Below are 72,089 nucleotides of genomic sequence, written 5' to 3'. Positions count from 1 at the left end.
TTATCAAGTCGAGCTCCGAATGATTCCCCAGACGTTTAGTTCATTTACAGCCCTAAATGACCTCTCCTCTCCTTGCCTCCTCCCCTAGTTCTGCTGCTGGGTGCAGTGAGCATGAACTCATATATTTCGTATTTATCAACAACTACAACATATGATTCCAGCAATAATGCAACTGTATTGCCCCACATAACCTCTTCAGACCATCATGTGTAAAATCCTATTCCTAAATCCATACCTGCACTACATCCGGACAGGCCACTCTGGTCTATCAGTCACAACCTCCACTAAACCTGGCCAAGTTTTAGGTTGAATAAGATTTTGATGCTCTTTACAAAGACCTTTCTGCTATTTTGAAAAGGGCTGAGCAGGATTTAACTGACTATTGTGCAGAGTTGAGCAAGCCATAGCAGTAACATTGCAGCATCTGTTGAGGTTTGGTTGGTAGACCTGAAGATGCACAAAAGCTATCAAGAGAGATACCTATGCATTAGCCAACATGTTCGGTTCCTTCACTATGGGCAGTAATTAGCCAAAATGGTGCACCACTTGCAACAAATAATAGTGATATATTAATACTAACAAACAACAGCAGCAACAGCAATGGCTGATAACAATAACTACAGCAAAAATAACAGTGTCATAATCTGCAGTTTTTATATTAGCTTATTCATTTGTCCTCCACTATAACTGTAGAAACATGAAACGCCTCTTGCATTTTTTTTTCTAGAATTGCAGAAATCAAGCTGAATTAAACTGGCCACTGTAATCGCTTCTTCTTCAATCTATATTGAAGCATAAAAATTTTCAATGTTTTCTCTACTCCTTTCAGAAGTTAAGACCAAATGTGTGATAGTGAAAGGATACAGGCCTAAAACTGGAACTGCATCTCGGAAGTGTATCCAAGAGCATTTAGGTGAGCAGCCATCGCCTTGTTCATTGGTGGGGGGCCACATCTTAAAATCTGTAAGAAAGATGAAAGTTGTTCGTGATTATTTTCAGTAAACGAGAGAGAGAGAGAGAGAGAGAGAGAGAGAGAGAGAGAGAGAGAGAGAGTCCATATAAGATTCACCTGAACATCTGATGCTGGTGGGGGGCAATGGTGTTGAATCATTTCCTTGGATACAAACCCTACACCGCCATCCCATCCTTCAGGAGGCTGACAACAACCATTTGTTATCAACATGCTCTAAGTATTACAATGAGAATGTCAAAGGATATTCTTTACTAAACCAGACGTTTTGATGCATTGAAGATGAATGTAGTTCTCTTAAGACATTGTTTTTTTCTTTTACAAAATAATGGCATAACATATAAAATTTACCCCGGTACTTTGTAAGAATAAATCTTGTCACACCTTCAACTCTTTTTTTGAAATTTCAACCCACTACATCCCTCAACTTCTGCTTTCAACATTTGAACACTTACTAAAAATTTTAACTTGTATTTCTAATTCATTTGATATTATATTATATATATGTATACATAGAACTGCCATTTGAAAAAAGCAGAGAATATGAAAATCATTATTATTTCTCTGCTGAAATAATTGATAATACAGCACCTATGTAAATGGGTAATGACAAAAAAAAATAGGGAATAAGTTAACTATTTTCCTATTCTGTAGATATTAGACAACATCTTAAATAAGTTACCAATTCCGACATAGTCCAAATCATAAAAACTTCAGTAAGCTTTATGTTGAGCTCAGGCTTGATATCTAAAGCCTCAATCAGGTTGAACTCATTTTTATGTCAGTCGATTTTCTTTGCCAAGTTTAAGCTTAAGGCTGCCTTCAACCTAGTCTGCTGACAGCCTTAATGATAGGTCTTAGCCTAATCCATATTAAAATCGTGAACATTGACTTTGGCCAAACTAAATATAGGGCTATAGGGCGAGGAAGCAACAATGTATATATAGTAGGTTCGAACATGAAACATCTAATGGGAGATTAGATCAAATTTCCTCTCACATTCCAAAGCTTCTTTCGTGGAGCAAACTAAAACTATTTTCAGAAAAAAGTCAATTCAGTTGATTATTCCAAAACATTCTGGAAGGCCTCTCGGGGACAACTGCCTCTGGATATTATTCATTGACCATCTTCCTAGAAAATATTTTACAAAAGACAATCATATACTTGCCATCTCAAGTATGTTAATAAGCTTATAGGTAAACAAAGGTAATTTCTTTTTATCTTTCAGGAATTTGATTTTTTTCTTTTATTTCTTTTACAGTTTGCTGTTTGGTTTTATAAGCAATTTCTTGAAATTAAGATGTTGAATGGTACATTAAGAAGTTCAAACCTAACAAAACAAGGCAGGCCTTAGGCAATTCCACTATCATTATTACTGTATGGAAGTAGCAATCTTTTTAGATATAAATCTTTTTGCTTGACACTACTCCTTATCCCCCATGTGTGTGGATACAGGGAGAACTTCCTGGACAACTGAATTTGGAATGAGGGTTCAAAAAATCATAATGAACTTAGTGACAGGATTCAGTGTCTCACTTAGATGAAAGAATGTGCAACAAACATGATTCACGATGAGTGCAAACCCAACAGTTATACATCATACGACAATAAAAAATTATAGAGGGATCGACGATTTGGGATTGAGAGTAGCAGTTCTTTATTTACATTATATATGGTTGAATGCCTAGTCATACATCAAGTAATTTTTCTCCTTAGAGAATCATAGTTCAGTATAAAACATAAAAAATGTCCATGATTGAGGTACTATAACCCAAAAGAGCATGTCATTTGCAGTCTGAAGAAAGAATGGAAACCATTGCAAGGCACTCTTTGCAGCATCCCTCCATATGGACTTAAATCTATAAATCTATACAAAGCACTCATCCACTTATAAATTTCTATCATTTCATTAAACTAGCTTTATATTCTTTTTTACCCACTACTCTAATGTTCACGAGACTACAAAAGTTTCTACAGCATAAAAATTTTAACAACTTCAGTAGAAACAATATGCACTGAAAAGGAGAATTTATAGATGAACATGGACACTCAAAAAGTTTAGAGCAGTTATAGTATACCTCATTCAGAACATAATAGACGCTGAAGCGGTTAGGAAAGTTGTGTGCCAGGTTATCCAACTCTTCCTGCACCAAAATGTAGTTATGCAGTTAATCTCCAAATTTGAGCCCTAAGCATTTCAGCTGATTAATTTCTGCTGCATTTAACATCTCTCTTGTTGTTAGATCTAAATTTTGAGAATTCATATTGCATTGAAGTTGGCCAAAAAACAATGAAGAAAAAAGAAAGAAAAAACCTCCATTTTAAGAATGAGCAACTATCCTTCAGAAAATCTACAAATGATCAGTCATCAAAAGAACCATTGAGAATTCAATCTAAAAGATAGTTGACCCGATTCAGCTCTTATTTTCCTACAAGACAGACCTTAAGGAAAGTTAATGACAATCATTTTTTATGCCTGTATTGACAACTGATTTTGCGGCATCTACTCTTTCCTTTAACATTTCAGTTATGCAATTCATTATGCCACATATTCCACACTGCTTAAACTCACCAAAGCATTCTGCTAGGGTTTGCAGCATCACTTTTCCTAATCACTGTAATGCTTTTCTCTTCTTTTTTTTTTTTTAATTTCTTAAATTGCTTGTTGAAACATGTCTGAGCTATGTTAATTGGCCCTTTTTTCAATATAGTCAATGCAAGAAACTCCATTTTATATATAAATGCACTCTTTTTGTCACTTCTCTTGTTTTACAGAAATTTGTTATCCTTTTGCCTCAAGGTGTAATGTCAGAGCACATATGTTGTTCCAATATACCTTAACAAGTTACAAATAAATGTACTCTCATACATTCAACAAACTGCAAAATAAGTTCTTAGAAGCTATACATTTATTGACCTTGAACAATAAAAGAGTAACGTGTGCCTTTAGCTGTTGGATATGGCATTGTAGTCATTATTACACCAAACATGAAAGTGACTGAGAGTGTGTGCGTGTGACACAGAGAGAGCGAGAGAGAGAGAGAGAGAGAGAGATTTACCTTCAAAAGTATGTCGCCATATGTGACATTGGCATAAATAAGATGAATGTTGGTCTTGTCACTGGGATTTTCTAGTATGGCCCTAGCAACCTAAGGGAATGAAAACCAGAGAAATAAAAGCGGTCATTGAGCAAAAAGTATCTTGTTGTGCAATTATAAAATAAAAAGCCCATTTCAAAAGTACATACTTGGAACATCGGCGTTATTCCAGTACCACCAGCGAGCATCCCAAAAGCTCTAACTTGGTTGGGTTGATACTTGAAACGCCCCTAGAACCATTACAGAAATACATCAACCTTTGCATTTCGTTTCTAAATGGATTGAACCATTACGGATATTACAATTTTTCAACATGAGAATAAAAATCAGAACCTCAAAGACATTTCAACTCAGTATAAGTTTCATTGAAATAAATCAATCATAAACAGTCATGAGTATTTTTGGATAGATTAAAGTTCAAGTTCTAATGAACCATGATACTTATTTCATAATAGATTGAAGAGATTCTTCAGCAGCTTAGCAGCATTTTTATTAGAAGATTAAGTGCATTCTATTTAATCAATTATACTACTCCATGGAATTACTTATGCTTTTGGAAAGGGTGGAAAGTGGGGATATGATGTATTTAACTGTCTTCCTTGAAATTATGGAAAAGTTAAAGGGTTGTTTAGTTCTACAAAACAATTTCTGCTTTTCTTTCCCAATTTTCTTCTCTATTTCTTAATTTTCTAAATTTTCATTCTCTAAATAGAAAATCTGAAATTGAAAAACATGTTTGTTCATCCAAATTTTTAATCATTGTTATCTATATTATCTTATAATATTTATCAATGAATTAATTTTATTTTTGTTCTTTTCTTTAACTAATAACACATTACATCATTCTTATTATATTGAAAGTGGTGGTTTTTTTTTATTGAAAATAATAGGTTTCCTTTATAGTATAATCACTTACACACAACATTTGATCAATTAAAAAAATATTAGTCAATTAACAAATTTAAAGTACAAAATTTTAAAAATTTAAGAGAAAAATTGACGAATAACATAATCAATTAAAATTAAAGTCTACTTTATAAAATTTATCAAAGAGAAGTTAAAGTTAAAATACAATGATGGAATTAACACATGCCAAAGTTAAGTTCATAATGACAACAGAGTGAAAGTTAACATGTTAAAAGTACGAAAAAAAGAGTGTCATAGTTCGTGTTGAATGGAAAAACCCCGTATTTTCCACTTTTAATACATAATAAAGGAAATGCAAAAAAACAGTCCTATAATGTTTTCCAAGCTCTATGTTATTTGTTGAATTTGTGAAATTATTCTCTTATTTTCAAGATTTTATCAATCGAACAATAAACTCTACTCCCCAATTTTCTCAGAGTAATTTTTTTGGAAAACTGATGTAGTTTCTACAACTAGACAAACCTCAAGTCCCTCAGATTTTCCTGTTTATCTCAAAGGCCATGCCAAAAGCTAAGAAAGAACTTGAAGAAACTTCAAGGGCTAAGATTAATTGCATTTTGTGGGTAACCAGGCTACAATATATAGTTTCTGTGACTCCAATATCAATAGTCCTCTAGGAGCCATGAGTTCTGGTTTTTGTCCCACATTAAAATTTGAAACCAGAGCTTTCTGTGAATCTCCAAAACATAGAGAACTTATCATATCAACTCCAACTTAAGTCTCCTGGTTGCCTTTTGTTGCTTTCCATGGTTAATTTGAAAGATCTTTCTTCAGTGCAACCGTATTCTAGTTATTGCTTATAGCTTTTTCCAAATACATAATGATACACAGAACAACATTTTTTTAGTTTCCTAGCTGCTTGCTGGCTTTTTGCTTCATTAAGATTACGTGAGAGACCAACTGGATTGAAAAATATTGACTTGATGAAAAATTAAGAAGTGATGTAACTGCACTGAAAATTTATGAGGTTTTCATGAAATATGGCTCAGAAAAGTAAAATGACATGTGTTTCAAAATGTATGTAATGGGAACCGCAAGTTTTATGGCATTAAGTATTTACCAGCACAGCTTGAAAAATCAATTTTGCTAAGGTAAAAGTTAAAATAAAATGAAGAGAATCTGAAGCAATGGCATGATTCATAATTGGAAATAGTTTTACCTTGGGCCCCTTCACAGCCAAGTAATCGCCTTCACGCATCTCTCGGAAGTGGTGGGACATCCTTCCTTTTGGATACATCTAGTTATATCAAAATGATAGAATGAGGATGCCGAAAGGAAATATGTGATAACAAACTGAAATGTACAACAACAAACTGAAGCATTTATCAACCTTTATAACTAGTTCAAAGTATCCAACATCAGAGTCCAAAGTTGTGGGAGTATATGGCTTGACAACATCTTCACCAAGACTGTCTTTTCCTCTGTTGAGACACATTCATTAATTGCGTTATTATTCGCATAACAGACCATAGTTTAACCTATTAGCAGGAAGTTGTAGGAAGTTGCAGAAACAGAAAATTGGCATTAGTTATATTCCAGAGAAGTAATATACATAGTCCACAACAAAACAAACCTGCAACTCATATGTTGTCCAATTGGTAGTCCCAAAACTGAAGTTGGTAAGGGAAGAGCAAATTTAAAACTAGCCACATTATGGCTGAGTTCCGTGCGCTTAACAAGTTTAAACTCCTTGAAGTTTTCAGGGTCCAAGCAACCTATCAACTCATAACAAGGCGCTAGTGAAGTTAAAGATGCAACACCAACATAATACTTTGAATCTTTACAAGTGTGTTTGGAAGGTCTAAAAGTGCAAGAATTCAATCGAATCGAATTATATTTAGTCAATTCTTGCGTTTGGAAAATACATGCTTGCTAAAACTCAATTCCTTCAACTTAAAAAGATAAATTAATAAGGCAAAAATTTTAAAAAATCATGTTATTATTTTCTAAGAATTCAATTTAATTCAATTGAACAAGGAAATAAAATACACACCTTTTTCTCAAAATAAACATGTTAAATTTGTTTTCTTACAATAAATTTTTATCTTATGATTGACAGCAGTAGAAAGAAAGAGAAAACTTAACAGAGTGAGGAGCATTTTCTTTTTTACCTTTAGGTTTCTTGGAGGTGAGATAGAAATAATAGGCGGTACCGGCGCCAACGGCCAAGAGTGCGACGGCGATGCTTATCATCTCCGCCTTGTGAGACTGTAAACTATCCATTTCTGGAGACTGGAAGAGAGAGAAAGACCAAATACTGCAATACACGTCTTTCTCTCTCTAGACTCTTGTTAGCTGTGTAAAATTGTACTGTATGTGCTTTGGCTGTTCGGTGGATTTGAACTCGAGTACACCAAGTGGTTCTTTTTCTTTCTTTCTGGTCATACGAGTTCACAACAACTTTGGAATGTCTGCCGCACTCGATAATTACCTCTCCCGTTGAGTCTCGCATTTTCTTTTGAAAACAAATCAAAAAATTACCTTAAAAATTTTCAGCTTTGCATTTAAGAGATAGAAGTTTTTTTTTTTTTCTTAAGAAAACAAAAGGATGGAAGTAATTTTTTCAATAAAAAAAGTAATATATATATATATATATAATATTTATTTTATTTTTTATTGTAAATATTAATAGAAATATAAAATATTTAAAAGATATTACTATAAGATAATAATGAGATAGAATGACAAGACAAGTCAAATTGCCGAGACGTTATCCAAAAATTATAACCCGAGATAGGCTATGAGTGTAGTCAAAGCCCAATAGGTCGAATCATAATGCCGAAGGTAACAGCAGAGGCCGGATAAAATCCTCAAATCTTAAAACAGTTCGAGAGGCTAATCAAGTAATATAAAATCCTACTATGACATCATAAGAGGCTAGACTAGCCACGTTTCTCTACCTAGTAGGCGGTTATAAAAAAATTGTTGAGCTATAAAGCCCCTTTCTCCCTTCCCAAGTCATTACGTCCAACGGTCAGGTATAAAAATATTTATCCCCTTGCATAATAGATCAATCTTTTACTATTCCTTATTATTACTCTGCTAAAATCACTTGAGAATCCTAACTTCACCATCGGAGTGCATTAAGGACTTCAAACCTTGTGGCTTGCTAACCATCTTCTTTGATTAGTAGAGTATTTCCAGATTGACCCAAGCAGGCTTTAGTCGAATCCATCAATTGGCGCCGCCTGTGAGAATCCTAATCTTTGGGTTCTTATTATTCATTTAAAAAGAATAGACAAAAGTTAATATTGATTAGTTTCATATGGACCAATAGTAAACCTAGGAGACAATCCCAACCAAGACCCATCATAACCTCCAAGAACTCAGCCCTCACTAGGGTACCCAACCCCACCTATCCTGTCCCTACCACCTCTAAGTTCAATTGTAAACCCATCTTTTTCCTGCCATTCCTAGATTCTCTACCCTCCCCGGTTTAGGAGCGTCTCCATCCTACACTGGGCCCCCTTTCACTATCACTGACACCTTTGTACCAATACGAATGACAATCCCTCAGCCAAACACATCCATCCCCTCTACCTCCCTGAACCCTCAAGATGTGATTCTAGGAGCAGCACAGGTGATGTTCAGTCAATTCCAATCCCAGCTAGCCTAACTTTTGGTAGCTTATCTGCCACCTCCATCACCAAGCCAAATCCCCACTAAAAACTAAAATAACCTCCATCCAATAACTTCACAGATACCGAACCACCAAAACATCTTGGCGAGTGGGTTAAATTGCGTAAGGAGACAACTAAGTCCCAGCCCACAAGAATAGTCAACAAATTCCTTGTGTGGGTCAAGATGAAGAGGTAGCAGAATCCTAGGTTACTACGACGTCAAAAATGGAAGAGCACTAAATAGAAGACATTTACAAGTAAGTTCATAAGGCCATGCAGCGGAGAGAGGCTGAAGATGTAGCGGAGTAGTATATGGACTCAGAGTCCCCCCCTACTCGACTCTATATTAGCAGAGAAGTTCCTCATTAAGTTATGTCTCCCTCTATTAGATACCTTTGATGGAGTGGGAGATCTCAAAACTCAAGTGTCCAAATTCAGAAGCACCATGATGTTGCTAGATGTGTCAGGCGCCATTCTATGCCAAGTTTTCTTGATCATACTGAAGTGCTTGACCTAGTAGTGGTACAAGAAGTTAGGCAAAGGCACAATTTTATTATTCCATGAGATGTAAAGATCCTTTATGATGAAGTTTATCGCCAACATCCCTAAGCATTGCATGATGTAGGAACTCTACTTTTGCCAGCAAGGAGAAGACAAGATGCTGAGATCCTACTTGGAGAGGTTCAATGTCGAAGCAATCCAGATAAAGAATATCAACATGGAAATAACAACTATGGCTTTGAAAGAGGGAACTAATTTAGAAAGCTCATAAACAAGCTCAAGAAAAAAGTCTTTGAGACACTTTCAGAACTAATGGCCCTAAGAAGAAAGTACATGGAAGGCAAGAGAAAAGATAGAAAAAGAGAGCAAGAAGAGATAGCTAGAAATCAAACCAACACAGAAAAGTAAGAGGCTCAACCCCTGAGAAACTCTAGGCCATCGCGAGACCGTGATTATCCTCGGTCCCATAAATTCTCCTACTTTGTAAGTAGTGACACCCTTCTCATAAAATCTAAAGCGAAAGTGTTAATATGGATATGAGAAAATAAGTAAGAAATTATATAGCCCCGTTGCATTAACAACTATAGTGCCGCATGATAAGACAGAGCAAAATATTGTAAATTTCACAAAGATTTTGGCCATAAAATCAAGAGTTGCTAGGAATTGGGCAGAGAAATAGAGCGTTTGATACAAACAGGTGCCCTCAAGCACTTTGTGAATAAGAAAGATAAGGAGAAAGTTTCAGAAGATAATGAGATAAGAGATGGAGACTCCGACAGGAGTAAACCTAGAAGGAGAATCGACATAAACGTCATAGTGGGTGGAAACTAGTCCAGAATGAGGGATAAGAAGATATTCCTAATAGAGGTTCAACATGTGAGAAGAGGTCAGTCCTCAAAATCGGCCATCCCTTTTGACCCGACAGATTGGGAAGCTAAAGAAAACTACAACAGCGCCTTGGTAATCCAAGTCTGCTTGGATGGTAGCAAGATCCAAAAGTTCCTAGATAGAGGAAGTGTAGTAAACCTCCTTATATCGATGGTGTTTAAGAAGATGGGAAATAGCATCACAGACCTCAAGCCTACGATTATCCCATTGGTAGGTCTAAAAGGGAAGTAGATGCAGCCCACAAGAATTGTGGAACTGTTGGTGGAGATAAAGGATGAGAAAGGTCTGGTAGCTGAACTAAAATTAGTATTCACAATGGTCAATATAGCACTGCATACAATGCCATCCTAAGTAGACCATTCATGTACGACTCAGGCGTAATCTACAGCTTCTGACACCTCACTATGAAAATATCCAGTTAGAATGGAGTGGTAATAGTCAAAGGCGCTAGAAAAGTAGTTGAGGATTGTTACACAGTGGCCCTAGGAGGAGAAAAAGCTCTCCTTATTGAAGAAATCCTCAACGAAGACGTGGGAGAGCATGAGACCACCCGCTCAGTGGATGATTTGGAAGAGGTGGAAGTCGTCCCAAGTAGACTATTGAAGATAGGAAAAGAAGGAAGACCTGAAGTGAAAAAGGCCATCAGAGAAGTGTTGAAGGAAAATGTAAGCTCATTTGCAAGCTTAGCCAAATAGATAATAGGAATTGACCTAGCAGTAGCATGCCATCGATTAGGAGTTGATGTTGAAGCAAAACTATTAAAGCAAAAGGAGAGAAGGTTTGTCCATGACCATTAGGCAGTAATAGCAGCTGAGGTTGAAAAATTAGAAGAGGCGGGATTCGTTAGGAAAGTTTAGTACCTCAAATAGGTCTCCAACATGTGCTAGTAAAGCAAACAAACGAAAAGCAGAAAATGTGCATAGATTTTACAGACTTAAACAGAGTATGCCTAAAGAATGATTAGCCTTTCCTCAGCATAGACCAATTGGTTAACTCGATTACAAGGTATGAGATATATAACCATTAGATGCGACCAAGGTTACCACCAGATTCCTGTGGTAAAAAAGGATGAGGAGAAAAATTCCTTTATTACAAATAAGGGAATATATTGTTACACCAAGATGCCCTTCGAGTTGAAGAACACCACAGTGACATAGCAAAGGCTGATGAAGCATATCTTCGGCGACTTGATTGGCCACAACAATGAGGTATACATGGAAGACTTTATCATTAAAATTAAGACCAAAAGGGACCATGTAGTAGATTTAAAAAAAAAGTATTCGAAGTCCTCAACAGATTTAACGTCAAGCTAAACCCAACTAAGTGTGTCTATAGTGTCAAGGCGAGAAAGTTCCTCGGCTTCATGATATCGCAACGAGGGATAGAGGCAAACCTAGAGAAGATACGAGCAATTATGGAGATGAAAGCTCCAAGGAGTATCAATAAAATTCAAAAGCTGAATAGCCAAGTGACAGTTTAAGAAGATTCATCTCCTGCTTGGCTCGAAGATGTTTGCCCCTTTTATAGGGCATTGAAGAATGTTAAGAAATTTAAATTGATTGAAAAATGTGAGCAAGCATTTAAAGATTTAAAGATGTTCCTGACATCACTACTGCTATTAAGTCTACCCCTCCAAAGGGAGAAATTGTTCCAATATCTGGTAGTAACCCGAGAAACCATAGCCTCGGTCCTAGTTTGGAGGAAAAATGAAAGCAACAATCCATATACTACCTCAATAGAGTGCTGAGAAGAGCAAAAGTACAATACCCGATTATTGACAAGCTAGCCTTGGCCACAACCAACTCAACCAATAAGTTATGACTATATTTTCAGGCCCACACAATCATAGTAAGAACAAATCAACCACTTCAGAAAGCTCTATAAAGGCCCAAGACATCAGGACGATTAGAAATAGGTCGGTTCAGCTAGGAGAACACAATGTGAGGTATAAGCTGAGGTAAGCACTAAGAGCCTAGGCATTAACAGATTTCGTAGCTAAGATGACAAGCCCACAAGTAGGTAACGTATGTGGATGGAGTATCAAATGAACACTCTGTAGGAGCAAGAATAGTGTTGATTCGTCCTGAAAAATTAAGGCACATATATGCAATAAAACTGTGTTATTAAGCAACCAATAATGCATTGGAATACGAAGCAATGGCAGACGGATTATCCCTGGCAGTATAGGTAAGGGTGGAGAGCTTGATCATCTATAGCGACTTATAGCTAGTACTATATCAATTGATGGGAGAGTTTCAGGTAAGGGAACAAATGATAAGGAAGTACCTAGTAAAATGCCAATTCATCATTGAACAAATCGAGAATAGCGGAGGTAGCTACATGATAGAGAAGATTCCCAGAGAGGAAAATGAGAAGGCTGATGCCTTGGCTAAATTAAAGACTGAAGAGGGCGATTTATTTCAAAGCTTGGAGATGATAAAGAAATTATACAATCCCAACATCGAGCAGCCCGATGTACTTGTAGTAGAGGAAGGGGTTGAATAAATGAAGCCAATCATCATATTCTTGTCAACCGGAAAGCTCCCTGAAGACAAAGCGGAATCCATTTGAATGCAGAGAAGGGCACTGATCTACTCGTACCAGGATGGCTGCTTGTACAGAAGATCAACAACACACCCCAAGTCTAGATGTATTTTAGAAGAAAAGAGAAACTACATCATTAAAGAGATATATGAAGGAATATGTGAAACACATCAGGCACCATGACTGTGGTAAGGAGATTCCTGCTATAGAGATACTACTGGACAAGAATGAAGAAAGATGTCTAAGCCCTCGTCCGAGGATGCGATAAATGTCGAAAGTACAATAAGATCTTATATGTGTTATGGACTATGCAGACCTCACTCAATAGCCTTTGGTCGTTCTCCACCTGGGGAATGGACATCCCATGGCCCTTTCTTATGGCTTCGGGCTAAAAGAAGTTCCTGATTATAGCCATCGACTACTTCACCAAATGGGTGGAAGTCAAAGTAGTTACAGCGATAACAAAAGCTAGGATCAAAAACTTCTTTTAGAGAGAGGTGGTGTGTAGGTACGGGGTCCCTCACATGTGGGATCCCTCACATGCTAGTAACTAATAATCGAAAGCAGTTTTACTATGAGAATTTTAGAGAATTCTACACAAACATGAGCATATACTTGCACTTCACATCGGTTGCCTACCTCTAAACCAACGGAATGACTGAGGTTGCCAACATGATAAGTCTCTAAGGCTTGAAGAAGAGACTAGACGAGAGTAAAGGAAAATGGGCTGAAGAGCTATATAATGTCATGTGGTCTTATAGGATGACCCCAACGAAAGAAATAAAGAACCCCTTTTCGCATGGCCTGTGGGACCGACGTAGTGGTGCTGGTAGAAATTAGTCTTCTCAAAATGAGATACAATAATACTCATTATAAAATACATGCTGGCCTAGTTGAAGAGGAAAGAGAGCAAGCTCAAATCCGAGAATAAGCATACAACAACAAGCCGCCAAATACCACACAAGAAGGTCAAAGATTGCAACTTTGCCTTACAAGATCTAATGTTATGAAGGGGTGACATCAAGAAGGCAAGGTTGGTGTGGGAAAGCTCAGACTCAACTGGGAAGGAGCATACAAGGTCATAACAACAATAGGAAAAGGAGCTTATCAATTAGAGACGATAGCAGAGAAAGCAATACTGAGATATTAGAATGTAGACAGCCTTAGAAAATATTACTAGTGACTGATTGTGTAACCTCTTTTCTCAAAAAGCAATGAAGAAGAACAAATTTATGCTACTAAACATCCTACTAAAATGGTTCAGCTCCATAAGAGGTTAGAAATTCCTAAATGCTCGAAGACCTTAAGCTAAACTGATTGGCTCCGTAAGAGGCCAGAAATTTCTAAAGGCTCTAATACCACGAGCTAAGGGGGTCAGCTCCATAAAAAGGCTACAAATTCCTAAAAAGCTCAAACACGGGAAAAAAACCAATATAGGACGAACTAAATAATGACAATAAAGGTGAATTAAAATAAAGATATACCCGCGAATGAAAAATAAAAATAAAAAAGAGAAAATCAACAAAGAAACTAGCCAAAAAATATTTTATATTAGCTTATTGAAATAGGGTTACAAGAAGTAAATAATGAACAACAACAATAAAAAATAACCAAATTTTACAAAGTCAAAAAAATCACAAAGCTCGTTGGCGAGCATCGTATTACACATATCTAACGCCTAGTTAGCGTACTCTCTATTCTCGACAATTCGGTCATTCACAGTTAGTAGCATTAAAGACAGGTGAATTCACCCATAAGGTTGGCCAAGATAAGAGAGAAGGTCTCCTTATTTTCGACAACCAACGTTGTGGGAGTCTGCTGGTCCATGATGTCCTAGGGACAACTAAAGAGGGCATTAGAGGTATGCTTCTGGAAAGTTAAGGCCTCCTCAGCCTCTTGACATTGTGCCACAAGTTGGTCTATACGCTGCACAAGGAGTGGTCCTTTTGGCAGGCCTCGACCAACTTGTTTAGGTGAAGGGCATAGTAGGCCACGAGACCTCAGACCTCATAAGAAAAGAATCCATTGGTGACCCAAGCTGTCCGACGAGTCATCCGAGAAAGACTTTTGAAGATTGTGAACAAAATTCAATAAAAATTGGGGGGTCTAGTTACGATAGAGTTTCACTCGTTCATGCATAGGACCTAGCCCCACAGAGATGGCGTTTTTCTTCTTTGTATCCTTCAGAAAACCCACCAGAGCGGCGGTAGGCATTAAAGAAGTCTGCAACCTCTCTGACATGGTGGGATAGCTACAAATACAAGAAAAAAATGAGCGTGAAATATTGGAAAGAAGAAAAAGTAAAGAAATTACTACTATAAGGTGAAGCCACGCTTTAAAGATAAAGTCATTAAAGCCATTTATTTGAAAAGCAAAAAAAAAGAAGTAAAATATGCGAAAGTAGCGGGGTAAACAACACACTAGTAATCAATAAAATTTAAAGGCAAAACCCAAGGGGCCTAGGCGTCAAAAAGAAGGCAATACGACTATAAAATAATTAATGTTAAGACAGTAAGGCATCAAAATAGAAAATGCCATTAATGACGGAGCATGTTTACACTAAAAAATAAAAAGAAAAATAAAAATGGAAAAGCAAAAAGCAGGGGATGCCACCAATGCAATGCATCAGGCCTGCTTGCGTTGAAAATGATGCACCAGCTCGATCTCATTGTCTACCTCACTTTCAAGGTCTCCTGCCCTTTCTTATAAGTAATCAACCAAGGCATGTACCAAGGTACCAACCCCCTTCGAGTTGCCTTGAGGAATAGTGAGATCAATGAGACTCAAGTCAGAGCGAGAATTCACCATCTCTTCAAGTTGAGGAGCATAAGGAAGGAGTCATTGAGAACCTCATATTTAGCCGCCCAACGTGCATACACCTCAAGAAAATCTATGGCATCAAGGAAAGAGATATCGACACTGAGAAAGTAAGCGAACACAATAGCACCAGCCGCTTGAATATAAGCGGTCAAGAGCTTACTAGAAAGCCATTACATTTAGGCCTTCTCTAGAATAACCTTCTCCTACTGTCCTTTATTCTCTAACTCCAAACCTCGACATTGAGTAGAAAGAAGCATGGTCGTCTCCTGTTCTTTCTAGAGTTTAGCTTCTAACTCGATCTTTGTCTTCTAGTGGGATTTGTGCATCTCCTCGAGTCGAGCCAACATCTCAAAAAAGTCCTACTTCATTTCAATATCAGTCTTGTGAGACTTTCAAAAAGCTGCCTCGGCCTCACACCAATCTTTCTCGATCATAGAAAAGTCTTGCAGGGCTTGCATATAATACATCATAGAGTTGTAGTAATGCTCCTCCCGACTCATATCCTTCTAGTTAGTGATATCAGAATCCAACTCAAAAAAAGACATGAGGTGGTGTACACCTCGGGATTCTAGAAAATGCAAGGCTTCATATTTTAATCATCCACTTCATGAAGTTTGGGGACCTAGGCTATATTTTCTTTGGCAAACCTCCTTAAGTCTCCTCTATAATAGCCTTTCTTTTCTCCTGCCAAGTAAATTGAGTGTTGCACTTGTCCTTAGCTGGAGGAAGTGGCAGAGTTCGGGCACCAGTCATTCAGGCTTCAAGCGCACATCAGGTGTTTGAGGAGTTAATGACATGCCCAATCTTAATGGCTGATAAGAAATCCATATGTCAAAAGATAAAAGTGATAGTGAGCATAACACGATAAAGAGAAATAACGACTACTTGGAGAAAGAGCACGAGGAAAATTAGTAGTGTTAATAGGCTCGGGATGGTTGGAAGGCTCAGCTTGGTCAACCATACCCCCAACAAACAGGATCAATGTGGGACCATCCATGTCCCATCCTCAGTTCCAGAAGACTTGGAGGATGAGGTAACCTCACTCCCTGATTCAACAACTTCACCTCCTTTAGTACCTCCAATAGGGACTCCAACACGAACCTCCACATTTACCTTCTCGAGGTAATTCCAGTAATTCTCATTAAGATGACTAAAGAAAGAAGACATATCCCGAGATACCATGGGATTTTCAGCATGACACTCATCCATAAAGGCGTCCAACATATGCGCATCCTTGTGGGAAAGATGCACCTAATCCAGTTAAAAGATTTAGCCCATGGGAACCATAACCCTTCAATGGCAGACTCATGCCCCATGTAAAAGAAGTAATCTTTCCACTTCTTGACAAACGTAGGCAGATTGAACACCACAGTTTGACTAGATTTCCTGATTAAAGAAGCAAATACTTTACCCTCTATCGTGTATATAAAGTGCAGGAGAGGAAGGGTCAGCAGCTTTCATTTTAGGCGGAATAATTCCGCTAAACTAAAGAAGATCCTCAAGCCATTTGGGTTGAACTATGATAAATGAATATGATGGTGCCTAAAAAATTCAACTAGCAAGAGGTGAAGAGGAAACCGTACCCAACATCCAATTGTTCCTTATAGAGCACTAAAGTGTTAGGGCCAGGATTCTTATAAGCCCTAAATTCCTGTGTATAGCTCTAAAGAGCATACCTTCTAGGAAACTTATATCTTTAATAGCTTAAATTTCATCGTCTTTGATTAGATAGCTTAGCCTTGCAAGCACTAAGTCAGCCATTAGAGTTAAGGCGAGAACATGAGAAGCAAGGAAGTCGAAAAGTGAAGGAAGGGATGCAAACAAGGCAAGTAAAGTCAAAAGTGAAAAGCCCCAAAGTCATTTATAAAGAGATAGTAGACACCAAAACAAGAAGAGGAAACTAAACTAGTTAGAGGGGCAAAAAGGTAATTTAAAAAGAAAAAGCCCTCATGAATTGAACCATTTCTACACAAACTTCAGAAAACCCGAAGGTACTGGTTGAGTCGCTATAAATGCTGCTTTTTAAAAAAAGGAAGATTTCCCTCTCTCCTAATCTCTCTCCTACTAACAGACAATGGAATAACTAACATAAAAGTTAGGCCAAAAATCCTCTGCGTGAGGGGACTATTAATATGATAGTGATGAGATAGGATGACAAAGCAGGTCAAATTGTCAAGACGTTGACTTAATAATTATAAACCAAGACAGGCCATGAGTTTGGCCAAAGCCCGATAGGTCGAACCAGAATGCCCAAGGTTACAACAAAGTTTGGCTTAAATTCTAAGACCCTAAAACAGTCTAAGAGGCTAATAAAGTAACATAAAACCCTACCATGACATCATAAGAGGCTAGACTAGCCACATATTCTTACCCAGCAGGCGGTTATAATAGAATTACTGAGTTGGAAAGCCCCTTTCTCCCTTCCTTAAGTCACCATGTCCAACGGTCAAGCATAAAAACCCCCTTCCCCATGCATAATAGATCAATTTTTATTATTCCTTACTGTTACTCTACTAAAATCACTTGAGAATCCTAATTTAACCATCAGAATGCCATTAAGGACTTCAAACTCTCTGGCTCACTGACCGTCTTTTTTTATTAGCAGGGTATTTTCCAATTGACACAAGTAGGCTCCAGCCATCAGTAACATCCAACTAAACATTCAGTAATCATAATAAATCACTAAATCATATATATTTTTAATTTTAATGTATCTATAAACTCTAAAGTGCATTATTAGATGTCATATTACTTATAAAATGATAATCTAGTTATGATTAAATTAAATACATGTAAAACTATAAAGGAAATATTAAAAACATAATATATATCTAAAATTCGTTAAAAGAACATTTGGTATCCTTTTTAATACAAAAACTACATATGCTTTCAAATATAAAACCTTAAACCAAATGGTAATTTCTTTAAAAAAATTTATTTTTATCTTTTTCTTTGCTAAATAATATTTGCCATATTTACCTTTTTCGGAAAATAAAAGAGTGGCCTATGTTAAGGAAATTTTATAGACTCTGTGATCCAGGTTAATTAATTAAATTAAATCTCTTTTTTTTTGGGTTATCTATCTAAAATATTCATATATGGAATTACAAACAACAATTTATAGAAATAAGACAAATAATTTCTATTATTATTAGTGCCGAAAGATTTAAAAAGTTTCTTTAGAGCAAGTACGTATTTTTATAGGCCTAATGATATTAAAACTTTAAAAATTTATCTCTTTTTATAAATTTGACACATCTTTTAAATTTTTCTTTAAATGGTCCTAATTGATTGTAATTATAACCAAATTAAAAATTTCTGTTAAAATTGGATACTAACCTCTTAACTCTAGATACTAACGTCTTTTTACTTTACTAATATCGTTCACCTCTTAAAAAAAATACATAAAATCACTATAATAGTGAGAAAAGAAATGATTTCAGCCTTCATTCTTTTGCTTGATTCATAATTTTTACATGTCATTCTTCTTCTTGATTTATGATTTTTACTTGTCATTCTTTTTCTTGTTCATCTATAATCTAACCTTAGTAATTCGTATGTGATATGTAAATATATATATGGCAGTGACGTGTAAGTTGTTGATAATGACACGTCACCCTATTTTGATCGAAATTTTAATTTGGCTATAATTGGACCATTTAAGTAAAAATTTAAAAAATGGACCAAATTTGTAATTGGACGTAAAGGTTTGGATTTTTGATATCATTAAGCCATTTTTATATAATCAATTTTTTTAGAGTATGATTTTCTTTATGTAATAATTTATTGTTAATCAAATTAATATGCAGTTGATTTGAATATATTGGTAATAAATGTTTCTACAATTGTTTTATCAACATCAATTAAATAAATTAATAAATATAAATTTAATGAATTTTTTGTCAATAAATATATAACTATTAGAGAGTCTATTATATGTTGTTAAATAATTCAAGATTTCATTTAAAGCACTCATGTTTAGTCTAATAGTAAGTACAAATCAATTTCATTTAGCCTCCATATATATACTTAAGAGAACAACTATCTACTTTATAATGCCTATAAACCTTAGGTGGCTACTTATGGGTAAATATATAGAGAGAGAAAGTTTAATAGATATATAATATTTAAAAAATAATTAAACCTTCCTATTCTAAAGTCATAATAATTGTTACCTGTCCTAAAAATTTGATAAAGGGTGTTGTAGTGTAAATTTGTTGACTGTAAATTAAGGTTGGTTTAATTTATTCAAAAGGTACTTGTTTGGTGGAAATTTGATGTGATCGTGTCATGTGTGCAGGTGCACGAATTTTTGTAATTAATACGCCTTAATTGACTTTTTTAATCAAATTAAATTTTTAAACTCCTTTACCATAATTTACTTAGATTCTTAAAAAACACTGCAAGAATTAATTGAAAAATAATAGTAAATGATTGCCAAATGAATAGTATTTAATTTACTAGAAAATTGCATAAACAACTGAATATTTGGAATGAAACATAAATACAAGGAAAATGTTTGAATAATGATAATTGGCCGAAAAAACTAAAGTTTTGAAATATGTTTGCTAAGAATTTTTATTATACAATGTAGTTATCTTTTCAGATTTTTGTTGTCCCCGTTCTTTTTATAGAGATCCTCATATTTCAATTTATTTGGGGATTTTCTTTTGTTTTGTATGCTAAGAGCCTCATTATCTCATTGCTCTTGAGGAGTGGAAGTAACCGTCTTGCCTATCTTTTCTTCACGTTACCCTTAATTATTAGCTAACCAAGTTAATTAATTTAGACAAATTTATTTAATTGATTAATTTAATAATTATGGGCTTTTTTGGGGCTTCCTTTATTCTTGAGCCCATATTATTCGTAGGCTCGACAATTGCCACCATATATATATACACATGGCTCATAGAATAAGGTTATATATATATATATATATATATATGTATTTTTCTTTCAATCTCCATTTTTCTCATCATTGCCCAATCCAATGTCAAAAGATTTTAGGTCTAAAGTCCAATATCACTCATATGACGCCTTGTATTGGAAAATCGAAGTAAAAGAATCTCAAGAGAATTCAATTTTAGGCTCTTCATCTCCCACTGGGATTCTAAAACCCCCTTCTTTTAAACTTCTTCTTCAAAATCCATCTCTTTTTTTGACTTTACAAATAAAAATCCATTCAAAATCACTAACATACCTCAAAGTTCCTTCGTTTTTACAAAATCCCAAAAGTCTACTTTTTCTCATTTTTCTCTCTCCTCCCATCGGGTTCTCTCACCATCGGTGTTGTTTTATCGTCCTCCCTTTCCTGTAGGATAGTTCCTCTACACCATTTAACACTGGCAGCCTTCTCTTCATACCGTTGCTACCTTCAAGTGAACAACGTCTGCGGTTGAGAGCTTCATCGCTCACGCTACTGTTGTTGTTCACCCACACTTCATCGCTCACGCTACAACCACTATATTTCCTCGTGCGACATCGATAATGTATGCCTGCCTTCCCATAATGACATCACTGCTCCATCTAATTTTAAGACTATTTTCTTTGATGGTTGTGGACGAAACCAACGACTAGTTGTTTCGGTTCAAACTAGACCCATTTGCTCCGATTTTTCGTTGATTTGTGGGACTCTATTTGTGTAAAAATCCAACCTTGGGATTGGGAAGTATATCCGCCCCCTCCAAAAGAACTCCAAGTACATCAAAGAAAGAGGAAAAAAAGGTACAATTTTTATCTATTACCTTTGATTATTGCACTGTATTTTTTGCTAATTTTGTTTGTATATTGCTAGAAAAAAATTTCAGAAATAGCCTAATGTGTATAGCACTACAAATTTGTATGAAGGAGTTTGATTTTTTTACTTAGATAACTAGATCCCGAAATACCCATATTACATGGGGCTCCCTTAATAAAATATTTTAAAATTTTAATTAGATCACCAAGAACATTTCTAACTTAGGAACTCCTTCTAAATATTGAGTTGGTCTTATTCTTTGAGGAATTTAATCCAAAAAAATATCTAGACTCTTAACACTTTTTATTTTCATGATAACACTACACACAATCAGACTTATATCTTAAAATGATTTACTTTGCTATCGAACTATCATTTAAATTAGGAAAGGATGGAGATGAATTAATAAGAGAACTTATGAATCGGATAGCTAAAATAAGTATATTAGAAAAAAAATCCTCAAGTGAATGTTCTCTCTAAACAAATAGATGATATAAATCAATTAGAACAATTGGATAAAAACCAATTGAAAGAGTTAGGAAATAAATTCGGACAAACTATTGAATTAAATAAAATATTAAACCCCTAAAATAATAAAAATCCTAGAAATAGAAAGTTTAGACCTATACCAACTTACTCAACAAGTAAATTATTACATGAGACCCTTACCAATAAATTTAAGATTGTAAAGGAAGCCAAATGAAATATTTATTGAACATGATGGAACAAATTAAGATATTAGAATATAGATGGTTGATATCTATCAATATGTAATCGGCAAGTGTATAGATCGTTCATATAGCAAGGATAAGGTTCACCATGACGTCGATCTCACAAGGAATATGAATCATTCCTATATGGGCTTTTTGGGGCTTCCTTTATTCTTGAGCCCAAATTATTCGTAGGCTCGACAATTGCCCCCCTCATATATATACACACATGGCTAATAGGATAAGGTTATATATATATATATATATGTATTTTTCTTTCAATCTCCATTTTTCTCATCATTGCCCAATCCAATGTCAAAAGATTTTAGGTCTAAAGTCCAATATCACTCATATGACGCCTTGTATTGGAAAATCGAAGTAAAAGAATCTCAAGAGAATTCAATTTTAGGCTCTTCATCTCCCACTGGGATTCTAAAACCCCCTTCTTTTAAACTTCTTCTTCAAAATCCATCTCTTTTTTTGACTTTACAAATAAAAATCCATTCAAAATCACTAACATACCTCAAAGTTCCTTCGTTTTTACAAAATCCCAAAAAGTCTACTTTTTCTCATTTTTCTCTCTCCTCCCCATCGGGTTCTCTCACCATCAGTGTTGTTTTATCGTCCTCCCTTTCCTGCCGAGGGATAGTTCCTCTACACCATTTAACACTGGCAGCCTTCTCTTCATACCGTCACCGTTGCTACCTTCAAGTGAACAACGTCTGCGGTTGAGAGCTTCATCGCTCACGCTACTGTTGTTGTTCACCCACACTTCATCGCTCACGCTACAACCACTATATTTCCTCGTGCGACATCGATAATGTATGCCTGCCTTCCCATAATGACATCACTGCTCCATCTAATTTTAAGACTATTTTCTTTGATGGTTGTGGACGAAACCAACGACTAGTTGTTTCGGTTCAAACTAGACCCATTTGCTCTGATTTTTTCAGTGATTTGTGGGACTCTATTTGTGTAAAAATCCAACCTTGGGATTGGGAAGTATATCCGCCCCCTCCAAAAGAACTCCAAGTACATCAAAGAAAGAGGAAAAAAAGGTACAATTTTTATCTATTACCTTTGATTATTGCACTGTATTTTTTGCTAATTTTGTTTGTATATTGCTAGAAAAAAATTTCAGAAATAGCCTAATGTGTATAGCACTACAAATTTGTATGAAGGAGTTTGATTTTTTTACTTAGATAACTAGATCCCGAAATACCCATATTACATGGGGCTCCCTTAATAAAATATTTTAAAATTTTAATTAGATCACCAAGAACATTTCTAACTTAGGAACTCCTTCTAAATATTGAGTTGGTCTTATTCTTTGAGGAATTTAATCCAAAAAAATATCTAGACTCTTAACACTTTTTATTTTCATGATAACACTACACACAATCAGACTTATATCTTAAAATGATTTAGCTGCTATACGAACTATCATTTAAATTAGGAAAGGATGGAGATGAATTAATAAGAGAACTTATGAATCAGATAGCTAAAATAAGTATATTAGAAAAAAAAATCCTCAAGTGAATGTTCTCTCTAAACAAATAGATGATATAAATCAATTAGAACAATTGGATAAAAACCAATTGAAAGAGTTAGGAAATAAATTCAGACAAACTATTGAATTAAATAAAATATTAAACCCCTAAAATAATAAAAATCCTAGAAATAGAAAGTTTAGACCTATACCAACTTACTCAACAGTAAATTATTACATGAGACCCTTACCAATAAATTTAAGATTGTAAAGGAAGCCAAATGAAATATTTATTGAACATGATGGAACAAATTAAGATATTAGAATATAGATGGTTGATATCTATCAATATGTACTGGCAAGTGTATAGATTGTTCATATAGCAAGGATAAGGTTCACCATGACGTCGATCTCACAAGGAATATGAATCATTCCTATATGGGCTTTTTTGGGGCTTCCTTTATTCTTGAGCCCAAATTATTCGTAGGCTCGACAATTGCCCCCCTCATATATATACACACATGGCTAATAGGATAAGGTTATATATATATATATATATGTATTTTTCTTTCAATCTCCATTTTTCTCATCATTGCCCAATCCAATGTCAAAAGATTTTAGGTCTAAAGTCCAATATCACTCATATGACGCCTTGTATTGGAAAATCGAAGTAAAAGAATCTCAAGAGAATTCAATTTTAGGCTCTTCATCTCCCACTGGGATTCTAAAACCCCCTTCTTTTAAACTTCTTCTTCAAAATCCATCTCTTTTTTTGACTTTACAAATAAAAATCCATTCAAAATCACTAACATACCTCAAAGTTCCTTCGTTTTTACAAAATCCCAAAAAGTCTACTTTTTCTCATTTTTCTCTCTCCTCCCCATCGGGTTCTCTCACCATCAGTGTTGTTTTATCGTCCTCCCTTTCTGCCGGCGAGGATAGTTCCTCTACACCATTTAACACTGGCAGCCTTCTCTTCATACCGTCACCGTTGCTACCTTCAAGTGAACAACGTCTGCGGTTGAGAGCTTCATCGCTCACGCTACTGTTGTTGTTCACCCACACTTCATCGCTCACGCTACAACCACTATATTTCCTCGTGCGACATCGATAATGTATGCCTGCCTTCCCATAATGACATCACTGCTCCATCTAATTTTAAGACTATTTTCTTTGATGGTTGTGGACGAAACCAACGACTAGTTGTTTCGGTTCAAACTAGACCCATTTGCTCTGATTTTTTCAGTGATTTGTGGGACTCTATTTGTGTAAAAATCCAACCTTGGGATTGGGAAGTATATCCGCCCCCTCCAAAAGAACTCCAAGTACATCAAAGAAAGAGGAAAAAAAGGTACAATTTTTATCTATTACCTTTGATTATTGCACTGTATTTTTTGCTAATTTTGTTTGTATATTGCTAGAAAAAAATTTCAGAAATAGCCTAATGTGTATAGCACTACAAATTTGTATGAAGGAGTTTGATTTTTTTACTTAGATAACTAGATCCCGAAATATCCATATTACATGGGGCTCCCTTAATAAAATATTTTAAAATTTTAATTAGATCACCAAGAACATTTCTAACTTAGGAACTCCTTCTAAATATTGAGTTGGTCTTATTCTTTGAGGAATTTAATCCAAAAAAATATCTAGACTCTTAACACTTTTTATTTTCATGATAACACTACACACAATCAGACTTATATCTTAAAATGATTTAGCTGCTACACGAACTATCATTTAAATTAGGAAAGGATGGAGATGAATTAATAAGAGAACTTATGAATCGGATAGCTAAAATAAGTATATTAGAAAAAAAAAATCCTCAAGTGAATGTTCTCTCTAAACAAATAGATGATATAAATCAATTAGAACAATTGGATAAAAACCAATTGAAAGAGTTAGGAAATAAATTCAGACAAACTATTGAATTAAATAAAATATTAAACCCCTAAAATAATAAAAATCCTAGAAATAGAAAGTTTAGACCTATACCAACTTACTCAACAGTAAATTATTACATGAGACCCTTACCAATAAATTTAAGATTGTAAAGGAAGCCAAATGAAATATTTATTGAACATGATGGAACAAATTAAGATATTAGAATATAGATGGTTGATATCTATCAATATGTACTGGCAAGTGTATAGATTGTTCATATAGCAAGGATAAGGTTCACCATGACGTCGATCTCACAAGGAATATGAATCATTCCTATATGGGCTTTTTTGGGGCTTCCTTTATTCTTGAGCCCAAATTATTCGTAGGCTCGACAATTGCCCCCCTCATATATATACACACATGGCTAATAGGATAAGGTTATATATATATATATATATGTATTTTTCTTTCAATCTCCATTTTTCTCATCATTGCCCAATCCAATGTCAAAAGATTTTAGGTCTAAAGTCCAATATCACTCATATGACGCCTTGTATTGGAAAATCGAAGTAAAAGAATCTCAAGAGAATTCAATTTTAGGCTCTTCATCTCCCACTGGGATTCTAAAACCCCCTTCTTTTAAACTTCTTCTTCAAAATCCATCTCTTTTTTTGACTTTACAAATAAAAATCCATTCAAAATCACTAACATACCTCAAAGTTCCTTCGTTTTTACAAAATCCCAAAAAGTCTACTTTTTCTCATTTTTCTCTCTCCTCCCATCGGGTTCTCTCACCATCGGTGTTGTTTTATCGTCCTCCCTTTCCTGCCGTGAGGATAGTTCCTCTACACCATTTAACACCGCGGCCTTCTCTTCATACCGTCACCGTTGCTACCTTCAAGTGAACAACGTCTGCGGTTGAGAGCTTCATCGCTCACGCTACTGTTGTTGTTCACCCACACTTCATCGCTCACGCTACAACCACTATATTTCCTCGTGCGACATCGATAATGTATGCCTGCCTTCCCATAATGACATCACTGCTCCATCTAATTTTAAGACTATTTTCTTTGATGGTTGTGGACGAAACCAACGACTAGTTGTTTCGGTTCAAACTAGACCCATTTGCTCTGATTTTTTCAGTGATTTGTGGGACTCTATTTGTGTAAAAATCCAACCTTGGGATTGGGAAGTATATCCGCCCCCTCCAAAAGAACTCCAAGTACATCAAAGAAAGAGGAAAAAAAGGTACAATTTTTATCTATTACCTTTGATTATTGCAATTGTATTTTTGCTAATTTTGTTTGTATATTGCTAGAAAAAAATTTCAGAAATAGCCTAATGTGTATAGCACTACAAATTTGTATGAAGGAGTTTGATTTTTTTACTTAGATAACTAGATCCCGAAATACCCATATTACATGGGGCTCCCTTAATAAAATATTTTAAAATTTTAATTAGATCACCAAGAACATTTCTAACTTAGGAACTCCTTCTAAATATTGAGTTGGTCTTATTCTTTGAGGAACTTTGAGGAATTTAATCCAAAAAAATATCTAGACTCTTACACTTTTTATTTTCATGATAACACTACACACAATCAGACTTATATCTTAAAATGATTTAGCTGCTATACGAACTATCATTTAAATTAGGAAAGGATGGAGATGAATTAATAACAGAACTTATGAATCGGATAGCTAAAATAAGTACATTAGAAAAAAAAAATCCTCAAGTGAATGTTCTCTCTAAACAAATAGATGATATAAATCAATTAGAACAATTGGATAAAAACCAATTGAAAGAGTTAGGAAATAAATTCAGACAAACTATTGAATTAAATAAAATATTAAACCCCTAAAATAATAAAAATCCTAGAAATAGAAAGTTTAGACCTATACCAACTTACTCAACAGTAAATTATTACATGAGACCCTTACCAATAAATTTAAGATTGTAAAGGAAGCCAAATGAAATATTTATTGAACATGATGGAACAAATTAAGATATTAGAATATAGATGGTTGATATCTATCAATATGTACTGGCAAGTGTATAGATCGTTCATATAGCAAGGATAAGGTTCACCATGACGTCGATCTCACAAGGAATATGAATCATTCCTATAGCAAGGATAAGTTCACCATGAGGTCGATCTCATAAGGAACTGTAGAGCAATTATTATAAAGACTAACTGTTACATAAAAAATGCTGAAAATAAATCTAAACACTCAAAATCAACATTTTGGAGAAATAAATTATAAAACAAATATAGTACTATAAAATAAATATGCATTAATTATGATGTATTAAAACTATATGATAAAACTAGTATTTAACTTAGCCATTTACTAAGTAATTTTCTTATTTATTTTAAGCTTACATCTAATGAATGAGATGGTGATATGTATTTTTCTTTAGTCGCTCAAACTAATGATGCAATTAAAGTCTTTTTTACCTACATTGAATGAAGTAAAAATGGTGTTTCTAATACATTCAACCTAAAGATTTTTATAACAAATATTATTAAATTGATATGATGGTCAACTAACAACAAACTAATAAAAATATGAAGGTAAAAAAAATCATTCATCAAATAAATAATAACAAGTTTCATACATAACAAAAATACTAAACTAAATAGTTATACAATTAGTCAGACATATTTAATCTGATGGTCATTATAATTAAGTAGAAAGACATAAAAAACTAGATAAGAAGCAAAAGCTCCCTTTAAATCAAGAATCCTTCAAGTAGGAAGATGATTGGTAATCACTCTCCACTTCTTCAAAAGCTCATTAGATCTTAAAAGAATAATGAATACTAAAACTAAAGAGTTGGTGAAGATGAACTGTAGACAATTGCAGAAAGAGAAATAGTGGACAGATGCAGATTAAATGTCTCTGTTGTGTAACTGATTTCCACTACTTGTAGAGATTCCTTTTGCAAAATCCTCCTCCAAGTACAAAACTTTTAAGAGTTATTTTTACAACTCTTAACTATTCTAACTTAAGTAAAAAAACTGATAATGGTCAATAATTACATAAAATACTTAATTAATTCCTCCTTTGGACCTTGACATATTCAGCTAGGCCTATAAAAATAATAGTATATATGTCTTTAATTCTGAGTTTTGGCAGCAACAGCTCTATGTAAGTCCATTTGTGAATGTTTAGTTCATATTTTTTCTTTTTTGACTATTAATACTTGAAATTAGACAATAAAACTAAAGTGAGGCAATAAACACATATTTCTACATATCATGTATATAAAACATACCATTAAAGTACTAAAATACCCTAAATGTATATACAAAATATGAACCTATTCTGATTATAAATATTAAATACTTTAAGACATGGTAATATACACTTATGCACTTAAAAAAGCTACAAATAATACAGATAAATAAGTTTGTAAAGCAATAACTACATGATTCATTAGTTAACTTAGAGGTTGGTAGGATAATTATTTAGCTCTTAAAGACATGAATGAAATTTATAATGCAAAAAAGAAATTACAACCATCCAAAAAATATCAGCTGCCCCTATTTAAAATATCATAAAAATAAGAAAAAGTATTGTGTCAATACGACAAGAATCATCATCATCTACTAAAAAAGTACAGTCTATAAGGTATAAGTTTGATGCAATTAACATATTGTTAATGACTATATTTCAATATTTTGTAAAGAACATCAATGTTATAACTGATAAAAATAATAAATTATTATTAAATATGAAATGTCAAACAATGACAAATTTTCAATGGTATAAATATATATTCTTAGCTAAAGTTATGAATAGATCAAATTGTAATCTTCTATTTTAGAAAGAAAAATTTTTATATGAGTTATCTATATGGTTGGGTGAGAAAGTTAGAATGTGGATAAAAAATAAATACGGAGAACTAATTCCCTATAATAAATGTACTTATGGAGATTTAACAACTAAAATAAATACTAAAGGTATAAAAATATATAGAAATTTAAGATACAAAGTAAATCAAAAAAGAAAATATAAACAGTAAAAAGACTTAGGACAATTCCTTATCCTTAAAGAAAACTTTAGTTAAACAAAATACAATCATTAGAAAACGTCCTTAAAAAACATATTTAAAAAATAATAATTTTTTCTCAAAAAAATAAAATTCCAAGCCAGAAATTTCAAAACTTAAAGAAAAATTACCCTATCATCATAATATATATAAAAGTACGAAAAGGAGAAAAAAATAATCTTATTGATTATTTAGTTAATTAAATTAATTAAATCAGGCAGATTTACTAAAAACTCAATTAATTAGATTAATTAGGTTATATATTAATTAAATTTATTGATAATAAAAATATCAATAATTTATAAAGTGTGAGTTTAGCTCTAAAAGTCTAACTCTATTAAAAAAAACTTCAAAATTAGTTGTAAAATAGAATTTTTAAATAGTTACTAATTAGTTAATTAATTATTAATTAAAAATAGTAGTAATATGACTAAAAAACTCATACCTAAAATCCTAACCGTATTATACTTCTATTAATATTTAATAAAAAGTATCTAAAAAATAACAAGGCAATGCTATTTTTATATTCACCATTAAAATTATACTTCCATTCTTTACTAATGTTAACGAATGATGTCAAGTTAAGAAGTGTGGATTCAAAATACTGAACAAAAGTATAATAAGATAATGATCTATTAATATAATTATATTAAGAAATGTGGTAATACAGTCGTTGAACAAGTGTGGTAATAATCATTAAGTTAATTATTTATTTAGAATGTAATTTAAGTAGTACAAAACTTATAGCTAAAAGTCCTAATTTTGTTAGAGTTTTATTGAGTTATTTATTTATTTATTTATAAGAACTTTTAGTAATAGGAAACTTTTAGCTAAAGTCCTAACACTATTAGGATTTTATTGAATTAACTAATGAAAAAATAATCATAAATATATATTATTAAAAAAAGACTATAGTTTAATTCTTGATATTCTTTTATTTTGCTATTAAATTTAAAATTAAATATATGACACTATTTATGTACAAGCTAGTAAAGAATGTTAGCATTGTTCTTTGAGTTACAAGAATACTAACATTTAGGAAACTAAAGAAGCTACACAGAGAATTAAGGATCAAGGATCGATTATTAACAAAATCTATTATGAATACTTATTTTAAAAGCCACCATATGATATAATATTATTGAAAAATTATTAAAACTGAACAATGTGATTACAAATTAAATGTATATGTTTGGTTGAAATCGGTTAAAGAATTTAATTCATTTGAAAAAAAAAAGAGAATATAAAATAAAAATGATAAAATTGAACGAGATATTTTAATATTTGAAATATATTGACTTACTAATATTGAATTTATTTAAAAAATTTACTTATTCTATTAAAATTTAGTTTAACTATAAGTAATTTTGCACAAATTTGATTATGTAGAATTCTAAATTAATTTTAATTTCATTCAAAGCATATAAATTTTAGATTACAAATAAATTTTTTAAATTTTAATTAAAATACACACTAAAGGAAAAGACTAAAAAAGGTAAGCTTCTATATAATATATATATATATATATATATATATAGTAGAACTTTTTTTGATTGAAATTCTTATCAATTGAAATCAACACTTGAAGTATAACTTTTTTTTTTTATTTTCAAATTAATACATATAAAAATTACATGAGAAATAAAAAATATATAAAATTAATAATATAACTAGTCTAGCATTCATATGAACGGCGTGGAGGAAAAACTAGACCAAAAATAAACACTACTTAACTAAACAATTAATAATACTGGTTTAGTAATTTAGGTTATTTTTAAGTATATCCTATTAGGATTAATTTATTTATTTTAATTAATTAGTTTAGTATTATTTATTCTATTCCTTATGTGATTTCAATTATGTTAATGTTAAAAGTTGTAATTGAAATCTAATGAATTATATAATATGAATATCTCGTATTTATTTTAGGTACAACTATTCAATTGTATTGTATTTGGATTAGGATTTCAACATAAATAGAAATTATATTTAGTTAGTTAATAGATATTTTATGTTTTTTTTCTAATTTTTCCAATTTAAAAATTATTGTTGAAAATATTTTTGAGAGAAACATTATATTATATTGTAATTAGAAAAGGTGTTGCAAGGTAGCTAATATATTTTATTTATTACTTTTTAAAATTCTACAACCTAATATGTAATTTCTAAAAATATAAAATTATTCAGCTAAATTCTTTATCCCTCTCTCTCTCTATATATGTAATATATTATAATATCTTATTATTTATTATTCATTCATTTTTCTTATTTTTTTATTTAGTATCTTTCTTTGTTATTTTATCATTTATTTTTTTAGTTACCATAATAAATAATACTAAAAAAAATTAAGTTGAACATTCTATCATTAATAGCCTTTTTAAAACTGATAAAAATATTTAAATCAAAGTTACAGTGGTCTGCATGTGCTTTATTAAAACCTCAAAAAATCATCAATTAAAACATTAATTTTAAATGATGCTAAAGTGAGTTTTTTATATATATTACTCTTGTAGCTGATGAAATGAAATGAGGTTGAACAATAAATAATTAATATCCAAGATATTAAATTACTACAAATTAAATGAAACAAAAGAAAAAAGGTTGTAACAGTATGTAAATTAAGTATATTTAAATAACATACTAAATTATTATTTTCAGTATACGATATAAATATGTTTATTTAAAGTATATATTTTATAAGAATTTTATGTATTAATATGTTTTTATCAAATATATAATATAACTTATATAAAATATATACACTTTTAATTTAATGATTTTATCATCAGGTCATTAATAATAATTTTAGAATAATTGACATATGATTTAAACATAAATATCTTATAATGTTTAAATAATAATTTAGATCACTTTTTTTTTACATTTTGAAATATTTTTTAAAGTAGAAAAATAAAAGAATAGGTAATCCTATAAAGGTTTTGCTATATTTTACTTTATTAAATAAGATAAATTATTAGTGTAAAATTCCTTTTATGATTTATATATTTGTACAATATATATAAATCTTGGTTTTTAATAATATATTAAATATTTTTTATTATTAGATACAAAAAATAATAGTATGAATCTCATAAGTAAGCTTCATTAATAAAAGCGATTAATAAAATACAGAGCACTGATGAAATTGAGTTTGATGATAAAATTTCAGAATTAGATATTGACAAGTGAAAATTCAAGTAATAGAAATTGTGGTTGTAAAACACGTACTTTGAAAAATCTTCAATCATTTATTTCATATGTTTTGACTAAAGAAGAGAACTTCGTATTATAAATCATTGATAAAAAAGAGAATCCTAAAAAGAAAAAAAAAATTATTTAAATATGTAAAAATAATCTAAACCTCAAAGAAGGATAAGAAAGTTTAAATACATAACATGATAGTCTCCCCAATATAATTAAGGAAAAAGTACAAAAAAGTATTTTGTAGTTTAGCGCTTTTGCATTTAAGGGACTATAGTTTTTTTTCGTGACAAAAAGTACCCTGTGATTTAGTTTTCTTACATTTTAACTACCTTATAAACTAATATCTTTAGATTTCTATGATTTAATATTAGTATAATACCCATTTTTAATAATAAAATTAAGTAATTTTGCATATAACTAACTACACTAAATTCATGTTAAATAAAATTAATATATTTTTTTAATTTTATTAAGGATAGAAAGAAATAATTTTTAAAATAAAATTATAATATTTTTAGGAATATCATGATAGTTGATTTGGTGATAAATCACCTATAAAATAATTTTATTATTGAAAATGAATATTATACTAATATTAAATTATAGAAATCTAAAGATATTAATTTGTAAGATAATAAATATGTAAGAAAATTAAACTACAGAGTATTTCTTTATCACCCAAGAAAACCACAGTCCTCTAAGTGCAAAAATGCCTAACCACAAGGTATTGTTTCTGTATTTATTTTGGAATAAGGATTAAAAGTATAATTTCATTAATATGGGGTTTTAATGGAAATTTATATATTTGGTATTTTTGTAAATAAATATGTCGGCCATGGGTATATATGTAATTGTGTATTTTCAATAATTCTAATTTGGCCCATTTAAATAGTTAGGGGCTTAATTGAAAGGCTAAAGAAAAGTTTAGGGGTTAATTGGAAATTTTACAAGACGAAATTGCAGTAATTAAAGAAGTTGAGGGACCAAAGGTAAGAAAGAAAACTTTAAGGGCTAAATGTCGATATTGAAAGAAAGAAAAGACAAAAGAAGATCGGGGGAGAGAGAGAGCGAGAGGGAGATGGCCGAAGAAGAAGAAGGAGTAGGCGGAGGCGTGGCCGACGAAGCGGCTGGCGTCGGCGAGCGCAGTGGCAGCGGCACCAGTGGTGGAGGAGCGCGAAGAGGCAGCGGCTTCCGGGCATTTTTTAGTCTCCCGTGGCGTTGGCGGTAGTCGGGGTGGTGATTGGCTCCTCTCGGCGAGGGCTCTCTTTTGGCAGCAGCAGCGACGCTTATGGTGGCCGGAGATGGAAGATCCAGTGGAGAGAGAAAGTAGGGGGCAGCCGGCGTTTTTCAGCTTTTCCGGCAAGCTCCAGCAAGCTATGGATGATCGGAGGACGTATCCCGACTCTCCTCAACTCAAGCTTCGCAATGGCACTGGTTTCGTGGCGATCGGACTTCGTTTGCAAATCGACGGTTGAGATCGTCCGTAAATCTCTCTGGATGATCGAGGGTCGGATCGAAAAATCGGAAGCAGAGATCGTCATTAGCGCGTCGTTTCAAGTCCGATGATGTGTTCGAATAGTCGATCGGACTCCGGCTGCTGGAGGGGAGTCGACCGAGCGATCAAGCGTCTCGGTAATTTTCTTTGGCCCGTTGATTTTGGAATTCTTTGATTTAATTTATGCTTGTTGATTTGTGTTGAGTATTAGATGATATTTATGAGTCAAAATTAATAGTTTGTCGGACTGCCTGCCGTGGTCGTGATTTTTGTGTTGTGTGGCGGAGTCGGGAAAAATAGTGAAGTCTTGGGACCCGACTCCCGTTATATGAATTATTGGATATTTGTAGTATTTTTCTAGCAGGTCCTGGACCCGTTTTACGGGGGGTAAACATCCGTATTTTAGGGGAAGTTCTGCCGGATTTTCGGTAGAATTCTTCCTAGTCAAGATTTTAGAAAGTCAGTCCTAGGAATTTAGACCTATTTTATTTATTATTTTTGTTGCTTATTGCATGTTAACCCAATACATGATCACTTGACTGACTAATAAAAATGCACCATATAGACTTAGGGCTAAAAAAATAGATCCAACATGAATTTGGTAGTCTAAATAAGCTAATCCACCTTAATTAGGCATAAACCCTAAAATTCAATTAGACTAGTGGACTTTAGCATGTTTAGTTAGAGTATTGAACTTAGTTAGGATTGATACCACAATAAACGGGTCTTCTCATAACAAATAGTCCAATAACCTCAAAGGTTAGAATCCAAAGTGCATAACATATAATCGAGCTAGAATAGATGGGCTTTATATGTAATTGGTTAGTTAGTTAGATTAATAACTTAAATATAGATTGAGCTTGAAAAAAATAGACTAGATTTAGATGTATTATGCGATGTTTTGGCATGTCTGTATATAAAATACTTGCATTTATAGGTAATATTTTGTTAAACAATAAATTTGAAAACTAATATACACAAATAAGAAAATTGGCTTCCGATCCATCTCTAGACTCTATGGCTTAAGCTTCTTTATGGAATCTGAGAAAAGCCATTTATTAGTAAAAGTGTCCCAGTGATTACTCGAGTGGTGATTGTCATTTCTATGCTAGTCTTAGTGACTAGTTAGTGTGTTCCTACTTAGGTTGAAAAGTCTTACAGTATCATAGTTGCTAAAAACAATTGGGTGCGCGCCAGAAACTACCTCCCATAGATTATCTAATCTTTGTAGACAAAGAGAATTATATGGTTCTTCCATGGTCTTAAAATTGTCAGAAGCAGTCCTCTTATCTCTCATCTCCTTTTTATAGATGACTCCCTGTTCTTTTATAGAGCCTCCCTTGATGAAACTGCCTCAATTCAGGCCATTCTCTCTACTTATGAAATAGTCAATGTCCAAATGGTTAACATTGACAAATCAACTATCTTTTTTAGTAAAAACACCCTCTTCTCATTCAGTCCCAAATTGCCTCTACACGTAATGTCTCTTATATTGGTCTTAAAGACAAATACCTTAGCCTACCCTTAATCATCTCCAAACCTAAAAATAAAACGTTCAGATCAATTAAGGAAAAGGTTGCCAAGAGAATCAATGGCTAGATTGAGCAATTTCTCTCACGAGCTGTGAAAGAGATACTCATTAAAGCAGTTACTTCAGCCATTCATGTTTACTTAATGCAATGCTTCAAACTTCTTGCTTCTCTATGCAGGTCTATCAATATGATGATCTCTAGATTCTAGTGGGGCAATAAGGTTAGTGGCCATAAGGCCCATTGGAAGTCATGGAGTAAGATATGCATTAATAAAAAAAGGGGTAGACTTGGCTTTAGAGACCTTGAATCTTTCAACTTTGCTCTCCTTGGAAAACAAGCTTGAAATATTTAATAGCATCCTTATTCCCTCCTTTCTAAAGTCCTTAAAGGTTGGTACTTTCTGTCCACCCTCTTCCTCTAAGCCTCACAAGGCTGTAATTCATCCTAAGGTTGTCAAAGCCTTCTTATGGGCACATATGCTATCCATCATGGTGTTAGATGGCAGGTTGGTAATGATGAATCTATCCTTTCTGAAAGAAAATCTTAGATCCTTAACTCTAGCTCAAGTTTGCTCACCTAAAAACTAAATGGCATAATAAGAACCTTAAGGTGTTTGATTTTATAAACAAAAAATATAATTGTTGGAAAACCTCCCTGGTCAAATATGCTTTTGCTCTGAATGAAGCTGAGGAAGTCCTCTGAATTTCCATCAGCTCCTCAATCTTCCTGATAGATTAATCTAGAATTATAGTGCCTCTGGCCTCTACTCAATTCATTCAACATATCACTCTATTTCTAAGCCTAAACAAGTCAATACTTCAAATGCCACTACTAGTAACCACCTCATACCCCCATCCCTTCCACGTTTTGGAATATTATATGGAACCTGAACCTCCTAAAGAAACTTAAGATATTTCTTTTGAAAATCCCCTCAAATGCCTCCCTACTATGGTTAATATGTTTAACAGATTCAAGATTGCTCACACATGCTTAAGATGTGGCGAGTCTGAATCTGACCTCCACCTTTTCTTCTCCTACCCCTTCTTCTAAGCCGTGTGGTTCACCTCATCCCTTTCCTTCAGACCCTTTTCTTCTCCCTGGCACCACTATTCGTGATTACTGATCTGAAATCTATTCCTTCTTAACATCTTCTGATCTAAATAGAGACCTTACTTGCCTTCTAGTTTCTATCCTTTGGCAAATTTAGAAATCCCAAAACCTTATTATCTCTGAGAAAAAATTAAGACCCCCCTCTGATACACTCTCACCTGCCTACCATCCATATAAAGAATTTATCTCTGCTAATATTGTTGACCGACAAGCCACTCACATTTCTCATTGAAACTTTAATATCATTTCCAGCCCTCCAATTTGGTCCCATCCACCCTTAGGATTTCTTAAAATAATGTGGATGCAGGTATCAACAAGTCTGATAAAGTTGGTGCCACCAGTTTGGTTGCTAGGTATTAAAGACATACACTAATAAAACTAACAACTAGATAGTTACAAATAAAGATAAATATATATCTCTAATACTGGAAATTTCTCAGGAAATCTCATATGTTCTTCAGCATGTAGACTACCTCATATACTCAACTCGTCAGTTCTTGAAGCTATTTCCATGAGAAGTGCGGTAACATTGGCTATCTCTAAGAAGTGGACAAAGTTATCTTTGAAGCAGATGCATAAAGCATTATTGATGTTATCTCGGGCAAGACACTGCTCATTTGTCTTTCTCCTCAGTAATTAGGCTTTTACCCTCTAATGAGCTCACCATTTGCCTTGTACCACTCAATCTCTACTCTTTGGCCCTTATAGAGGCTAAAATAATCAAATACCTAACAACCAAAGTTGTAACGACTCAATAACCAACGAATCAGATTTAGAACATATAAGAACATAAACTAGGTAAACAAAACTAGACTTAATGACCAAGATTAACTCTAAACACAATAAAACACACAAGAATAAGATGAATTAATGACGAACTAATTTTGATAAACAAATTAAACGAAAAGGACAAATTTGATTAATGTAGAATAAAGAATGTATTTAACACTTAAGAAGCAAAAGGAACGAATGAATTGGACTCTAAGAATAGCAAAGAAGACGAATTGAATAAAAGAAAATACTCTAGACAAGAAAAACGAATCACAAAGAAGAAGAAACTAATGGATTGATATTTTTTTTTAGTAACAAAACAAGAACAAAAGACATAGAGCTTAATTTGATTGAAACGTCTCGAAGACTTTGATCAAGCAAACTAAAGGAAACGAAATAACAAAATAAAGATATCACAGACCAATTTATCTAGAACGTCTCGAAGACTTTAACCAAACAAATTGACGAAGAGTATAAGATGAAAAGAAATCTGAAAACAAAAGAGTATGTGAGTAGAAGAACAACGAAGATAACAAATAGGATACGTAACCAAACCTTGTAAGCTAGCTCTGATACCAAATGATGTAAACCTTCTAAGGAAGAGAATGATACACGCCAAGATCGATACTTATAAGGTTTGCCAAAAGATATTTGCGGAACTATCACCCTTATTTATAAAGAAATAAGATCAATAGCTATAATGGGATGAACTTAATTAATCCTAGAAACTAACAAGTTAATAGAATTAAATTAAGGTAGAAGTGAAATCAAAACCTAAACAATAAGTTTTAATCTCAAGAACACTCAAAGAAACTCTTAAGCAAAAAGATGGTTTTCTATTCAATCAAAGATATATATGCTTTTGCCGAATTACATAGCTCTATTTATAGAGTTTAAAACAAAATAATCCTAATCCTAGAAGGACTAGGATATGCGGCCAAGATTCCTAAATCAACAAGGAAACAAATAACTCCTAAATAGATGTCATCAGGACTCCTTACTGGATTAGGATCTTTAGTGGAATTAGAATTCTTTGTTGAAGTAGGATTCCTTGTGCTACATGGGTTCTCATCATCAGGACTTCTTGCTGGATTAGGATCTTTAGTGGAATTAGGATTCTTTGTTGAAGTATGATTCCTTGTGCTATATGGGTTCTCATCAACTAGGTATAATACAAGGCATAAGGAGATGTATTGATATATTTCACAACCCAAATACCATAAGTATATTTATGGGCAGCGATTTTGGGAGCACACCCAAGTGTCTTTAGCGGCTACGGCACTCCAAGGCTTTTCAACCTAATCGAGAACACACTAATTAGTCATAGAGACTAGCGTAGAGAAAAGGAGTCATTACTTGGGTAATTACTAGGACACTTCTTCTAATTGAGTGGCATAACTAGATTTCTTAAATAAGCATTGCCAAATTCAGAGATCCAAAAAATGAACTTCCTTAATTATGTATTCTAACATTTAATTTTATTAGTTAATAGTCAACTATCTATAAATGAAATAAAATATTTCTACACATAAGTAATACAGTATGACATAGGTCCACCTAATTCTAGCTCTTTTTATTAAATTTGATCTAATCACCTCTTTATTAATTATCCTATTTAGCTACTCAGTTACATATAAAGGTCCACTTAGTCTAAGCCCAATTTTACTTACTAAGTCCAAATCTACCAGCCTTTAATCCTAAAAGGGTTACTTCTTGCATGCCAAAAGCCTATTTTAATTTCTAAGTCTAGATTAGTTAGTTTATTAATTAGACATGGAAAAAACCCAATTAGGTCTAGTTAAGTTTTATAATTAAGCCCAACTTACTATTTTGTTAACCTGATGGGCTACTGATTATATGCCAAATAAATTTAGTTAGCATGTAATCAGTATTAGGGAGATACTTGTCCATTAATTTACGGTTACAAATATACAAACTAGAAAGCAAGAAAAAGAAAATAACAAAATACATCTCCAAAACTCAAAAATAAGATAAAAAAAACTAGCTAAGTTGGATAAAAAGAGTGAAAGCTGTCGAAACTACGCAAAACAGGCAAGCCAGGGATAAAGTGCTTTAATAGAACAATACTGAATATCAAAAAAAGATTGGTAAATTCATCAGATAAAAGGAAACTTTCCTAAAATCATGCTTTAATAGAAAAATAGTCTCGATTCTTCTTATCCTAAATATGGTAAATCACTTAATAACTTATTGTAAGATGCATATTTAATCAATTATCGCATAGGCTATCTAATTCAAAGCCCTAAACATGTTGTTCTATCGCTAACAAGTTTCATGAAAACATCAAAGTCAGATTTTAGCATTAAAACCATAAATATGTCATTAAGAACACATAGATCATAGAAAAGAAGAAAGGGACAAATGATAAAATAATTGAGTCTAGAAAATTCTCAGGTTTGTTACCATGTTGTGCAGATCCTTGATTCTCAATAGTAAAAGAATAAATTGATCTAAAGATTAGGGAGGGATTTAGAGTATTTAGCGGGTTTGTGTTTTCATTTTAAAGTCATAGTATGTTCGCTAAAAACTCACCAGTCATTCTCTACTAAGATTTGCCAACTGCTTAGCCTAGGATTTCCTTTTTTATTTATAGAGAATATGGGAGAAACCCTAATGGCCAGGATAATCACCCTTTTAACTATTGATAATTCCTAACAATTATTGATAATTAAAGGCATTTATCAAAATTCTTTCAATCAATAAATACAGGTTTTTTTTTTAAAAGATGGGATAATTATCAATAAATATTCATTTAATTATAAAAATAATCACAAAGCTAGAAAATTATTAATAAAATCCTTTTAGAAAGTTGATTTTGACAATTTTAAAAATGAAAAGCACCGAAAAGCGACAATAGAAAATTGAGTTTTGGACCAACCTGACTATGTAGAGCCGATTGACTCTGTGTATAGCTGATTAACTCTAATGGTTGGAAAAATTTCAAAAATTTGCAATTTGATCCCTAAACGTGGCAATTTGACTGTTTTTGACATAAATCTTGACTATTATAGTCAATTTAGCCTAATTTAGATGTTTTTATTTTGGAAAAATATTTTAGCTCATTACTTATAACCCTAATTAGGACCTTGACCTTCCTCAGCTCCGTGAGACTCGAGAAGAACAAGACTTTTATCATTTGATTTTCTATAATTCTCTTGATATTCATATTCGGAATATAGGTGCTTACAATATTACTGTAAGAAAATTCATAAAGATTTTTATTCTTTACTATCGATGTGTAGGAAAAGAGTGATTAACATGGAGTTAATGTCCTATATCCCTTATTGTTGGTAACTTTCCATTCAATTATTAAAATAAAACATTTATCTTAAAATAAATATAATTAATAATATTACTTATAATTAATATGGATAAGTAAATGGGTTCGGGCCAATCCCTCATGAGCGGCCCGAAAAAAATTCCAACAGAGTCAGAGTTCAACTATAAAAAAATATGATGAATTATGTCCTAGATCATGTACATGTATGTAGCATTATGAACTTAGGACAAAAGAAACATATAAAAGAAAAAGGAGGATGCGTTTTAGCATCCATTTTCTAAATTTAGTATCAAGGGAATTACAGGAAACCCGATGATGAAAGTTGTTATTTTTCTTGAGTCTCACGGAGTTGTAGAAGGTCAAAATCTTGATTAGAGTTAAAATTAATTGAGCTAAATATTGTGTTTGGAAATCAAATTAGACTAAGCCGACCAAAAAAATTAAATTTTAAGGTCAAAATCAGTCACAGGCCAAGTTTGGGGGCTAAATTGTAAATTTTTGCGAGTCTGCCAATATTTAGAGCCAATTTTCTTTGCTTACAGCCGATCGGCTATGCATAGAGCCGATCAGCTTTGCAGTTGATCGACTATGCATAGAGCTAAACGGGCTCTACATAGTGCCAATTGACTTTATGAATTGCCGATTGGCTCAAAACTCGATTTTTATGGTCGTTTTTTATGTATTTCCAATTTTAAACACCACAACCATCAAAATCGAATTTCTAGAAGGTGTTTTATCAATAATTATTTAATTTTTTATTATTCTTATTATTAAATAGGTATTTATCAATATTATCCCAAATTATTAAGAAAACTAGTATTTATTGATTAGGAAAAAATTTTGATAAAGCCATTTTTATCTTTAATTCTTGAAATTATTGATAGTTAAATTGAGAGTATATTTAAATCTCTAGAGTTTTTCTAAACTTTCTTTATAAAATAGAAAAGAAAACCCTAGGCTTAGGGGGTTGGCAACTGAGTATAGAACGATTGTTGAGATTTTGGCATACATACTATGATCTTTAACAGTAAACATAAAACCCATTAAACACTCTAGATTCCTACCTCATTTGGATCAACTTCCTCGTCCACTCCTAAGACTCAAGGATCCGCATGATAAGGTGACAACCTGAGGGTTTTAAAACATCCATATCATCATTCTTCTCTTATCTCCTAATTCATTTATTACTCTCTTTGATCTTTCTGTTATTAGAAAAATGATAAAATTTTGTAATTTCTTTCAATGATTTTTATTTTTTTAATGTTATATGTGTCAGAATTAGGTTTTAGTATGACTTGCATGTTTTATGATATGCATGTTTCTTGGATATTGAATCTGATAACTTCTATGGTCTTAGGTTTTAAATATGATAATTTTTATGTTCCTGGGCTTAGAATACGATAATCATATGCTATAAATGAATATGTTAACATGTTATATCTACGTTTCTTTAATGATGATTAATGTATTTGAATGATTAGATTTAGGCTAGGCATGATTTATTCAATATGGATGTTTTAGGAAATTGACATTTTATTCACTATAAGTTTTCTTTGTTCATGAATTTAATGTTTCTATGTCTTTAAAATAAGCTTAATTATGTGTTTTGTACATATTCTAATTGTTTCTATGTGTTTCTTTGCATGTATTTCGAGTATTCTGGAATTGGAGTGCCAAAAGATTGTAAATTCGGCCTAGGAAAACCCTAAAGCCGATCGACTCTGTGACATAGCCGATCGATCATTTGTCTGCCAGTCACTTGATTTTGAGCTTCATTAGAATTAGGATCACAATGAACGAGCCTTATCATAATAAGTAGTCCATTACGTCTAAAGGCTGAAAATCAAAAACATAATATATAATTGGGCTAGACTAGGTAGGCTACTTACATAATTAACTAGTAAACAATGCTAACAACTCCAATAAGGGTTGGGCTAAAATAAAACGGGCTAGATTTAGGAGAATTATATGTGATATTTGGTATGCTTGTGTATAGATTGCTTGCATTTATAAGGAATAACTTGTTAAATAATAAAATTAAAGACTAATATACAAATAAGAAAGTTGGCTTCTGGATCCATTTGTGGACTCTATGGCGTAAGCTTCCTTATGAAATTTGAGAAATGCCACTCATTAGTAAAAGTATCCCAGTGATTACCCAGGTGACGATTTCCATCTCCACGCTAGTCTTAGTGACTAGTTAGCGTGTTACAGATTAGGTTGAAAAGCCTTACAGTGCCATAGTCACTAAAGACACTTGGGTGCGCACCTGAAATCATCGCCCACAGTAGTGACTCCACTGGGGATAAGAGAAGTTGATTCCAGTGTATGTTTGTCTTTAATTTTATTATTTAACAGATTATTCTTGCATTATTATACTTTCACGTATTGTGCATTTTAGTTCCTATAGCCACGATGGCGTTAGCTAGCGGTTATTTGGTTCCACTCAAATTCTAGAACTGTGATACTAGCTGCCATCACTCACAAGTAATGAATGTATTTCCTTCATCGCATGGAACCTTGAGTGGGGAGACGAATCAAGAAAGAACACTTTTTGGTTGTGGGAGCCTTTTATCCTTACCCAAAACTCAGCTCAGGGTAATGATCGTAGTAATCACCCTAGGTACCCTGTTGCTTGCTAATATGTTATTCCTTGTAGGTGTTTTAATCCCAAGTATTGAAAGGCCTTGGCCTAAATGTGGAACCAGACTCTAGGCTTAAAATATGCAAGCTTTTATGCTTACACTAAGAAACATTGCTTGTTTATTTTAATATGCTTGGAGAGCTTATGGCATGTGCATCTGGCCTACTATCCCCTATTGATAGAAAGCTTAAACCCAAAATCCTAGGGAAGAAAGACTCATTGGGAACCGTGTGCGAGAGTAATAAGGTTGGAAGGATAAATTATATACTACTATATATGCTAACTTTTATCCTTAAGTATAACATGTGCATCATGCATACCATGCGTTGCATGCATCATACTAACACCTTTTTTAACTATATGGATTTATCACCTTTGGTTTAGAAGAGACAAGAGGGTGGCAAGCTAGAATGGATATCAAAAGGGCCCTTCTTAGCAGCAATCAAGACAACAGTCTAAGAAGTAGCACTTCAGAAGTTGAGACAAAAATAGCCCGCAAGCAAGACATTGATGCTATCAAGACTACAATCATGGCTGACCTAAGGATTATGATTTGAGAGGAACTCCAACAATCTTTGGTTGAGATTTTTGAGAAACAGACTATTCAAAAATCTGTTACTGCCCCTGCAATTGCTACTTTTGCTACTCATGATGTGGAAGCACGTGGTGAGCATCTTTAGAATCTAGATGACTACATGCTATAACAAGCTAAGAAAGAGTCGGCTCTTACTACAAAAACCGTTATTAAATCCAAGATTTTGCAGAGTCTGACTAAAAGGCTTGACAAGATGCAAGATATACTAAAAGATCAAGGATTAGATTCAACCTTTGATTTTAACAAACTAATATTGACTAGAGAGGACAAGTTACCTCCCAAATTTCACATGCTTGAAATGCAAAAGTTCAAAAGTGCACTTGAAGCAATATGCTACTATCATCAACACTACTCATTTGATTAGGACTCAAATTATCAAGTTGTTTATACTCTCATTAGAGGGACTAGCTGTGAACTGGTATTATGGATTAGGAAGGCCCATCAAATCTGATTGGAAAAGGCTTTGTGATGCTTTTGTGAAGTAATATGACTACAATGCTCACCTAGAAGTCTCTATAAGGGATTTGGAATCGATAAAGCAAAAGCCCGATGAGCCCTTTTCTAACTTCTTGACTAGATGAAGGAACAAAGCAGCTTTAATGAAGAACAAGCCTTCTAAGAATGATCAAATTCATATGATAGTCCGGAATATTCTCCTATCTTGGGTGGAAAAGTTGCAAACAAGGAATTCCAAGATCTTCGCGGGCTTGTATGATGATAGCTTACAAGTTGAAGAACTTGAAAATACCAAGCTAGAGAGATCAAAGACCTACCATCTGAAGATTATTCAGATGTCAATTTAGAACAATGATTTTGCTTTTAGCTAGGATCAGTGATATAACTCCAATTTATGCTTATTTGGTGTTTATTTTAATGGTATTCTGCATTACAATGATTATTACATGAGCATGTTTAACATTAATTCTATTTGAGTTGGTTTATTTAATCTAGGCAAAAATGATAATTCTATGTATATTTCTACTACACATAATAAAATTCTTGATGAGAGAAAAGTGAGAGAATAAAAGAAAAAGAAAAAAAGGAAAGAAAAATAAAAAGGAGATAGTATTTAATACAATATGATTGAATTCAAGGTAGTGAAATTATTGAAAAAACTGGGGGTAAAGCAAGAAGGCCAAGTTCATCCTCCATTACATTAATTACAACCTTGAAGTAAGGACCCTCAAAGATTAGAGAAGATTAAGTTTAGTCCTCTAATCTTGAAAAGTGAAAGACCTACTACATCTGACTCTAAAAAGAAATTTAGATCGAGCTAGAAACTTCCATATCAAATAAGAGTTATTATGCTCGAAGATGCTGAAATGAGTTCAAACCTCAGGGTAAATAAGTTCACAACTCAATCTGTACTATTTCAGATACTATCTTTTGAAAAAAAAATAGAAAGAAACGGAAACACAACTCCTGCTGACTAGAGGACCTGCATAGGGTAGTCAGGCAAAAGTTAAGGAAAAAATGAGGAAAAAAATAGTTGACTAGAAAACCTGAAGGACTAGTTGATAACAAGAGTAATATTATATGAATTAGAAAATGTACTCGTTTGTGCCTAGATTAAATGAATAAAATTTGATTAGAATTTTTGTCGAACTTGCATATCAATTTTTATTGCTTGTGCACTGGTAGAAGAAAAAAACATAATAAGAAGCAGAATCTATAAGATCTAAATAGAAGCAGGATCATTTTTTCTTCGAATTTTATTCTTGTGTTTCTTATAAGAAAATCTAAGAATTTGTAGCACTCAAGTCTCATCAATCTTGACACGATGCATAATGAATCGGTAAAGTCAGAGCCTTTCAGCTTTCATTCGAGAAATCTTACCTTAGGGGAGGTCCTCAAAATCAGTGGAATCATCCACAAGAATTGATAAAAGGGACTGCGAGTGCTTTAGTTCACACTAAATAATCAAATATGTAAAAAGAGAAAATAAGAAAAAAAAGATAAAATAAAGAAAAGTATATAAAAAAAAGAATACACTAAGTTGAAAATCCGAAAGGGCAGCTTAGACAAAATAGAGTCTGCTAAGTTAAAAACCCGAAAGGGCAGCTTAGGTAAAAGTTAAGACATTAACCTGTTAAGTTAAAAAACCGGAAAGGAGGCTTAGGAAAAAATAAGGGCGTAAAAGTAAGAAAAGAAAATAGATTTGGTTGTCATTTGCATAAGGTTGTCTCGAAAGCTAATTGTAATTACACAAGTATCAGAACAAGGCAAAATGATTCAATCCTTGCATGCTTGAGTTATCTCTATATCTGTACTTATTATCGTCACCATGACTTTCAGATTTCTAATATACATCATTGTCTTCGTCATTTTCTATCAACCATTTGGCTCCATGCCTTGTGGCCAAAGAGTAGACAACCTACTTGTCAAAGTATCACTCTTTTGCCGATGAGCGTTGGAATCCTCTGTACAAACTAAAGGATGATTTTTAGAAATGCATTACATATCACATAACATGCATATCACATACCTTCACTACTTTTGCTTGATGAGATCTCTATGTATACTTGTATATATATGACTAACCTATAACAAAGAAATGAAAAGAAGTTCAAAAAGAAATAAAGCGCTCGAACTACACTCAAGTTTACATCCCAAAGTGAAAGATGATTAATTCATTCCCCGAAGTGGAAAATCAGTTTACTTCTCGAAGTAGAATATCATTATACATCCTGAAGCAGAAGCTCATAAGCCTACTTCCCAAAATGGAAAAAAATTAGTGAAATATCATCATACATCCCGAAGTGGAAGATCACAAGCCTATTCCCAGAAGTGGAGAATCAATTCAAGTTCTAAAGGACAAGTCTACTTCTCAAAGTTGAGATTATCAAGCTTACTTTCCAAAGTTAAAGATCATCAATTCACATCCTGAAGCGAAAGTAATCCAAGAGAGTAAATTACATGCCAAATCACAACCCGAAGAGGAAATTAGAATATAATTGCATCCCGAAGCGGAAAATAACAAAAAGCTATAGAAAAGTCTCTACAAATGTTTATCCTTGGGCGTGGTCCCTAAATCAGCGGGTGTGGTTCCCAAATCAGTAGGCGTAATTTTCCAAATCAATGGGCATGGTTCCTAAATTAATGGACGTAGTTCCCAAACACCAGTTCAGCAAATTGTGCCCCGAGGTGGAAAATTTCAACCCAAGTACCCAAAAGTAAAAAATTACCAAATTGACCAGAGATGGCAAATTGTTTCTTAGAATGGAAAATAACTAGAGGGAAGTCTCTATAATCACCAATGCAACGAGCATAGCTCCCAATTCCATGGGCTTAAATCCTAATTCCAATGGACGTAGATCTTGAAAAGCAAGCGAAATCCTCAATCCAAGCAAGCAAAGTCCTCAAATTCAAGCAGACAAAATCCTCAAATCTCCAGTAGAGTGAAGTCCTCAACCTAAGCAGGCCAAGTCCTCAACTCAAGCAAGCGTGGCCCCACAGTGAATCAGCAATCGAAGTTTGAGCTTACGAGGCATGGCTTCACAGCTCACATATCCTTTTATCGTATTCTTGATATTTATGCTTTGTCTCGATTTATTTAATGTTTATTTGCATAAATCTTGATAAACTAGAGGTAATTGTCAGCACCCCTTTTCCAAATTTAGATATCGAGAGAATTACAGAAAATTTGATGATAAAAGTTGCTATCTTTCGGAGGCTCACGGAGTTGGAAAAGTCAAAATTCTAGTTTAAGTTATAATTAATTGAGCTAAATATTATGTTTGGAAATCAAATTAGACTAAGTTGATTAAAGAAATTAAATTTTAGGGTCACAATTAGTCAAATGGCCAAGTTCGAGGGCTAAATTGGTAATTTTCATGAGTCTGCCAATATTTAGAGCCAATCGGCTATGCACAGGGCTGAATCGTCTCTACACAGAGTCGATTAACTTTGCGTAGTGCCGATTGGCTCAAAACTCAATTTTTGTGGTCATTTTTTATGTATTTTCAATTTTAAACACTCACAACCATCAAAATTAACTTTCTAAAAGACATTTTATCAATAATTTTTCTAATTTTTTATTATTCTTATGACTAAATGGGTATTTATCAGAATTATTCCAAGTTATTAAAAAAACCAGTATTTATCGATTATGAAAAGATTTTGATAAAGCCATTTTTATCTTTAATTCTTAAAATTATCGATAACTAAATGGAGAGTATATCTAAGTCTTTAGAGTTTTCCTAACCTTTCCCTGTAAATAAAAAAGAAAACCCTAGGCTTAGAGGACTGGTAATTGAATACAAAACAATTGATGAGATTTTGTCATATGTACTGTGATTTCCAAAAGTAAATACAAATCCATTAAACACTCTAGATTCCTACCCATTTGGATCAACTTTCTACTTTACCCTTGAGACTCAAGGAGCTGCATAATACGGTGACAATCTGAGGATTTTAAAGCATCCATATCATCATTTTTCTATTCTCTCCTAATTTCTTTATTACTCTCTTTTACCTTTCTAATATTAGAAACATGTTAGGATCTTATAACTTCTTTCAATGATTATTATTTTTTTAATGTTATATATGTTAGAATTAGATTTTAGTATGACTTGCATATTTTTATAATATGCTTGTTTTTTGGATTTTGAATCTGACAACTTTTATGGTCTTGGGTTTTGAATATGATAATTTTTGTGTTCTTAGGCTTAGAATATGATAATCCTATGCTATAAATGAATATGTTAACATATTATATCTACTTTTCTTTAGTAATGATTAATGTATTTGAATGATTAAATTTAGGTTAGTCATATTTTGTTCAATATGCATGTTTTAGGAAATTGACATCTTTATTCACTGTAAGTTCTTTTGTTCATGAATTTATTTTTCTATGTTTTTAAAATAAGTTTAATTATATTTTAAGTACATATTCTAGTTGTTTCTACGTGTTTCTTTATGTATTTCGATTATTATAGAGATGGAGTACCAAAAGACTACAAATTTGGCCTAGGAAATTCATAGTGCTGATCAGCTCTGTGACACAGCCAATCGGTCGTTCATCTGTCAGTCGCCTGATTTTGATAATTTCAAGGATTTTCGCCGTTTTTTTCTAATTTTAGCCTATTTTTAGTTTTTTTAAGTTATTTTAGTTGTAGGAGAGTTGTAATAGATTAGTAATTTTTCTACTTTCTTTTATTTTGTTTATTTTGCTTATTGTATGATTATCAAATATGTGTTTATGTGATAGATTAATTAAAATGGGCCATATAGACTTAGTGTTAAAATTAGATCTGACATGAATATCATAGTCTAATAGGCTAATTAACATTAACTGTGCCTAAAACCTAAAGTTGAAGTACACATAGTGCACCTTGGTATATTTAATTAGGATTGTGCTTCATTAAAATTAGGATCATAATAAATGGGCATTATCATAATAAGTATTCATTAGATCTAAAGGTTGGAAATCAAAAGCATATATGTAATTGGGCTATACTAAGTAGGCTACATATATAATTAACTAGTAAAATATGCTAACAACTCTAATAAGAGTTGGGCTTGAATAAAATGGCTAAATTTAGGTGAATTATTTATGGTATTTGGTATGTCTGTATATCCTTGCATTTATAGGTAATAACTTGTTCAACAATAAAATTAAAGACTAATATACACAAATAAGGAAGTTGGCTTCTAGGTCCATCTCTAGGCTCTGTAGCATAAGCGTCCTTATGGAATCTGAGAAACACCACTCATTAGTAAAAGTGTCCCAGTGATTACTCAGGTGGTGGCTCCCATCTCCGTACCAGTCTTAATGCCTAGTTAGCATGTTCCTAATTAGGTTAGAAAACTTACATTGTCATAGTTGCTAAAGACACTTGAATGCACGCTCGAAACCGCAGGTCACAATGTGTGTGAATTTAAGGATAATGGAGTAGAAATTAAATTTTTTCTTTTTTAAAAAAAATAGAGGACCACGAGACTTTAAAGTTGTGTTATTTTACTTATTTATTTATTTATAATAACTATTTTTTTTAATTATGTGTGTTGTGTATAAATATTAATTATTTAATTTATTATCAAGTAAAAAATAAAATAATATATATTTTTTAAATTTAGTATCATATACATTTTTAGTGTTAAAATAATAATAAAATTTCATCTATTACTGTAAATCCATCTATCAATAACTTTAATCTCTGACTTATAAAAATACTCTAAGACATCGTTAAATAAAAATCAAGATGCATATGTACTACAAAGTATATTAATTCAGTGAAAAGAATTGTACACCAAGGATTTATTTTCTTTTAAACGGTAGAACTATTTTACTTTTTTTGGTATAAATTATTCTTTTATATTTTCACTTTAAAAAGTTATAAAGTTAATTATTTTAATTCTAATAGTCTATTTGGATTTAAAAATATAAAACACATTTAAATTATTATTACTATTTGTGGTAAGTATAATAAATTGAAAATTGTATGTACTATATATATAACTTATGTTATATACAGATAAAAACATATTAATACATAAAAGTCCTATGATATACATATTTTTCTTAAGAGCAAATAAACATATTTATATTATATTAAAATAATAAGTTAATACTTCATATAATATATCATTTACATAGCTACTATTTTTTATTTTTTTATTTGTAATATTAACCTTAATATATAAATACAAACATAAACATGACATTGTATTTATTTAATTGCACTATAAATTTACAATTATCCATATACAATTCTAAAGTTTAGGTAGTATTTATATTAAGTAGATGCATTTATATAATTCTTTATTTGTAATTTAATTACAATTAAGTTAATATAATTCAATTAAAGCATTACCATTATTATTACTTTGTTATAATAATAATAACAATAGTAATTAATATTATTATTATTATATTATTATTATGCAATATTAGTATTTGGCTTCAATTGGTAATATCTTTAATTTTTTATGATTCTTTGCATTATCAACTTGTATAAAAATTCTATAGTATCTCTCTTATACAATATTTTTATTTATTATTTCTCTAATTTTATTATTTATTTATTATATTTATATTAAATTAAATATATATAACAAATATTAACAATATAATTTTTTATATTAAAATTATAGTTAAAATACATTTTTAAGGATTAAAAAGTTATTGTATAATTAAATAATTAATAATATTAAGAATATAATTATTATTTTTTAAGATTAGACTCATAGTTGGTTTAAAATCCTAATATAGTTGTACTTTTAGAATTAGATTTGTGCTAAACGTATTATTAATTATAAATATTATATATATTAAATTAAATTAATTCATTACCAAATTAGCACAATTATTCACAGAATTAGTATGGTTGTATTAGTAAATTTATCACCCCTGCTGTCGCTCTTTTATATATATTATGATTATTTTTTTTCTTTTTTAATATTTAAAAGATAATTAAAATTTATATTAATTTTTTAAGAAAAGATTACACCAACGGTTGAGTTTTCTTATTTATTTGATTCTTCTAATTCAAATTATATTAATTTCTCTCAAAAAAACTACATTAATAGTAATTTTTTTTATTTGTTTAATTATTCTAATGATTATTTTAGTATCATAACCATCAATAGAAAAAAAAATTAAGAATTAAATTTTTTTTGCATTAAATCTTTCAATGTAATTTTTATTTATAATTTTCATGGGTAATATTTTCAAATGATTTTAAGAATAATTTATATTTTTATAAATTTTTATATTTATCTCTTATATGATATTATATTTTTTATTGTTACATATATTCATATATAATAAGTTATAAGTTAATTAAACAAAACTGTAGGTTCATTGGTGGGTTAACGGTCTAATTGGTTACTAAATTTTATATTTTTATCTCAATTTTAATATTTTAATTGGACCGATTTGACACCCAAATTTTAATTGTATTATCAATAAGATATTACCCAATAAATTCCAATGATTTTGTGCTTATACCCACCAAAAGCTACGTGGCAGCCACCTAATTTCCATGTAAGTTTAATTGTAAACGTCAATCCTAGTTATTTTAGCTTGAACCTTAAAATTTAATCACTTCATTTCTTTTTTTATTTCTAAATCTAGCTTCCAAATTTTTAGCACTCTGCCACTATGCCATACTCCCACTATAAAAACCCTGTAAAATCATAAACCAGCACATGAAAATCACTCTTCTGGAACCAACCTCATACCTACCACCGTACTCATTCTCTTAATCAAAACACTGTTTGAAACCATAAGCACTTTTACTCAAAACCCACCTTCTTCCCTCATTGTAAACACCATCTTTGTTGCCAACATCAGACGAAGTTGATGGCGTCAAAAGGCCTAGCTAGAACTATTGTGTAACGGCACTGCCCGAACTAGCACTAATTATCAAATTTTCTATTTTTATTTTCTCAGACTGGGGAATCTAGCAATACGAAGCTCTAACTGCTATTATTACTGCTTCTATTATGTTCCAACTCTTAACATCCTGCATAACACTGGTAAAGAAAAATAGGGGTGAGTAAAAATTCAGTGAGAAAAAAAACAAATTACAAAGAGAAACAGACAAAGTTTTAAATAAATTTATACAATACTATACTCATTTTGGACACTTTCTGCTAGAGAAAATATTGCTAAAGTGTGGATATATATATTTGATCAAAACATTCTAGTTGGACAAATAAAATTTTATAAAAATCATTAAATAAATAAGCAATTCCATATATATATATCTAAGATTACAAATATTTTTTCTGCTCTGTAATCAATTAATTGCATAATCTTGAATCCACCCGAAAAAAATTTTGCTATTAATTTAAATTATATAATCATATTAAAGAAAAACAATAACAAATAATTCAATCGAAAACAGTATACACTTATAGATGTATCCTACTGATTTCTGAAAACTTTAGGGGCAAAGACGTTTCACCTAATAGCCCAAAGTGCAAATAACTAGTCATACACGCACAGACAATAAGCCCCCAAAATGTACCACCTAGTATACACCTCAAAGGCGATGTGTATACTAAGCAGTTGTCTCAAAGACAGTATAGTTTGTTTACACCAACGTCCAAGATGTGATCTCATAGGTCACATAAATGAGTGTATACTCATTTATCCAACTATGTATAATTATAATTATATATAAAATAAAATAAAAAATGTCATTCTCTGTTTCTAAATTTCTACAGAGAATAATAGGGTTCTAACGTGCATTTAAAATAACTAACTTTCAACAGAGACATTTCAACAGTTTATAAAAATATCAATATAAATAATATATCATTGAAAAATATATGTTATAGGTTTATCCACTCACCTGATATGTAGGACTCAACCGACTATATCTTTACTTAATTTTTCTGCTAATTTCCTCCAAACTATTATCCTAGCGCACAACCCTAGAATTTCACAAATAAACATATTTTAGAAATAAATTCTAAATTATAATTTTATTTAATCTTCATCGAACGTCTATCTTTCTAATCTCTAAAATCAAGTTCTAAATTTTTAGTCTTAATCTTATTTTAGCATAATTCTATTTATTTCCTTTCTATTCCAATTACTTAATCTACTAAAAATTCGGCAACACTTTTTATATAAAACAAACTAATTCTCTCATAAAATGGGTTCGAAGAAAAATACAAACACATCCCACAATATTTTTACATTTGAGACCTATAAAAATTTTATTAAATGCAACCTTTTCTTCTAATCAAAATAATTCATGATCATAATTGTCTAATAATTTTTTTTACGTCATTACCAACTCTATGTTTTAACAATCCCATAGTCTAACCCTTGAACTAGCAAGTATAAGTTAAATTAAGATAAATCTTTAACCATAATCCTAATATTATTTTGAAATAACATTTTCCTAATATATTAAAAACAATTGAAAACTCTACTCTTTTTCAGGCAACCATTGCAAATTATTCCCAATCAATCCAAGAATCTTTATTTTTTTAAAGCCTTTAAAGCCAAGTTCAATAGGGTTTTCACAACAAATTTATCTAAACTATACATAACTATAAATAATCCTTAATCATACAATATTCTATGGTCACACATTATATCATAAACATGGTTCAACTGGGATAGATAAAGTGACGAAGGGTATATCTAATTCCAAAAAAGAAAATCAAAATTAGTATTTTTTATTAATAAATAATCAAGTCTTATATAGTGTGATTATCCAAATAAATTAACTAAAATCTTTTAATCATAAAATAAGAAAAACTTACCCAGACAGATATTTCTCCACAATAATCTTCCAAAAATCGAAATGGTTGGAAATGAAGAATTGTATACATCAAAATTGTCCTACAATTTTAATATCATAATTTTTTCTTTTTTCGCATATAACCCACCGGCTCTCTTCACTATCTTATTTTCTTCTTTCCTTATATCCTTCTTTCTTTTTCGGGATATACAAAATGGAGAAAAGAAATATTGGCTCACTTTGATAATTGACTAGTCATTTTGCCTATATGACATAGAATATGTGATAAACAATAATTGGTTCTATTATTTTATTTTAAAATAGCTAGAAATATCTAGTTGAATGGTAACCATGATGCCACGCCCCCACATGCTACTAAAGTATAACTTAGTCTTTACATTTTGAAAATTAGCACTTTTAACTCCAAACCCCTTTTTTCTTCTTTCTTTCATTTTTTTATTATCTTTGCCCTTGAAATATTCTTATTAGACCCTCAAGCTTTTATTGTTTCAGTTAATGCTTTTGGGCCAAATTATAATTATTATAAATACAATTTTATTTATTTAACCACCATAATGCGCCTATTAACACCATTATTTACAAAAATACCAATCAATATATTTTCTCCACTTAAACCACATATTAATTCAACTCTATTTTTAGCCCATTCCTTAAATATAAGTTTCAACTTAATCCTAACACTAAATTAACTTAATTAATCAATTTATTTACTATTTTCAATTAAATCCAATACCATCTCACTAATTCAAATTCACCTTTTCTCCTAAATAATTTTTTCAAAATAATTATTTTTATAATTAAAGGCAAATTTAATTATACTTATACATATTAATAAAATACAGAGGGTGATCACTTTACATAATTCTGCGAACAGATTTTTATTTAATTAAACTTATTAAATATGGTTTAATAATTATTTAAATTTTTATCTAACATTTAAAATACTTTTTGAAATAAGGTCTCATCAATAATCTATTATTATTATTATTATTATTATTATTATTATTGTTATTATGTTTTCTTACATACGGGTGTTACATACTGGATGTGCTGCTGCCAATAAGGTTAGAACTTGACCCATTTCTGAAAAGTTCTTTGTTCGGCATTCTAACACTGCCAATCAACTTTCATGCGTCACTATTTAGAGGTACTTGAGCCTTGATGTTAACAGGTTGGGTCATTGATATGACTTGTTCTCTCGATTTTCATGTTTATTATGATGATCAATGGTGTTTTGAGGTTTGAATCTTTAGTTAGTTTTTAGAGAAATGTAAAGATTTAAAATTCTAATCTTTTGTTTGCTTTTTAGATATAGATTTGTATTGTAATGTAGTTGTGTCTATTATGCACATAATATGTTTGATAAAATGATTAAAAGAGATATTCTTTTGGACTTCAACGATTTGTGATTATTAGATGACGAGATTGAAAGAAGAAAAAGTAAAAGATGTTAGAGGTAGAACTAAGTTTAGGGTTAGGAAATAATTTGGAAATAGGTACCATTGATTAATATAATGTAGGTTGCTGTCATATGGAATTCTGATGGCCACATAAACACAAAAGTAGTGGTTAACATCTCGTTGATACTATAATTGAATTTTAAATATCAAAACGATACAAATTGAAGTTTGGTATTAAAATTGAAATTAAATGTAAAGTTGGTAACCAATCAGGCAATTAACCCTTCACTAAGTTCAATAAAAATTCATTGTTAAATATAATTACCAAGCACTTAGCGAGGGACTGTCTGCGTTAACATCATGAAAATTAACAACAGGTACTACTCCTTCGCTAACGGCAAGGGCATAGCAAGGGGAAATCTCTCACTCATTTAGCGACGGATAGAGGTCCTTTGCAATTCTTTCATGTAGTGCCTATTGCAAGCGATAAATATTTATCACAACGTCCGTCGCTAAACTAGCGAAGAATTAAAAAAGTATATTAGCAAGCAACTAGCAAACATCACTTTACCGATAGATTTTTTCCGTCATTTTTCCGTTGCTAAACAGAATTAGCGATGGATTTACCTCCATTTAGCAACAGAAATTTTTCGTCGCTAAAGCTCCTTTTTTTTTGGAGTAATTCATTATTTGTGAACTGTAAATTCATTAGTTAATATATATAAATCTATTTTTTAATTTATTAATTTCTAAACTATAATCAATTACATGTGTACATATGATGAACTCTTTATTTTTAACTTATCAACTTGTAGTTTTCTTAAAAGTTCTTGGACTATTATATATAAACCTCAGATATAAGTGTATTAAACATGTTGTCTTTAACTTATGAATCTATAATTTAATGATTGATGTTTATAATTTTTACTGACGAATTTGTGTTCATGACCTATGATTATATTTTGGAATTTATATTATTAATGTTAAATTATTGATTTTCAATATTTCATTGTTATCGCTAAATTGTAAGAAATTAAAGTATTATTATGTAATGATAAAAGAAATATTAAAATTTGTGAAATAAGAGGTAACATAATTTAAAATAAAAACCTAGATTAATATGTGATTAAATTTTATTATTTCATAGAAAATTTAAACCGTAAATAAAGCTTTATGCATATATAAAAATTTAATTTTATTATCTGGTATTTTTTATATAAAAATATTAGCATATTATTAAAAACTAAATTCATCTTATAATAGAGAAACTATTAAATACAATAAAAACATAAAATTAAAATAAAAGTATAATAAGAAATTATTAATAGTATTATAATAGAAAATGAAGAGATCAACATAGTATAGGAATAATAATATAAATGGTAACTAAATTTTGCATTTAATTTCATTTCGGTCATAAAATTTTAATTTATTTCATTTTAATCATTTAATTTTAATTTTGGTTATAATTTAGTCACATTACTAAGAAGAAATTAGCATGTCATATTTCACTTTCTTAATTACTCTTTTTTTTTTCATTTGTTGTTTTTGCCACACATCAATCTTTAATTTGTGAAATGACTAAATAAAATAATTAAAATTGAATGATTAAAACAAAATAAATAAATTTTTTATGACTAGCTAAAATAAAACTGATTGCAAAATTTTAGTAATTATTGATATCATTATATAAGACAACTTTTAGTATCTATAGTATAAAAAATAAATACGCCTGATTCACAATATCATGAATTCAAGTCCATGATATAACAATTCAATAAAGAGGGGTGGTTTTTTATTGTTTTAATCTAAAATTCACTCCTCTATTTCTATGTTTTGCTCTATATTTTTATAGATAAGTTTTTTATCTATATAGACGAGTGTTAGGTGAAGGCGGCGATTTTGATTCAGTTTTGTGAATGGTATTTTGACATTATTGTTAGTGTCGTCATTGCTATTGTTTAGTCACCATTCCCGGTCGAAGGAAGAAAGAACGATAATAGAAGCAAGGAACGAGAATAAAGGGAAGTGGGTCGGTGAAGGGAGCGAGCACTCATAGCAAGGCAAGAAAGCAAGCCAGCTGTAGGTCAGAGGAGGGGGGGTACCCGGATTAAAGGTAGCCCAAGCCTTTGCTCCCCATAGCAACTGGGGATAAAAAAGCACCAAATTTGATGACTTATTAAAGGAAAGACGAAGTAAGAGCATGCTATTGAACACGTTGCAACATATGTCGGGGAGGCCTCCTTTTCTCATCGTTGTGGTCAATGATTTTTATTTTTGTTTATGTTTTGATGGAATTGTATGGTTCTTTTAGGACGATGATTATTAATGAATTGGCATTGCTGATATAGTAAATTAATTCTAAATTTGTGTAGTTTTAATAAAAAATATTAAAAATGGATCGAACGTCCTTAGCAGGATAAATTATTAATGAGTTGATATTCTTGGCAAATCAATTAAAAATATGGCAAAAAAGTAATAGATAGCCTAAATTGAACAAAAACAGAAATAATGTTACAAAAAAATTTAAAATATTATTACCAATTATATATTAGATTAAAAAATTTGACAGTGTGACAGAGTAATTCATCCAACATAGAGTCTAATGTCAACTCTCTCAAACACCATACAGAAACTGTTGTTTCTTAATATACTTCATTTTTTCTCTTGTTTTAATTGTGGAAAGGGAAATAAGTGGAATTGAGCCTCCATATGAATTCTTTAGAAGGTTTCCCTAAATTAGTAACTGCATGCAATTCACTAGTAAGAAGTAGCTTTGTCAAGCCAAAGTTCTAGCCCTTCATAGTGAATGCACAAATTCTATTATGATCATAGTTAACTTTCCTTTGATAGGTACTCTTATAAATGTACCACAAAACTATATTAAAAAAACACTATAAAATTGTATTATTACTAAATAGACTCTCTGTAGTACCTATATATCAGCACACATATCTTTTCATACATTACCAATTTAGTAGGACACTTTCTGTTGCTGATGCCCGGCGACTTCCCATATATATTCTTTAACAAATTTCTGTCCTGCAGCATCCAGTAAGTATAAACCATCATCTCGAGCAGACCAGACACAGCTTTCAGAATTGCACATTTCACTTAATTCTGGCCAGTCCCAGAAAACTTCAAACCTGCCCCCATACTGATTACGGTTCCAATTAAAATCGCACCAGAAACGTGTACTTCCAAAGACATTGGTGCAAAAATGAAAGTGAAATTCATCAGAGGGAGAAAGTTCATGGGTACCCAGATCATCATCACCAGACCAGCAGTGGAGACCTAGAAAATTGTTGTTGCTCAAGTTATTAATAATGTGCACATCGTACCTCTGTGTGATACAGAAACCAAGGCAAGTGTGATTGGTAGCTAACGCTAGTGCAAGAAACAAGAGAATGTCACTAGTTAGAACCCTAATCATCTTCGGGTAATTAACTATATTGCCTTAAATCTGTATGCAAAAATGACATTCTTTTATAGTCATTCCATCTTTCGCTTCTCTAGTCACTCATTTACTTTCTTGGGCATGCAACTGTACAATCTTTAGAATATATTTAGGTGTCGCCTATTTACCTGCTTTCATTCAATGCGTATGTGTGGTTTTTTTTCCAACTTGACAAGATTGTGACATTGTTTTTCTGCCCTTTTATGGAGCCAATATGGGAGGCAAATTAAGGGCCTAATTAGGTATATATATATATATATATATATATAAGTTCAAAAAAAACTGTGGTAAAACCCTTATATATATGCCAGTTAAATATTGAACTTTACATTTTTCAGTTATTTTATTTTATTGTTTCAGAATTTTAAAATTAATCATGTTTTCAATTATTCTTACAAATATTTTTTAGCAATAGTTTATGAAGCTTTATAAAAAAAATAATTGACATGTCAATTTTATTTACTAAAAAATTTATTTTATTTAAAAGTAAAATGTATAAAAAAATACATATATGAGATTTTAATAACTGTATTATTAGGCCTGGCATATAATATTTTTACTGATTTATATTTATTATTATTTTAGTTAGCATAATCCACTTACCACGTGATTTTTTTATTATGAATTTTTAAAATTTATTATTAAAATACTTTTTAAATTAAATAAAAAAATAGATATTTATTTTAAATAGATGAATAAAATTATTAGAAATTTGAAATTTAAAATTTATTAATAGTTTTGTATATCCATTGGTTGATATTGTTTTGTTTAATTATATTTTAGAAATATCGTGTCATGCATCTAATGATAACCTGATCCTCTTTGGTGGGTTGGTAAGAATCATGCATAACAAGTGAGCTAGATATCAACTCCAATGATCAACATTGTAGGAAAGTTCTACTCCCAATGCACTAACACTTACATTTATATAGCTACTATGGGAACATTTGTTAGTAGATTTACAAGCTGGCATAATTACATGCCTATGCATATTCATAAATAATTGTGAAATATATATTTATAGTCTTAAGTTTATATTTAATTAATTAGTTTAATAGTTTAATTTTTAATATTTAATTTAAATAATAATTATTGTAATTTTTATATTTAAATACTTTTAGCTTTTAATTGAATTTTACACTAAAATTTTATATTTTAATAATATTTAAATATCTTTGTACTATATATCAATATATTAAATACATATTAAAATGTTAAAATATTATAAAATAATAAATTTGATGTCTAATAAATTATATAAATTATTAAAATTAAAAATATAGATATCCATTCCGTCTAAAATAATCAAAGAGGAAATTATATTTTCCATAAATATCTTTTCAGTGTCGGTATTTGCAAAATTAATAATAGTTAAATGTTTTACTCCTAATATAGCACATGCGTATGCATGCAATCTAAAGAAGTAAAAGAAAAGAAACAACTTGACATATGTCTCTGATAGCCTTCTAAATAATCAATCAAATCCTCATAAGTTTTATATAATTTATTTTTAATTTCTTTATTTTATTTTATTTTATTTTATTTGTAAATTCTTTTAATCCTTATAAGATTTTTTAAAAATGTTAAATTTGTTATAAAATATCCCTCGGAGATCTATAAAATATTTTAAGAATATATTTATTTTGACATGTTGATCACTACCAACAGATCATCATATAGCATGATTCAAACTCGTACTAGGTTCGCTAGTGAACTATCCACTTCCTGCTGTAAAAACGAATATCTATGCTGATATTGACTGACACGAGCTATTGAAGCTATATATATATATATATATATATATATATATATATATATAAAGAAAATCAAGAATTAGCTAAATTGCTAATGACTTGGTAATTTATATTATTTTTGTCAAAATTAACAAGATTATTCATAGCATACCTGTTGAAGTCATTTGGTTTATGAGAATGAATCATTATTGAAAAGATCCTTTTCAATATAGAAAACTAGCGGGAAAATTAATATATCTAACTATAACAAGATCTGACATAGCTTATGATGTTCATGTCTTGATGAAATTCATAGATATGCCCGTTGAGGTGCATTTTGCAATAGCTCTTAAAGTGCTTAGGTATTTAAAGACACCTCCTGGTCAGGAAATATATTTTTCTGCCAGCTTACAGCTTCAACTAAGAACTGTTAAAATATGTCCTAAAGAGAAAAAGTTATCAAATAATTTATGTTAATTTATACATTATATTAATGGCATACAATTATACTAAAGGTATTGTTCAACTCTAATGGTACAAGTAGTCGATTATTATCAAAGAATAATTAAAACTGTTAAAAATGAACACCATGGAATATAAAAATAAATGTAAGAGAAATGATAAAAGTGAGTTTATAATGATGAGGATCCCATTACGTACATTTCTAAACTTTGTTCATAGTCGATTTAATCAAGAATTAGATATTGATCGTTGAATATCGATCAAAAGTTCAAGATTACCATAATGTGTTATCACTTACTTATGAAGTAAGCAATCTATCTCATAAGGTTGAGGAATATGGATTCTGAGATAAGCATATAGGTGCCTATTACAAGAAAAAATTCATTGAACACAACCCTATTGAGTAGTCTATATGGAATTTACCCAAGTGTCTATGGAAAATACTCTTGTAACAATCATGTAAGACGTGATCCTTAGATTTAAGATAATAATGTATTATCTTATATGAGGATTACTATACTTTAATACTATCTTATGTTCACGTATTCATAAAGCTCTCAAGAGATAGTCATTAGGTATAGTAAGAGTCATATGAAGATAATAAGTTATCAATAAAGAATTCATTATCCAAGATAATATGTCATGGGACCTTATCCTGATGATTCTTAATATGCTTTAACATGAAAATCCTTGGCCAAGGTTGTACGTATGAAGATTATAAGAAGTGTTCCACATATCTTATTTAAGATGTTATATACAATTATCAAGAAGAGACATGATTGATTCAATTATAAAGTTGACACTTGCATCCATACTCTATGAATCAATTGGGATAAAAGTACAATGAAAGGATTGAATTACATTGTAAGATTGTTCACTATAAAGATTGACACTTTAATAATTCCTAAACATTTTAGTGGTTATGATAATCTTGATCTGTCTATGAATATGGATTAAGTTATATTAGAGAATTAACATTGAATTAAATGATTTTAATTCATAATTCATATTCATTGCCAACATGTTAGAAACCTTTCGGGTCATACACAAATAAGCTTTAAGTGAGGATTAAAATGAGACTTAATGTGCTTATGGTGAGTGTATTATTATCCATGGATTAGTTATTATATTAATTAAAAATCCATTTAGGATAATAAAGTCCAATTTAAAGTAAGTTAGATTTTTGTAGAAATCCTAAACCTTTAAGGACTTTGATTAAATACCATATATACAGAAAGTGTTAGCCTAAGTCCTTTCATGAATTTGGGAGCCCTTAATTTTTAATCTTAACAATCAAATTCAGGTGTACTAATTTCATATTTTGAGTGTCTATTATATAGTGTTAAAGTGGCTTAAACATTGGATACAAGGTTTTAGAGAAAATCAAATAGCTTTGCTGAAATCGCAAAAGCGCCCAAGTGCTTTTAAAAAGCGCGAGGACACTTTTAAAGCGCGGGGCGCTTTTCTCAAAGTCACTTAGAAGCCTCCCAGTCAAATATTGATACCTGGCACTCAAAGAGTCTTCTCCTTGTGAAGGGCGATGGTACTTTCGGAGCGCGAGGGTGCCTCCCAATGAAGAGAAAGACAGAGTATAGCAAAAAATAGTGCAAGCTCAAGCGTGGTCGCGCTCCTAGGTACGCTTTAAGGAACCGCGAGGGTGCTTCTCCAGCGCAGGGGCCGCATTTGCATTAAATGATAAGTCAATGATTGTCCTTCCATCAGTCGATAAAGCAACGCCACATGTCAAGAGTCGTTGAAGCTTTAACGGTTATATTCAAAAAGCATAGGGCCGCTTCTTTAGCAGAAAGTTACTTTTGCCAAATCATCTTTACTTTGCATTTAAGGAAGTGTGGGCTATTTTTAATGTCTCTAAAAGATTGGTTTATGTATAAATACCCATCTCAAAGACTTAGATAATAATTGTTCAATTCTCTAAGTGCCCAAACTATTGCAAAGTGATTTCTCATCTTTCTACATTAAATTCTCTTTGTGTAGGTTTAAGTGTGAGCTATAAAACATTTGTAAGGGTTTGAGCGTTAGTCTTAAACACTTGGATAAGGGTTTGAGAGTTAGCCTAGGAAGAAAAGCTCTTGTAAGGTTTGGTATGGGCCAAAACACTAAGTTTGGGGGTGAGCTTGAAAAAACTCCTAGAGAAAAGTTTGAGTATGAGCTTGAAAAAACTTGGGCTTGATTTTGCACCCGCAAAAAGAATATTGATAATGAGAAAGTTTGGTCGTGCCACTCTCCTCAGAGATGCATGCCATAATTTATATCAATTCACAAGGTTCTCATAACCTCAAAGTGATAGACTGCATTCAATATGAAGGAGAAAAAAAGGATTTCTCTCCCAATTCAACTGGCCCCCAATTGTAGGTTAGAAAGTGGATGTAGAGTTGGTTAATACCCGAACCACTATAAATCTTTGTGTCTATTCTTTTCCTCTTCCTTTCTCTTCTTTGCATAAATTTTCAATTTTTCATTAACCTTCTACATACCAATTCAATCCCCCTTCTTGGTGCAGCAAGTGACAACAAGTGGTATCAAAGCCATGTACTCTTCATCAAGCTTAAGTGCAATAGTTAAAGATTAAGATGATCGATGATGGTGTTCACTACCTTAGACCATTCTTCGATGGGCCTGATTATGCCCAATGGAAATATAAAATGGAAATATATTTAGATAGTGATGTAGTGGATGTTTGGGATTGTGTTAGGAAAGAGTGAAAGTCTCCGAAAAAATAAGAAGATGGTGTAGAGATCCCTCTTGATAGAGATGAATGGGTTGAGGCTCATAAAAGAGCCAATGGAAAAATAAAAGAGCAATGATCATTCTCTTGAGCTCTCTATTAAGAGAAGATAGTGAAAGAGTTAAATACTTCCTAATGCCTTCAAAATTTAGAAGACCTTGGAGAATTATCATGAAGGGACCAAGCAAGTAACGTCCAAGAAAATTTAATTGCTCATAACCGAATATGAACTTTTCAAAATGAAGCCTAATGAGAGTGTCACCGATATGACAAACCGACTTCTAACCATCATCAACAACTTGAGGAACTTGAGGAAATTGAGGAAGCGCTATGAGCGAATTGACATCAACAATAAAATTCTTAAGGCACTCCCACTTAAGGACTATGGCTCAAGGCTTGCAAGTATTGAAGAGGCTAATTAGGACTTGGATAAAATCTCAACGGAAGAACGTATTGGTAAGCTTCTCACCCATGAGATGGCTCTTAAGAAGGAGGAAGAGCAAGAAAAGGAAAGAAAAGGCAATAAGAAGTCCTTTGCCCTCAAGAGCTCTAAGCATCATTAAAAAAGTGAGAGCTCAAGTGCATTTGAGTCAAGTGATGATGTTAATGAGGAACTTGGTATGCTTTCTAGAAAGGTCAAGAAAATCATCAAGAACAAGAAGAAAAATAAAAGATCATTCAAGAAAACTCCTTCAAGCTCAAGTGGAGATTTAATTTGCTATGGGTATAGTAAGCAAGGCCATGTCAAAGTCAATTGTTATAAAAGCCAAAACAAGGAGAAGGATAAAAGGAAAGCATACAAGGCAACTTAGGATGATAGCTCTTTAAGTGAAGAAGATGAAAAAGAAGTTAGCAATCATTGCTTTATGGCTATGGAGGATGACTCCAATGAGGTATGTTCTTCATCTTATACTTATGATAGTGATTGTGATCATGATATGCATGAGATGACTGATATTGAACTCTTAGAAGCCATAATTTCGAAATGTGAAAAACATCATTCTAAAATGAAGTTTTATAAAGAAAAGAGTTTAAAACTTGAAAATAATTTTAAAGAATTAGAAAAACAAGTTTCAAGTCTTACTTCTTCAAATTTGAAGCAAAAAGACTCTTTAAATGAAGTCTTTTCAAAAACCTCCTCACTTAATGAGTTGCATAAAGAAAATAATGATTCGAAAAATGAAGTAGAGTAGTTAAGAAATTCTATTTCTTAGTTTTATAAGGAAAAGGAAGCCTTGGATACATTTATTGTATCCCAAAGACCTACTCTTATTAAATATGGTCTAGGCTTTAATAGAGATTCATCATCATCATTGATAATTGCTAGTAGCACTTACTTTTGAAGCTTATTTTACCTCGGTTTCACCTTAAATTTAGTTTAATTTATTTGTCAAACTTTCTTTTCAGTTTCTTTTTATATATTTGGCAAGCTTGCTTGATGACAAGAAGTTTTAGCTTCAAAGTACAAGAAAAATCAGCCAATAAGCACCTACCATCAAGGACAACAATGTCACACGGGCATGACTCGGGAAGAAGCTGCCCGTGTGACCTTCCCGTGTGAAGTGTGAAAAATGACAAAATAATAGCTTGCATGACATGGGAGACGCATACCCGTGTGGCCTTCCCATGTGAGTTGGAAAAAATGGCAGATTAATCAAGGAATGACACGGAAAGAAGACACGCCCGTTTGTCTTTCTGTGTGGACAGAGGATATTTTCAAGAATGAATTTCGGTCAAGGACGCCACATACTCGTGTGGTACCCATGTGGTTCTTAAAAGCACACTATTAAGTGAATTTTTAGGGTTGTTTGAGGAGAGTTCCATCATATTTTCATTCTAGAGAGAGAACACTAGAAACTTCATCTTTCTTTCACTTTTAGGTTTTGATTGGTATTCTCAAGGAAGAACATCATTTTCTTTATTGCTTTTGAAGATTGAGGATTCAAGATTGAAGATTTTCATTTCTACTCTTCTATGACTAGTTTGAGATCTTCTTTCCCTAATCTTTATTTCTTAATTGTAATGTCTAAGAACTAATTTTCTTGTTATTTGGATTTTGATGAACTATAATTTATTTTGTATGAATTTATTCAAAGTTAATGCAATTAATCTTTTCTATCAGTTTTTTTGTCCTTTTGGTTGCTTAATTATCTATTTCCATTAATAAGTCAATGTATTGATTGTGATTTATTTTCATAAACTAATTAGAGATAACTTTTTATGAATTGATCACATCTTAGGGATTCAGGATTGATTAGGATATTAGAGATAGATCTACAAGATCATTTGATTCAATAGTTCCTTAATCTTAATGCATGATCTAAGTGATCGGGTTTGAGAAGAGATTCCTCTCCCTCCTCTTGGAAATTAGGGGTTTAATCACTTGAGAAATATTTAAACCTAATTTTTTGGAATGCCAACTCAACTCTTGATTTGAATTAATTGTTGTTTGTTTCATGAAATACTTGACTTATTAGGGGGATTTACTAACTAAATAGGCTTATCCTTGATAAGTTTTCCAATTGTTTTAATATTTGATTTCAAGTTTTTTTTTTTACTTTTAAATATTATTACACTCAAACAACATTTTTATTGCTAAACATTAGTGTATGATTGAAGGTGATATTTAAAATTAGATCCCTAGTGGAACGATATTTTTATTTATCATTATATTATTTTATACGATCAATGCACTTTACCCGGCTTAGCACAGAGTTGAATTGGCTATGTACAGAGCTGATTGGCTTTACACCGTGCCAATTGGCCATCTTCCGAAATTTGACACCATTTTATGTGTATTTTCGACCGAAAAAATGCCAATATTGGTTTATGATAATTATTGAGATTTTTTAAAATATTTTAATTATAATTCTTTGAATGTAAAAGATTTAATTTTTTTATTTGATATTAATCTAATAAAAGGAATGGATAATTATAGTTTATTTTTTAAATAATTGAATATTTATCTATTTTTTCTAGGGATTCCTAACCCTACTACTATAAATAGAATGATACACCCTAGATCTAGGGTTAGCTACACTCATTAATTACTAGAGCGATACACATCAATTATTGAGCTTCAGTTAAAGTGAAAGTCAATAAGTAAGAACTAGAGATTTGTAAATTGATTTTAGAACGATAAAAGATATCTCAACCCCAAGTAGCACTGGATTCTTAACCAATATTTGATTCCACCACATCTTCATCTTCAAAGATTCGATGATCAACATCCAACGGTGATAACCTGAAGGTTCTCCAAATTCAACACCATCAACACCACCATCTTTATAAACTGATTCTTCTAATTTATGTTTTAAATAAAAGATTAGGTTTTCTTTTGGTTTTATATTGTCTTATGTCTTTTAGATTATTAGAATAAGCTTTCTTGTGAATTAACATGCTTATAAACTATTAAGCATTGAATATTTGATAATATGAACATTATTGAAAATTGAATCTGATAATAAAACATGTAGGATTTTGTAAGTAATAAACATGTTTGCTTTTTATTTTTTTAGATTTGATTAAGCCAAATGATTAGGGTTGCATGTTAGATTTCTAATTTCTTTATGTTTTTATAATTAAAGTTGCTTTTAGGATTCCATGAACAAAATCTAAAAATTTTCATTTTTATTTATTGATTAGTCTTATTTTTAGGGTTTGCATGACTTCCTTAAGGTTTTTTTATTAAATTTAATCTTTTTATCTCTTTTCCTTCATTTTTTTGGTCCTGATCATTTTTTGACTTTCTGTGCATGTAAAAAAAACTGGCTCTAAGGTGTAAAAATGCTCAAAAAATCGAAGAATCACCATGAAAAAGTCCTAGAGCTGATTGGCTCAGTGTAAAGCCGATTCGACTCTGCATTGAGTCGATCGACTATTCACCATTTAGCCTTAATTTCTCTATTTCTTTATGTATTTTCAAGATATTTGTACACTGAACTTAGTATTAGGTGTTTTCTCTTCAGTTTTCTTATTTATAGACGGGTTGTAATAGCTAGGTTTACTTTCTGTATTTTATTTTTTGCCTTATTTTGAGTAAATGCTAAATATATGTTGCATGATTGCCTAATTAATATTTGCCATATAGACATTAGCCTTAAAATTGGAAATGGCATGAAAATTATAGTCCATTAGGTTAATTAATGGTAATTGGGCTTAAATTCTAAAATCAACATACTTAGTGGGATTTGCAATGTTTTAATTAGGTTATTTAGGCCATATTTAGATTTAAATCACCTAATTAGGCCTATTTATAAAAAGTAGTTCTTTAGATTTAAAGGCTAGAATTTAAAGTATAATCTATAATTGGACTAGACTAGATGGACCTTATATATAATTGACTAGTAAATTAGGTTAATAACTTTAGACGTGGGCTAGGCTTAATAAAATTAGGCTAGATTTAGGAGAACCTCACATATTTTAGTGCTTGATATATAGAAATATAATTGTTGTATTTAGAGGGAATAGCCCGTTAAATAATAAAATTAAAGGTAAAGATACACAAATAGAAAATTGTCTTACAGATCCATCTTTGGATTTGTAGCGTAAGAGCTTTTTTATGGAATCTAGAAAATACCATTCATTAGTAAAAGTGTCCCACTGAATTACTCGGATGGTGACTCCCATCTCCGCGCTAATCTCTATGACTAGTTAGCGCGTTCCCAATTAGGTTGAAAAGCCTTACAGTATCGTAGTCGTTAAAACGTTTGGGTGCACATCTAAAACCACTGCCCATAACTGGTTAACTATCACTCACAAGTAATAAGTAAGTTTCATTCATTGCATGGACCGTTGAGTGAGGAGACGAGTCAAGGAAGAACACTTTTTACTTATGGGAGCCTTTTATCCTCACCCAAGACTCAACTCATGGTAATGACAATAGTAATTTTCCTTAAAAACCCATTTTGCTTGCTATTTAGATGTTTTTCCTTATAAGTATTTAAGCTTACGTATTGCAAAGCCTTGGCCCAAAAGAAAAAAAAATGGAATCAAGCCCTAGGCCCGAAAATATACAAGATTTATACTTATATTAAATAGTGTCATCTTATTTGCTTTAATCTGCTTTGAGAGCTTATGACATGCACGTCAGACTTACTATCCCCTACTGATAAAAAGCCTATACTCAAAATCCTAGGGAAGAAAGATTAACTATGAGTTGTAGTGCGGGAGAAATAAGGTTGGGAGGATGTTTTGTGTAGTAACTTGTAAAATTTTCAATGATGTAGACTATTGGCTCCAACTGCAATCCCTAGCAGGAGAACATCCTCAATTTGATTCTGACCAGATGATATTTAGCTTGATGAGGTGTAGAAATAAAGTTTTTTTGTATAAAGTTCCTCACAGATGGTGCCAATTGATAACGCGGTCAAAGAGTGAGCTATTAACAAGATCTTTAAAGGCCGACACGATTTCTGAAGCACTTGCAAGAATGGTTAAAAAACGCCAGACGGGGTTGTCCAGCCACTTACTCCAGTGACAAAATCAGTAATTTGTGAAATGATGGCTTAAATGTAATGAGTGTGTAAAGTAGCATATATCTATAATCATTGTACTATAGTTCCTTATATGGACATCGAAAGTCTCCTCAACCTGCTAAGAGAAGAATTTCGTAATTATAGATCGTCTTAATTATACTAGAACTATTCTTTTCCACTGCTATCAAAATTCTAGCTTGGGTCAGACTCTTAAGATAGAGTATGATCATAACACGCTTCTTTAAGACTCTAGCTACAATATAATGTAAATTTAGTCAATTCCATATTTTTTGAATATGACAAAATAATTTATAATACTCTACTATCAATAATATTAATTAATAGTATACCTCTATCAAAATCCAAACTTATATAATAGAAATAGTTTTTTTTTGTTTTCATCGTAAAAATAATAACACTTATAATAGATGAAAGTGACAGCTCATATAATAAGAGACGTGAATTACTAATATAATTAGCTTTTATTTGGACCCCACCAAAAAAATTGAATTATTATCCATCTTAATATTTTTATCACTTAGAAAATGCTTTTACAGTCGAGTTGTGATTACCACAAAGAAAAATGATTGATAATGTCTAATTAAATATTTATAAAATAAAGGTAAAAGTGATTAAAGTGATAATATGACTCACAAAAGAATAATTATTTAATTAGTCATTCACTATTATTCCCCTTTATGAAACAGGAACTCCGGGTGGTACTCATATCATTATTAGAAATGTGGAAGTCTTCCAATGGCTTCTGCCTACAATAGTCTCAAAATCCAAAACTGTACCATATGAACAACTTGACCTGCTGTATCTACTACCAAAATTAAGCTATCTCAATTGATCAATCACAAATCAAACCAAAATTTATCTTGGATTATAAGAAAAGCTTAATTGACCCATAATCATATATAGAAGCAACAGAAAATTTCAGTGGCTAAACAAAGCAGAAGCTGAACTCCGTACAGAAGGGATTAATTATTAAAAGCTTCTCATTATACGTAAACATCCAACTAGTTATTTCAAACCTAAAATAGAGTGACTCAAGAGTGTAATTTTTCAACTTCCTTTTCAAAGGAGGGGTTTGTAAGACTTAAACCTCCATCAATCATCAGATTAATCCCACTTACATACTTGGACTCATCACTTCCCAAATAAATTGCTGCCTCTGCTACATCTTCTGTTTCCAGCAGAATACCTTTCAAGTTACCTGTAGCCAAGATCAATTCCTGGATCTTCTCCTTCTCTATTTCCTCTACTCCTGCAAATTCCCTCATTAATGGAGTTACGATTGCAGATGGTGAAATACAATTCACCCTGATCCCATATTGACCCAACTCCACACTGAGATTTTTGGCCAAGCCAACCACAGCATGCTTAGATGCGACATAAGGATGCATACCCTTGCTGCAAGTCACTGAAAGGTTGCTTGCAGTAAAGAGTATACATCCTTTTCTTGCTGGAATCATGACCCTGGCAGCATCTTTGGCTGCTAAGAAAGCTCCGAAGACATTAACATCAAAAACCCTTTTGAAGTCTTCATTCTCCGTGGCTACAACGCCGGGATACACTTTACCTGAAATTCCCGCATTGCTGAACATGATGTCAAGCTTTCCATACTTGGAAATGGAGAAATCCACTACGTTTTGAACATCGGAATCACATGTTACATCGCAACGGACATAAGAGATGATTTCTTCTGAGCCGAGTTCTTTGCAAAGAGAATTGCCAAGCTTGTCTTGGACATCTGCAATAATGACCTTTGCTCCATGTTTGATAAACAGCCTTACGCTTGATTCACCTATTCCACTTGCTCCACCAGTAATCAAAGCCACCTTCCCTTCTAGCCTGCAAGAATTCAGGGGAAAAGAAAAGGAAAATCTTTCTGTTTGTCAATCAAGATTGTCTTTAGTTTTTAATCTTCCAACTAAAATTTGTTACAGCACTTACCTCTTGCTGGTATAACTTGTGCTCATCTTGATTCTCCTAAATGAAGACAAGCTCAATGCTTTGAGGTTTGCTTTAATTAATGGGAACTACCAAGAAAACATAGTACCGTGAGATAAGAAACTGGAGGTGATAAAGAGCTCCTTATGACTATTCTCTAATCATTTTGATGTACATCATCTAAAATAAATAAAAACTGTTTTGATGGGATAATATTATTCATAAATTAACCTAGTATGATAATATTAAAAGAATTTTAGTTTTTCCTAAAATAAGTAGTCATTATTGATTGAGGGACTTTTTAGAGAAAGATATTAATATTTTAAGATTGTAAAATCTATTATTTTGCCTAGACTTACTTATGTCTCTAAATTATACTAAATTAATAAATAATTGACATATTTTTATTAGTTTAAATAATAAAGTATGTGTCCCTCATGTGATATCAAACTATAAAACATTCATATGAAATATTCTTGCCAAAACTTGATGTATGTCCCTACCTATACACTACTAAATAATTGATAAAAAATATGTGTGGGCGGTGATTTGGGGCGCGCACCTAAATATTTTTAGCGACTACGATACTGTAAGGCTTTTCAACCTAATTGAGAACATGCTAACTAGTCACAGAGATTAGCACGAAGATAGGAGTCACCACCCGGGTAACCGGGACTCTTTTATTAATAAGTGACGTTGCTTGATTCCATAAGGAAGCTTACGTCACAAATCCAGA

The 72,089-nt window shown here is 31.7% G+C and overlaps 3 protein-coding genes and 1 long non-coding RNA gene across 5 annotated transcripts; all 4 read right to left on the bottom strand.

Moving 5' to 3' along the window:
* Positions 1–629: 629 nt before the first annotated feature.
* On the bottom strand, positions 630–7,403 carry LOC8289547 (NADH--cytochrome b5 reductase 1). Of its 2 annotated transcripts, none has more exons than XM_015724416.3 (9): positions 7,107–7,403; positions 6,569–6,710; positions 6,326–6,416; positions 6,155–6,232; positions 4,218–4,298; positions 4,030–4,119; positions 3,049–3,114; positions 1,070–1,186; positions 630–961 (listed from the first exon to the last, which is right to left on the bottom strand). In XM_015724416.3, exons 1-9 carry the CDS (start codon positions 7,216–7,218, stop codon positions 869–871), a joined length of 870 nt encoding a protein of 289 aa, XP_015579902.1. In that variant the 5' UTR covers positions 7,219–7,403; the 3' UTR covers positions 630–868. The 2 variants fall into 2 exon arrangements, with proteins under 2 accessions (XP_015579902.1, XP_002527570.1); XM_002527524.4 differs by having other exon boundaries at positions 1,070–1,156; positions 7,107–7,392.
* A 44,526-nt stretch (positions 7,404–51,929) lies between these two features.
* Positions 51,930–54,896, bottom strand: LOC125370830. The gene is made up of 2 exons (XR_007216916.1): positions 54,124–54,896; positions 51,930–52,374 (listed from the first exon to the last, which is right to left on the bottom strand). It is a non-coding gene; the product is annotated as an uncharacterized LOC125370830 (long non-coding RNA).
* Positions 54,897–58,496: 3,600 nt separating this feature from the next.
* LOC8284769 (S-protein homolog 1) lies at positions 58,497–58,955 on the bottom strand. Its single transcript, XM_002533809.3, has one exon. The coding sequence runs from the start codon at positions 58,953–58,955 to the stop codon at positions 58,497–58,499; it is 459 nt and encodes a 152-aa protein (XP_002533855.1).
* Positions 58,956–70,259: 11,304 nt separating this feature from the next.
* On the bottom strand, positions 70,260–71,536 carry LOC8284768 (short chain aldehyde dehydrogenase 1). Its single transcript, XM_002533808.4, has 2 exons — positions 71,357–71,536; positions 70,260–71,254 (listed from the first exon to the last, which is right to left on the bottom strand). The coding sequence occupies exons 1-2, from the start codon at positions 71,380–71,382 to the stop codon at positions 70,450–70,452; spliced, it is 831 nt and encodes a 276-aa protein (XP_002533854.2). The 5' UTR covers positions 71,383–71,536; the 3' UTR covers positions 70,260–70,449.
* Between the last annotated feature and the right edge of the window lie 553 nt (positions 71,537–72,089).

The sequence above is a fragment of the Ricinus communis genome, chromosome 8, assembly GCF_019578655.1.
Source record: "Ricinus communis isolate WT05 ecotype wild-type chromosome 8, ASM1957865v1, whole genome shotgun sequence".
Classification (NCBI taxonomy): Eukaryota; Viridiplantae; Streptophyta; class Magnoliopsida; order Malpighiales; family Euphorbiaceae; genus Ricinus; species Ricinus communis.
This window is presented reverse-complemented; position numbering and strand designations above follow the sequence as displayed.

Excerpts from the sequence above, each read along its gene's own strand:
- LOC8289547 (XM_015724416.3), bottom strand. The coding sequence starts at position 7,218 with ATGGATAGTTTACAGTCTCACAAGGCGGAGATGATAAGCATCGCCGTC. Across the intron at positions 3,115-4,029 it reads ATGGCGACATACTTTTGAAG|GAAGAGTTGGATAACCTGGC; the intron begins GTAAATCTCTCT and ends ATTTTGGTGCAG. Across the intron at positions 1,187-3,048 it reads TCTATTATGTTCTGAATGAG|AGCATGTTGATAACAAATGG; the intron begins GTATACTATAAC and ends TGTAATACTTAG.
- LOC8284768 (XM_002533808.4), bottom strand. The coding sequence starts at position 71,382 with ATGAGCACAAGTTATACCAGCAAGAG. Across the intron at positions 71,255-71,356 it reads ACAAGTTATACCAGCAAGAG|GCTAGAAGGGAAGGTGGCTT; the intron begins GTAAGTGCTGTA and ends GAATTCTTGCAG.
- LOC8284769 (XM_002533809.3), bottom strand. The coding sequence starts at position 58,955 with ATGATTAGGGTTCTAACTAGTGACATTCTCTTGTTTCTTGCACTAGCG.